Source organism: Rhodamnia argentea, chromosome 9 (genome assembly GCF_020921035.1).
Source record: "Rhodamnia argentea isolate NSW1041297 chromosome 9, ASM2092103v1, whole genome shotgun sequence".
Lineage (NCBI taxonomy): Eukaryota > Viridiplantae > Streptophyta > Magnoliopsida > Myrtales > Myrtaceae > Rhodamnia > Rhodamnia argentea.
In genome coordinates, this window is record NC_063158.1 from 2,671,263 (window position 1) to 2,742,635 (window position 71,373).

General features: G+C 39.0%; 6 protein-coding genes across 7 annotated transcripts; 3 read left to right on the forward strand and 3 right to left on the reverse strand.

Annotated features, from left to right (window-relative positions):
* Positions 1 to 4,875: 4,875 nt before the first annotated feature.
* Positions 4,876 to 8,573, reverse strand: LOC115756086 (protein O-glucosyltransferase 1-like). Its single transcript, XM_030695762.2, is given in 7 exon segments — positions 4,876 to 5,357; positions 5,459 to 5,669; positions 5,785 to 5,849; positions 6,245 to 6,437; positions 7,267 to 7,547; positions 7,549 to 7,830; positions 8,092 to 8,573. Coding segments are annotated over 7 exon segments (1,563 nt in total). The 5' UTR covers positions 8,257 to 8,573; the 3' UTR covers positions 4,876 to 4,991.
* Positions 8,574 to 24,407: 15,834 nt separating this feature from the next.
* LOC115756110 (protein LURP-one-related 11-like) lies at positions 24,408 to 25,209 on the forward strand. Its single transcript, XM_030695792.1, has 3 exons — positions 24,408 to 24,653; positions 24,751 to 24,978; positions 25,075 to 25,209. The coding sequence occupies exons 1-3, from the start codon at positions 24,408 to 24,410 to the stop codon at positions 25,207 to 25,209; spliced, it is 609 nt and encodes a 202-aa protein (XP_030551652.1).
* Positions 25,210 to 29,329: 4,120 nt separating this feature from the next.
* LOC115756122 (protein LURP-one-related 11-like) lies at positions 29,330 to 30,339 on the forward strand. The gene is made up of 3 exons (XM_030695808.2): positions 29,330 to 29,597; positions 29,694 to 29,924; positions 30,021 to 30,339. Exons 1-3 carry the CDS (start codon positions 29,343 to 29,345, stop codon positions 30,153 to 30,155), a joined length of 621 nt encoding a protein of 206 aa, XP_030551668.2. The 5' UTR covers positions 29,330 to 29,342; the 3' UTR covers positions 30,156 to 30,339.
* A 1,254-nt stretch (positions 30,340 to 31,593) lies between these two features.
* On the reverse strand, positions 31,594 to 59,024 carry LOC115756129 (myosin-11-like). Of its 2 annotated transcripts, XM_030695817.2 has the most exons (9): positions 58,604 to 59,023; positions 57,974 to 58,174; positions 57,755 to 57,877; positions 57,627 to 57,664; positions 57,408 to 57,525; positions 55,036 to 57,234; positions 54,713 to 54,850; positions 54,270 to 54,358; positions 53,558 to 54,118 (listed from the first exon to the last, which is right to left on the reverse strand). In XM_030695817.2, exons 1-9 carry the CDS (start codon positions 58,679 to 58,681, stop codon positions 53,875 to 53,877), a joined length of 3,228 nt encoding a protein of 1,075 aa, XP_030551677.2. In that variant the 5' UTR covers positions 58,682 to 59,023; the 3' UTR covers positions 53,558 to 53,874. The 2 variants fall into 2 exon arrangements, with proteins under 2 accessions (XP_030551679.2, XP_030551677.2); XM_030695819.2 differs by lacking the exons at positions 53,558 to 54,118; positions 54,270 to 54,358 and adding an exon at positions 31,594 to 31,688 and having other exon boundaries at positions 58,604 to 59,024.
* LOC115756132 (60S ribosomal protein L26-1) lies at positions 42,759 to 43,448 on the reverse strand. The gene has a single exon (XM_030695822.2). It carries the CDS (start codon positions 43,372 to 43,374, stop codon positions 42,934 to 42,936), a length of 441 nt encoding a protein of 146 aa, XP_030551682.1. The 5' UTR covers positions 43,375 to 43,448; the 3' UTR covers positions 42,759 to 42,933.
* On the forward strand, positions 51,889 to 52,809 carry LOC115756084 (protein LURP-one-related 11-like). Its single transcript, XM_048285005.1, has 2 exons — positions 51,889 to 52,214; positions 52,311 to 52,809. The coding sequence occupies exons 1-2, from the start codon at positions 51,921 to 51,923 to the stop codon at positions 52,584 to 52,586; spliced, it is 570 nt and encodes a 189-aa protein (XP_048140962.1). The 5' UTR covers positions 51,889 to 51,920; the 3' UTR covers positions 52,587 to 52,809.
* Positions 59,025 to 71,373: the final 12,349 nt, after the last annotated feature.

Consider the following 71,373-nt stretch of genomic DNA (forward strand, 5'->3'; position numbering starts at 1 on the left):
AGACTAAATTGAAAAAATGTTAACATCCATACAATAGGTTTAAGACTGACTAAGTTGTTTTCCGGACTAATTTAGATATCTTATCTACGTTTCCTTATTAGTGGCTATTTATTCCCGAAGTTTGTTTTGCAAATTTTAATCAAGATAGACCGCTCTCTAAAAACCTCTAATAAAACATTTTAAAAAACTATGAGCATGATCAGAATTTTGATCATAGCATTAAAGAGGTGTATAAAATCTATATTCCACTTTCTATTTGTAAATAAATCAAAAGGGGAGGACGCAATTCGTTCTGTTTTATTTTCGTCATTTTGTGCCGTTCTTTCTCTTCTGTTCTCTTTTTCTATATGCATGCAGATAATTTTAGAGTTAATACCACGGAAAATTCAAATGTAATATGCCCATAATAAATTTATTCTAAACTAATTTTTTCACCACAAAAACTCCGAACTGGAACTTGTGACAAATTTATTCCAAAATAATTTTTGACAATAAAAAATTCCAAACCGATACACTTGTGACAAACTTATTCTTTGTTAATTTTCTCTAAATTGGGTTAATATTGTGAAAAACTACAAATTGATACTCTTGTGACAAACCGAGAGTAAAAACTCCAAATTAGTACGTCTGTCAATTACCATGTGTTATCTAACTTATCAATTTGATGGGAAAATTGAACGAAAACTAATGGAGGGTAAATTTATCACATGTATACCGGTTTGAAATTTTTGGTGGTGAAAAAATTAGTTTGGGATTGTTTTCCCGGAAATGTCCCGACAAAAGCTCTTTCACAGAAGGTTTGTATCCTCGATTTTGATGTCTAATCGGATTCTTGTGGCAATTTCGAACAAGTAGTAACTATGCAAATAAAAGATAAATTGAACATTTAAGGTAACTAGAACGAGATATTAAAAAAAGATAACTTAAATTGCAAAGGCAATTGATAAGTGTTATTGATCAAGGATCCTTTACAAAGATAGGATACTGTTGGTAACACTTACTTTCATATATTCTATCCCCAAATTCTCGGATAAGTTTTGGCTATTGTTGATATTGTCCACTGAACGGTCTATCTTTGGACTTATCTACTCTGCTTGTACTTCAGTGTCACGTGTTGATCTCGCGGTGTTACCGATGCTTTCTCCACTCCTACATCGGCCACGACATGTCTCCGATCGCCGAAGCATTTTAAGTATTATGGGTCTCTAAGCCCACAATGTTCTAATTTTGAAGCCCGGGCCGATTTTGAGTATCAACAAGAATAAATTTGTCATAAGCGTACTAATTTGAAGTTTTTCTTTTTGTATTATCCCTCAATTTTAAACAGTTGTTGCAAATTAACCAAAAACTAGTCTTGACACTAGGCGTCATAGCCAGACACTCTATATGGCGAAGGAAAATAATTATGTAATAGGCGTCGGACCAATCTAAGAGCGCAACAATAATTTTGACGATAAGATGCCTAAGGAAAGAGGAAAGTCGCTTCACAAATGCCCCCAAAAAGATATGGAGCATAACTCTCTCAAACCCTATTACGCACCGATTTGGTTGGAATGGAGCTTCTCCTCGTTCCTAATGACACTGCCCATTTCATTGATTAGGTGTACAAACCTTGTAAGCCTTGTAAGCCTCTAGCCTCATCCTACCTACAATTGAAAGACAAACATATCGATGGCGTGGCGGCAACATGCGGTGTACTAGATAGATAGTAACGCGGTTTGATATATTACAATTCTAATGCTCCTCTCCCGCGTAAGACCAATGCGTAGAAATGAATTATAGTCAAGAGCAAACGAGGGGATAATTGTCCAAAAAGTCCTAAATGTATTGTTCATCAGTCAATTCAATTCTAAACTTTTCAATTATGTCAATTTACTTCTAAAGCTTTTGATGACTTGATAATGTAGTCCTTCTAGCTAATTTTGGCTAGAAATAACAAAAATGGTAGTCTAGCAATCCCTTTACATGGCATCCCTAGTGTTGATATGGATAATTTCTTTTTAATTTTTTATATTTTCTTTTTTCTTTTTCTCTTTCCTTCTATTTTTTTTTCCATATTTCTCTCCATTGGTTATCGGACCTTACCTTGGCAATGGCCAGCGGAGGTCGCCCGGGTCTAGTAATGTGAGGGTCACCCTCGCCGGAGGCTAGCAAGGGATGCTCTCGCTAGATCGGCGAGGGCGACTCTCTCCATCGCCAATGCCTGGTGATTGGCAAAGATAAATAGAAAAGATATGAAAAAAAAGAAAAGAAAAAAACATAAAAAAAAATCTAAAAATTTAAAACATTTAAAAAGTCGTCCATGTCGGCGTTAGTCGTGCTACATAGGATTGCCGGTATCCACGTAAGCGATTTCCAACCAAAATCTATTAGAATGACTACATTGGCAATTTTCTTAAAATGTTTAGAACTAAATTGATATAATTGAAAACCCATCGGCTGGTGGCCTAGTTGGTAAGAACACTGTGACTTGATGGTCATGTCACACCCTCTGCCCACATTGCCTAGAGGAGGTCTGAAGCCTTTATGAGGTTTGGGGGCCCTTGACTTACAAGACGGTTTTCCTGGCGGTGTTTGGGGGGCGCCGAAGAAAAAAAAACGGGGGGGCCCTTTTTCCAAAAAAAAAAAAAAATTTTTTGGGGGGGGGGGGGGGGGGGGGGGGGGGGCCGTTATTGGTATGGCCGCCTTCGAGTGCGGGCGGGTGTAGACGTGACTTGATGGTCACATGTTCGGAAGCTCGTGGGTGCCTTTAGACTTGCAAGACGCGTTTTGGGCGGTATGGGCGACGCTCGGAGAACAAACCGTGAGGTGGAGGGAATATCTTGAGTGGCGGTGGCGGGCCCAAGGCCGCTGGTCACATGTTCAAACGTGGTTTGAGCGCAAGCTCCCGGGGCTAGGTGCGTCCTAACACTAGTGTCTTACCTCGGAGCGCCATGGTGGTGGGGTCTCTGCGGCCTCCCCGAGGACTAGTCGTACTTCATTGCTGGTTTGAGCGCAAGCTCGCCGGCGCATGAAACCTCGGTCATAAAAAAAAAATTGATACAATTGAAATGTTTGGGGTTGAATTGGCCGCCATATAATAAATTTACGATTTTTTGGACAAATTTCCCACTAAATGAGGGATATAATAAGGCTCAAACACGGTGAATATCCAGCTCTCATATCATAAACGTTTTATTAGGCTTTATCAAGTTCTTTGAAAACTTTAATTGCTGGATGAATGTAGAACTTAGTCTCCGTTTGTTTCGTGAAAAATGAGTGATTTGAAAAATATATTTCAAGAAACGATCACTTATACCGTTGACAAAAATTAACAAACGAAGGATATTTTTATCATTCATGTAAATGTTTAGACACAAATTGTTATCGGTAAGGATAATATTTCTCATGAACTAATCATTTCAAGTGATGTGTGCTATCATTTTTAGGAAAATATTTTCTGAATCACTCATTTTTCACAAAACAAACGAAACTTTCATATATATATTTTTTTTTTATCGGTGAGAACCTTGATATTCGCGAAACCAACGGAGCCAAGCAGCTACCCAATACACTGTTGAGATTGTGACATGTTCAACATTGTAATTTATTTAGTAAAATATATAATTTTTATGTATTTGAAGCATTTGTCTTCAGTGAAAGTACCCTAACAATTGATAATTGAAAGGCTGGCCAGGAAACAAAAATGAATATCCAAAAATGTTTGATAACAGAAAAGAGGTGGGGACTCATGGCCCGGTACAAAACACTGCAAAAATTATTTGTACGGCTGGGTGTTGACATGTTCGTGACACATATTTATCGATAATAAATTCCAAAAAATAGTACGACAATTAATGCCATAAATGCTTGAGAGCACGGGGCTACCAAGTTGGGTATGACATTTGATTAATGAGCGTTGTCTTTTCCGATCTTCGAATTCGGGGAATGTGGTCCACGAATTTTTAACGTGACTAATGTAGTTTCTGAATTTTTAAAACATATTCAATATAGTCCCTGAACTATAGGAAGATGCTTGATATAATCTTTTCATTAATTCAAATTCATAAGTGATATTGCATATTTTCTTATAATTCAGAAACTTAATTGAATATGGTTCAAAAGTTCATGAATCACATTGTATATTAGGTTAAAGTTCAAGAGCCATATTAGTCAAATTAAAAATTCAAGGATCACGTTACATATTTGGGCTAACGTTTAAGGACCATTTGTGTTGTTTTTTCAAAAAAAAAAAAAAAAATACACTTCGGGAGAGCTTCTCCGCCGGTCAAAATTGAGCTTTTGATATAATTTATTTACCCTTTAGAAATAATAAACAAACCCTGGTATAAATACATGCTGCAACCAGCAGAGGACACAGGGATTTATGTTGAAAGGGGCAAAACATTTCATAGAAATTAAGGAAAATTCTGTGTTGCGGATAATTAGTTCATTCAAATTGAAGATATTTCTTTATAAAAATTGGGGTGGATTATTTTCACTTCCGATATAACTAAAGACGCTTGCTCCAATTGTGTAATGACCAAAGTACCCTCCAACCCCTTCTCTCTCTCTCTCTCTCTCCGGGGCACCTCTGGCTCATGCGCGCATCTCGGCTCAGTTGTCCTTTTTCCGTGGATGAGTCCTTAACTTGACACCCGGTTTCGAGCTCCATCGCGACCGTCGTGGATCTCAGCTCTCACACATCAAGGCGCGAGGAGAGGAGCTCGGCCACAATGAGGGAGTGGCGGAGGTTGCCACATCATAAACCTATTTTAATTATGTCAATTTATCCTTAAACCTTTTGTATTTACGTTAATTCAATTCAACCGGCCAATCTTAACCAAAAATCGCTGATTTGGATGTCAATCGTCCTATGTGAAATGACCGTTGTTGATGTAGACATTTTTATAAATATTCTAATATATATTTTTTTAAAAAATAGTTGATTTACAAAGTAAGTAACTTCCTCTGTTTACAAGACGAGTATCCAAATATGAACGCGTACACAGCTAAGCTGATCTGTTGTCGCGCTGTTGCCAAAACTCGTTTTCCCATCTCTCCACCCTCCTGATTGCGCCGGCACTTCTCCTCCACATGGTATCAACCAGCTTGGGCTCGTATGGTGGGGGCATAGTGCATGGGCCTGTAGCAGATGGGCTCATGGTCAACGAGTCCACCATGAACTCCCTCTCAACTCCACCAGCAGGGCAAGCCATGAGCTCAGAGCAGACCTCCACTGCTCCTTCCGGGACCTCTGGCTCGAACCTGAGAAGCTTGGCGTATTCGTTCAACGAATGGAACATGTAGTCGTACACATTGCTCATCTTCACTTGCTCCAGGATGAAGTCACTCGAAGCCTTCCCTATCTCTTGTGCCTATGAGAGTCCATTGAGGATCGTCCGGCGTTAGGCCAACACGCTTATAACGGAGTTCGGTTGTAGCTGCTAGAAGAAGAATTGTTTTTTTTTTTTTTTACCTTTTGCTTGTGGCTATTGCCCCAGTCCACGGCGAACTTGAGGGATCGGCACTTATCGTCGGCCCTGATGGGCCAGTAGTGCTGCAAGGGATTAAGGCTCCTGGTGAAGAAGTCGTAGAACTGAGGATTCACCAGCAGGGTCGTGGAATCACAGGCCAGAATGTACTTCTCGCTGACCGACCACGCGTACCCTTCGATGTAGATCTTGAATCTGGCCACAACATGTTCATTAAAAAAAGGTCGGATTCTCTAACTTTACCAAGTGAAGCTGTTTTTCGCTAATGGAAATGACATGGTAGGTGATGGGTGAGGGCTTTAATCATCACCTGTGTGTGCATTGGCTTGCGAGGTCTGAGTTCTTGAATCCTTGTTGTGATTCAAGGATCCAATCCTGCAAAAATCATCGTACATTCATGCATGAAGTTCCTAAGCTTACAAACTCAAAGTAACTGCGAAAGCTGTTTGTGATTACAGTCGAATAAGATCAAGTCGATTCCACGGGCCTCATGGTCGAAACCCTAAAAGTTACTAATTTCAATCTTAATACTAGGAGTTATATCAGCTTCCTACATTTCTACTGTCATTCAGTAATTCATTGTTTAGGTTTTTGGGCTAAATGAAAGGATCATTCATAGTAAATGTCTATCGTGAGATGCAAGCCCGACAGTCTAATAGTACCGTCGGTTATTTTTTACCACACGATCTCCCAATTAATGAGTGCTCTATGCAAAATACGCGATGATGTTGTGTGCATCTACGGTCAAGAAAAGTATTTCTCATAGATACCTGGATGAACAAGCGAGCGTTCCAATCTTGAGTCTCGGAAACATTGCACTTGAGGAGGTCTTTCCTGGTTTCAGCCACAAAGGGGTTTCCTTTCCAATATGCGTGCGGTTCTCTTTCTATCCATTTCTTCCTCTCATTACCTTGTTTCAGCTCCATCTGCAACCTCTCCCATGGCTTTATATTAATCTCAGCCCTTCAAAAAATTCCAAGGAGTAATAAAAAGGCTCAGTACAGATACATATTCAGGTATAATATGTGCGATTATTCGGTAGTAATTAGATGGGATATTTCAATTTCCCCGATCCCAATCAAACATTTGCTTTTCTTTTGATAGGAAAAGATGAAAAGGGACGATTGGCATAGCTACCTTGATCAGGCGTAACCATATAGACCTCATCATGCTACGGGATTTCAAGCCTAGAATCAAATATTTAAAGTATCTCAAATCTCGGTTGGATAATTTATGCCATCTCATTTTTACATTTCAATAGCTGTCATCTCGTTACGAAAAGACACGTCTCATAACCACAACGAGTAATATATGGTCATATTCGATTTCTTCAATCGAAATCTTTAAAACTATGTCTATCAAAGCACCATTGATCCAGTAACTAGAGCTAGTAATCTGCTAGATACAGGATTTTATTATCCTGAGCCGACAAAGCAAAAGAGGCCATGGAAAAAGACAAATCATGAAATGACCTCAATTGGTAGGTCACATGTCGCTAGCATGAGGGACCGAAACCCCAACGAAATCCATTTCGCATCTCAAATGATTCTCTCCCACATTATCTTTTAGCCCGATCGAATTACTTTCTTAAACTTGTCTACTCGTGGCCTGAATTAACAACTACAACTAGAAAAACAACTGTCATTGTTGATCCTAATTCCATATGTTCTCATGATTTTCTTCAGAACACGAACCGAATCCATGCAAGCATTTGTCCGATGTTAGATTCCCTTCAAAAGATTGAATCAAAGAGCAAACCAAAAAGGACGAGGAAAGATGAGAAATTACATACCAACCCCAGAAGGACCAATCTGGAAAGACGATATCCATTGTCCAACGATCCCCGCAGTACCGAAACAACGGCGGCGGGCTCGTCCCATTCTTCCCACGGTAGTCCCGCGACTGGATCACCGGCCGGTCGTCGCAGTCGAACATAAGCTCCAAATCGGGTATTCGACCGGGATACCTCCTCAGCAATTGCAAAATACCCCAAACTGTGAACATATCCCTAGTTTGTATTGACTTCCTATACTTTTCCACATAAACCTTGCCTTTGATGATCACTAGGCGAAAATTGCGCGGTCGGTTTCGCCCTCTCCACCATGTCCCTCGTGATTCCTGAAGCCTTCCACGGACGCAGATCTTCGTGGATCCATCGGAAATAATCCGGGCAATCGGGTTCGGTGGATGGGTCTTGTGGCGAAAACGACATCGGATAGTTTGTTGGGCAGGTTTGGGTCTGGTTTTCGGAGCTGCAATTCAATGGGAATTCGAGCTTCTTCGGTAGGAGATTAAGCCGTTTCTCGTCCGAGATGACTACGCTTTGATTATTTGGATTACCCGCAGAGATTGCAGACTGAAACCAAGAATAATTTTATTACACAATCGTCCAGCAATAATGGAGATATGTATGGAGTTTGAAACTACAATATTTACAGATATGTACAATTAACATAGATATACTAATCCGCTTGATTGCCAAAAGTATACTGAAATTGACTATGACTTTCTCAATAAGCCTAGAACCAGAAACTTGATTCAAAATGAACTTGTAAAGAAAGTGAAAAATTTGTAGCGCACAACATACGTTGAGGTTTACAAGATTAGGAGAACTCACCGTATCGATCTTCAAAGTGGAGGTGAAAGCAAGAGCAACAAGGACCAACAGGAAGAGCAACAGAGAAGGAACCACGGAGGAGGGTCCCTTCTTAAGCGGAGGACGCCAAATCGTCGTCGCTCCAGCGAAGCGATTGGCAAGGCCGGCGCTCGATAATCGTTGCATGGTGTGTGTCTAATTTCTCAAGGATTTTGAGAGAGAGAGAGAGAGGCAAAGAGCTCAGTTTCTTGGTGAACTCAGTGCTTTGCTGTGGAATAGTTGGCTGAATTCTTCATTGGGATGGGAGAGAGAGGGTTGTCGTTTCGAGCGGCAAGTTGGAGAAAGCGTAGGATTGCCTCTTCTTGGTCCCCATTCATTTTACTGTTTCGATATGATGACTCGCATGTCGTACTTTTCGTCTCCCGATGTTAATTTAATGGCGGAAGGTAGTCTTGTTTTCAAGGAATGAGAAGCAAGCACATGCCCAACAGGACGAGAGAAACCTCGATCTACCCGCATATGACGGGCAAGCACATCCCCCCCAACTCAACATTTCGAAAATGAACGAAAAACATGGTGGGTTCATCTGTTCTTTGGTCCCCCAGAGAAGCATGATTGACGAAGGAATGGTCCATACCTTAGGGTTGGATTTAGAGGTGTCAAAATGGGTTGAGATTCCATATATTAACCCATATTTAAGAGTGTGGGTCATAAATGGGTCACTGAATAATTCGATGGGTCTTGAATGAGTTTTAGATGAGTCATAAATGGGTTACTTTACTATTTAAGTGAGTCATAAAAGGTTTTCTGATTTTTTTTTTTTTCCTTTTTCTTTTTTTCTTCAACTTTTTTTCCCTGACGGGTCCAGCGAGGATTGCTGGCAGACCCTAGAGTTGTCAATATGGGTCTTTGACCCATTTTTATTCACTTGGGTCACATATAAGTTTATTAATATGGGTTTAGGCTTATAAAATCTATTCAAATATGAGTTTTAACTCAATCCATTTTCAACTCATTTTTGACTCATGGCCGGCCATCACCGCTGCCAACCCCCCTCCAAGCCCCTGCCGACCGCCCCGACCACCGTCCATTGCCCTCTGCCACCCACCGCCGCATTGAATTCCATTGATCCAGAGACATGTTATACTAGAAAACTCCAACTCGAACTTTGCGTCATTGTAGAAACTAGACATAATGCATACATGCACCAAAACAGAAGTGACTTCCGTCCAATACTCCAGGTCCAGGTTTCACATGAAGGTATTTAAGAAAAAAAATTAAGTCCACTTTATGAGATTAAGAAGAATGAGTAGGTGTTAGTTAGTGTTCGAATATCTGCATGAAGAATGATAATCCAAGAACAAAGCAACTCAAGCTCAGTCCCGCTGAAGAAACCTGCAAATGAAGATCAGATTTGCTGAATGCTTATAAGCAACTTAATTTAGGAGATTACGTAGATATGTACTGGTTTCGCCACCATTAAAAGAGGTCTTCTTCCAACTTTATCTATCAAGATCACGCTGAGAGCTGTTGCCTAGATCTGCAAAACAGGTGAGGGATCTTGAAAATGCGGAAAATAAAATTCATCATCCAGCCAAATTCTCGATGGTCTATTACCTGGACAATAGCCATGCTTTGGGTACCAAAGCTGCTTGAAAAGTCTGTCAAGATAATAAGTCGAAATTACTGAGTCTTCGTTCTTTATGATTAACTAGCAAATTTATAGTGGCGGAGGCGGCGGCCAACGGTGGCAGCGGCAGCAGCGGGCAGTGGAGGTGGTGGTTAGTGAGAGGCAAGGGGCATATTTAAGTAATACAAGTCGGGTATGGGTTGGGTATGAGTTGGGTCAAGTACGGATCGTTAAATTTATATTATGTGAAAATGGGTTAAAATGGGTCGGACTATATTTGACCCAACCCAAACCTGACTTGACTCACCCGTTTGACGTTGGATTCCATGTCAACCGTGTGATGTGCGATATTAAGACTTGTCCGATGTGTCGTACCCTTGGTAAATTACAACACCCCCTCCTCCCCCTCCTCAACAACCACCCCGCACACCTCCCCCCCCCCCCGGCACCCACCCACCCTCCCTCTCCGGCCACTGCATCCCGTCGTCCACCTCTGCCACGTAGGTCCCAATGGAGTACCATATCTCTCCATGCTTGCTCTGTGTACTGTGCTGTCTCTCTCCCCCCGAGCTCGATGTTGGCTTGAAATTTGTCACCTTCGCCGGAGCTCGGTGAAACGTTGAGCTCCACCTCTCCTGAGATAGAGGGGTCTCTTTGGAGGCACGGCTTGCTTGGCCATAAAGCCATTGAGCTCCTCAAAATCTGGAGGCCGTGTTTCCCTTGAGGTGTCAAAATGGGTTGAACACCCACCTGTAGCCCATATTCAATGAGGTGTGTCATTTATGGATTAGTCAAGGTCTAATAAATGCCATATAAAAACAAATTTTTAATAAATGAGTTATAAATAGATTTGAGTTGTTATATATGGGTTGTAACATGGGTTTGTCCTTAAACACAATTACAATCCGTTTAACTTATAAAAGGCTATTAGTTGACTCAACATATTTATGAGAAGTCATCCTCTTAATTTTTTTTATAATCTTTTATTTGTTTTAATTTACTGATTTTTCAATAATTATAAATAATTTTTAATTTATTTTTTTCTTTCCTTCTTTAACATTTTTTCCTAGGAAGTCAGGCGAGGCTCGCATCATCGGCCACCGGGCGAGGGCAAGGGTTGGCAGCTAGAGAAGGTATCGCGGCCCTCGCCGGACTTGGAAGTAAAGAAAATAAGAATAAAATAAAATAAAAAATTATGTGAGGTGTAATATTATTATTTTTATTTTTTTTATATTTGAGCAATACAATTTTTTAACAATTTATAAAAAAGTAAGTTTTCCTATATTGGATTAAATATGAAAGTGTTTTAGCAATATGGGTTGATAAACTTGCATTACAATAAATGGATCTTTAACATGTTATGGGAGTCAATTTGGATCGAACCATTGTGACCCAACACAACCTACCTGTTTGACGGGTCTAGTTTCTACTATGAAATTTGTATAGGATGAGGTCAAGATCTGAGGCCACGAAGGAGTCAAGCTTGGAGGTGATCAAGTCGCAAATGAGAGAGAGAGAGAGAGAGAGAGAGAGAGAGAGAGGAAAAACCCCACAATTTTTCAATAGTTAGATCTGGGGAGGGATTATGTGTATAGTTCTAGAAGGATCACCAGTTTCTTTCTTCGGTGCTTTAGTCTTTGTCAATAAAGAAGGCGATATGAAAATGACGGAGAGAGACGCTTTCTAACAATAGACACTTCTTTTAAAGATAGTAGGTTTGAGATGTTGATGAAGGTGACAACGGTGCTAGGCAGTGGCGATTTGCTAGGTATATGGGTTAGGACCAAAGTATGATGGGTTTTCCTAATGTAAGAGATTTTAGGTGATTGTGAAAATAATAGTGTGTCGTGTGGACCCCCCAAAACTTTTCATTATTTTTTTTGTTTGTAGCCTAGGATAGGCTGTTAATCTCAAGTGGCTTGAACATAATCACATAATCATTTTTTTTAATTATAGTTGAGAGGTTTTTTCTTGGAAAGTTGGGCAACTTAGAATTATCACGGACAATTTAGGGTAAAACCGATACACTATAAATAAACCTAGAATAATGAATGATGTGTGGCGTAATATATTGTGTGAAAAGTCAGGATTAAAGCTTGTATGTTTTTCAAAATAGGGAAGATCATATAGGATCTTGTATCTTCTGTCATCTTTGATGTGAGATTTTGTCTGGCTGGTCTGAGTCGACAAGCTCCTTCAGTGGGCGGCGCATCATTAAAGAGAAGAAATCTTTCCGGGTTTTAATTTCAAAAGGACACACTGATATTTAAGTCAGAAGATGAGGGCTTAGAGAGACAAATAATGAGTTAGGGTTTTTAATGCATAGCTTTACAAGGGGTTGTTACCTTTAGGGTTCCACAATATTCATTAGTTATCACATAGTTAGGACTTGGGCTTGGCTTTGAAATTGGGCCTGAGTACAACATTGGCCCAATCAAATTTTATTCTCATCAATATGCTATTGCTTCGAAGTTAACTCCAGCAGGCCAACAAAAGAACGATATCTTTTGATCACCTGCGCGCGAAAATTGGTAAACGAATTCTTAACAAGTAATGAAGAGGATTAGCAATTTGGTTTAAATTAAAGAATGCATATGAGTTATTAGGAAAAAAAAAAAAAAGAGATTCAACTGAATGAAATTTTTGTCAATTTTCCTTTCCCTTCCGATAGTTCTCATCCGTGTAAAATCAATTGATTATTTCGCCTGGTATAGCTCATAAAACATTAAATTGTTTGAGAAATGCATTCTTTCATAGACAAATTGCATTATTTCAGATTTACCAAGGAGTGTACAACTTTGTCCTAGCAATTGTTGATCTCATAGTAACAATATCTTTACAGACCAAATCCAAAGAAAAAGCACCGACTTATACCTCAGGACAAAGATAACCCTACTTTACAGACGACCAAAAAAAAAAAAATTCATGGAGCTTTGTTAGAGGAAAGAAAACATCCATGAATTTAGGCTCCATTTGTTTCGCGAAAAATGAGTGATTTAAAAAATATTTTTTAAAAATGATCGCTTGCATTGCTTATAAAAATGAATGAACGAGAAATATTTTTATCGTCTACACAAATGTTTAGACACAAATTATTATTGGTGATGAAATTATTTTTCATTGACTAATTATTTCAAGCGATACATGCAATCAAGCATGGAGTTTATTTCGCGAAAATAGAATGACTTGCAAAATATTTTTCTAAAGATAGTCACTTGAATTGCTTGAAATAGTTAGATCATAAAAAATATTTTAATTGTCGACAACAATTAATGTCTAACTATTATAATGGATGATAAAAATATTTCTCTTTCATTTATTTTTGCAGCGGTACGAGCAATCATTTTTAGGAAAATGTTTTCAAATTATTCATTTTTCACGAAATAAACGCACCCTAAGGGTGCTTGAGTGACAAACCCCCCCCCCCCTCCCTAAAAAAATGACTTATTGCTTGAGTAGCAAAAGTGGAAAGTACCCAAATTTTTTTAAAATATATTGCATTGATACTAATTTGGTTTTAAACCTTTCAAATGGATCAATTCCATCCATCGGGTTAATTTTTGCCAGAAATCCCGACATGGAGGGCGACTCTTCTATATCGCATGACCGGCACCGATGTGAACAATTGTTATAATTTTGAATTTTTTTTTTTTACTAACTCTCACTAGCGATGGTTGGCCGGCAACTTCGATGACTGGAGGCAAGGGCGTTGACCCCTCGCCTAGATCCAGGCCAAGGCATCATGTTGGGGCTAACAATACAACTTAGAGGGGGTGAGTAGGTTATTTGAGAACTTTGAAAAACATGTGCGGAATAAAACAATTTCAATTTCAAACACTGGGTCAAACATCCGTAGAAATATTGTAAAGATCGGGTGAGCAGATGTTTGAAATACCGTGAGAAGGCTGTATCTTGAAGTGTATAAAGATCACGAGAAATAAGAGCACACAAAACAATATGTGATATAAAAAGATGTGGTGAGCAGATATTTCATAAAATAATATCTGAACATGTGCAAAATTGTGTAAAAGATCAAGTAAAATGCAAACACACAAGATATATAGTGGTTCGGTTTTATCTTCTAGTCCACATCCACTCTCAATACTAACAATCACAACTAGGCTGGAATCCACTAATAATCTTCAAGATAAATTACAAACATCAAGTACTGCCTTTTCAATAGATCACACCATCATGACTCGATCTTGCTCTCACTATTGTACACTTGATCTTGCGCACGATTACGATACAGAAAGATTACTAAAGAAGATTTTTCAGGAGAACAAATAAACAACGACAAGAAATGAAGCTTACAACAAGTATTGCATTCTACATTGTACTCTCTTTATAACATTTTGGCTTAAAAGGTCTTCCATTATATAGCCAACTTCAATCTTCACATTGGAGAAGTTTGAGAAGTCCATCTAGCTGTTAGAGAGCCGTTGGAACTCCTACTGCTGTTGTTTCTGACACCATTTTGAAACATCTGCTGTTTTGACACTATTCTGCAAAAGGCGACGGATGCCAGTGGCTAGAATTTACCCGATAGACTTTCACTTCTTTCTCTACATATCTTTCACCTGCCAACGACTATATTTCATTCCCAACAAACATCTGCACATGCTTGCTTTTCAAACATCACCAAGACTCAATATCAACATAAACATTGTCACAACAGATCTTTGGGTCCGTTGGTGCTGTTTATAGAGAAACAATGGGAAAGACTTGTGATCGGTTACCCAATAATCCTCTTGAGTATGTCGGTTTTCAATGACGTCACCTTGATGAATGATTGACCATGGTACCGCCAAGTCATCATGAACATATCATCATCTTTGACTTATTCTCCTCCTTCAAAATCTTTATTTTTGTACCTAGTTTTCGCTGAACTCGGGTCATTGATATCACCATAATCTTTGTAGAGGCCATATTCGTCAAGATCAAAAATCTGGTCAGTTGATCAAGTCACCAGCACCTTTTAGAACTAAACATCTGCACGATCCTTTACCCATAATTGGAACGTTTATATATATTCACTAATTTGTTGATGTTGTTCACTTGATCTTCCATCCGATCTATATAAGGCAGCTGCTCCGATAACAATCCGGTGATCCAATCTTTCTTTTAGTCATTCCAAGCATATTGGCAGGTTTGACTTCATCAAGTTGTTCATCTTCATGGTCCTTCCAAACTTTCCCAAACATTCTTGTTCTAGGCTTGTTCACCATAATTAGGTCCATCCATTGTTCACCCTCCAAGCAATCGCGAACATCCACATTCTTCTCGGCTTGTTCACCACGATCAAGGTCCTTTCGGATGTTCATCTTATTTGAAGATCCTTCCAGCTTGTTGACATCTTCAACACACATTATCTTGTTCACCTCCTAGATCGGACACCAACCACAAAGATCCGTAGAGCACTCTAAACATTGATAGAGCAGATTTTTGTCTCGGGAATAACTAGTGCATCATTTGTATATCGGCTTGTGCTTATATCATTTGGTATAGCTCAATCAATATACACATTTGTAGCCTTTGATTGTCTTTTTTATCATCAAAACAATATTAGGGATTTTTCAACAATCACCACATTGCTGATATTCCCAACACATCATGGTCCTCATCTAGACTAGCTGCAGGGGTGAGGGCTTGATGCCCTTGCTAGGGTTGGTAATGGTTGGCTGGCGACCTCGCTGGCCTAGTTGAAAAAAAAGAGGAAAAATTAGGAAGGAAAGAAAAGAAAAAGAAAAGTAAAGGAAAATAATTAAGAAAAAATCAAAAAATTTAAAAAATTGTTCACATCGGTGTGACCATGCCACATAGGACGACTAATGTTCATGTTAGCTATTTCTAGCCAAAATTGATTAAATAGACTGAATTGACACAAATGAAAAAGGTTTAAGATCGAATTGACACTTTTCCTATGACAAAAAGATTAAAACTCTAAAAATATATTTGGCTTATCTTCTTCCTTTTCCATTTTTCCTTTTCTTTTAATTTTAAATGAAACTAGAGACCCTCATCAGCACTAGGAGCGGGCATCGCAAGATTTGGGCATTGTGGCCCTTGCCGGATTTGGGAAGAATTACCAAAAAAGTCATAAACGTATTACAATTGTGCCAATTTAGTCCTGAATATTTTTTTTGCCAATTCAGCCTTAAATTTTTTGCATTTATGCCAATTCAGTCCATTTGGCAGGGTGTAATCGATATAGACTTTTTAAAATAACATTTTAATACTTTTTGAATTATATGCATAATACATATTCATGTACTTTTTCTTCCCCCACACTTACGACCAGCGAGGGCGAGGGTGCGTGGCCCATCGCCTAGGTCAAGTGAGGACCGTGATAGCCTCACTGGAACTAGGTGAGCAAGGTTGTCTCAGCCCTCGTTGACCCTACGTCCGTGGAAGAAAAAGTAAAAAGAAGAATTTCTATAATTTAATATAATTTTCAAATGGGATAGAATTCCAAATTCAAATTATTTTGAATTCTATTTTCTTTCAAATATGGAAAAAGAAAGAAAATAATTAATAATAAATAGGATTCAAATACAAATAGAATAAATAAAATTTAAATAGTTCAAAAAATTATTAAAATATTATTTAAAAAAGTCCATGTTTGCTCAGGCCAGTCAAATTAGATTGAATTAGCATAAATGTAAAAGGTTTATAAGCGAGTTGGCAAAAAAAAAAAGTTGAGGACTGAATGGGTATAATTATGATAGGTTTAGAACTTTTTTGGTAATTCTCCCCCGGATTTAGGCAAGTGCTATGATACCCTCTCCAAATCTACTCATGATCGTGTCCTAGGGCAAGGCGGCCGTCACCTAGATACGGGAAGAAAATAAGAAAACTATAGAAAAAGGACAAAAATATTAAAAATTGTTCACTTCAGTGCTGGTAGTGCCCTATAGAACGGCTAGCAGCCACATCAATGATTTCGGACTCAAAATTGACCGGATAGCCTATATTAACAGAGTAGCTATACTGAGATTAAGATAAATTATTCGGTTTTGAGATGTTGCTACCATACGCAGATTTTCATATTCCGATTTCTTTCCGCTGACATGCTAATTCGTTTCTCGAAGGTTCACTAATAGCTTGGTTCTGTCATCTTACTGGTTTAGCATAGTTTGATACGATTCGCATTTTGCTTTACTTATGCACTTCCTTGTGAAGGTTAATGTTCCCTGCATATAAATTAAATATTGGATTTCTTCCTTTTACTACGCACGGTGTATGGCTTATATGAGTATTCATTTTCATTGCAGAATAGGATATAACCACCGATCAGGTGGGCTGATGTCTCTTGTTCTTTTCCGGTGTCGATTCCATTTTATATCACTCTCTCAAATTTAAATTTATCACGCCAAAGGACTTTAGAAATATATTATGTTTACAAAACATCATTTCTCTTAGAGTTGCTTTTCAAGACACTTTTCAATTACAGTTTACCAAATAATTTTTACATTTTCCGAAGGCCCATTTCGAAAGCCATAACAAACGCAGCCTAAAGTGGCCAAATTAAAAATTTTAGGATTGAATTGATACAAGTGCAATTTTAGAATTTTTTTTGGTAATTTTCCCAATTATAAAGGCATGTTATTCTCTTTTCTTCGTATTTGTTGTCGACCATTCATTTAGGCAAAAATTAATTTTTGGTGTAAACATGCTCTCGTCTATCTTGAAAACCAAATCTATTTATATAAAGCAATTGGGTGGCTGTATAGAAACAAAAGTATGCGAGGACAATTAAGTTGCTTGCAAGTTTTGCGTGTTAGTCATCTATACTGAACCTAATTAAATCACAAATTTGGAAATATCATTTTTTGCAAGCTGGCATTTCTTTTTTAGGTCAGAATTTGGATTTATATCCTTTTTAATCCACACATTCAAGGCAATGTAATGACAAATAAATGGCAAAGTACTACTAAACAGTGCGGAAAAATTGTTCAACAAGCCCTAAACGAATGGTCCGATGGCAAATTCAGTTTTAAGTTTTTTTAATTTGACAAATTTAATCTTAAACCTTTTGAAAATTTGTCCATGTAGTCATTTTGACTAATTTTGGCCGGAAATTGCCAATGTCGACATTGGGATGTCCTACATGCCACTACTAATGTTAGCATGGACATTTTTTCTTAATCTTTATTTTTTTTTTTGTATATTCTGATTTTCTTTTTAGCCAGAAACCATTTGATGAATTTTAGAACAGACACCCGTTGGACATAATTCATACTAATCGTAGTTTAGAATAGACTTGTAAAACACTTTATTAAAAGAATTCGGTTGGCGACCATGTGCAAAATTTAGTCAACTACGTTTTATATAATTTGCTTATTTTTTTTTCTCTTTTTCGATTTTCCACTTATACCTTCTTCCTAAAAATAGTCTATTGCACGTGTAAAATCTCGGGTACCCAACAAAAAAAAAAAACTAAAGATTGTTTTTTGAAACCCCCCCAAAAAAAAAAAAATTGAAGGTGGATTTTATGATACTGTGGGCTTAAATATGGCAGTGCACCCATGTATATTTGGCCCATCAAATTAGATGACACGATGTAGACAGCTGGTTAAGTCCGTTAACAAGTGATTTTCTACAACGGCCTAGAGAAAAATTCATCAGCATTGAGAGGTAAAAGGGGTTTCTAACTTATCTACAGTTGGTTACTTAAAGATGGCGGAGAATGGTCAGTAATTCATTCATGTGTACCAGTACAGTAGTAAGTTTCCAGTAAAATAATGAGTAAATGATATAAATGGTCCTCGAACTTTGGCTTAATGTGTAGTGTGCTCAATGAATTTTCACCCTATATGCAATGTTGTCATTGAACTTTTAATTTATTTAATGTGGTCCATGAACTTTTGTTACATATTTAATTTAGTTCCTGGACAGTATGAAGATTTTCAATGTTGTTCCTAAACGTGAATTAATGGAAAGAGAATATTGAACATCTTCATATAGTTTAGGGACTAAATTAAACACGAACCAAAAGTTTATGGATCACATTGTATATATTAAAAGCTCATAGGCTACGTTTGGGAACTGCTTTCCCAAGGGGCTTTGTACACCTAAAGTCCCTTGGGCCAAAATTTAGGTGTTTGGCAAAAAATTTCCAAACATCCTTGGCTGAAAGTGAGCCTTCCAAAGGCTAAAAGCCCAAGGCAGCTTCAAGGCTGCCTTGGCTTTGCAGCATTCTCGGCAGGTAACAATGTCTATTAATGAATTTTTTGAATTTCCAATATTACCCTCACTTATTGATCATAATTCCATGTTTACCCCCCTTTTTTTTCTTCTTCCTTCCACACACTCTCTGCAGCAACAAAACCCCCCCACCTCACGATACCAACGCCGCCCGCCTCCCCGACTCCACCTCCGCCCTCATCGGCCCTCCCCTCAACCTCAACAATCGCGCCCGGTCCCTCATCCTTGTCGAAGATCCGGATGCCGTCTTTGCGGTTGTCCGCCACTCCGTCTTCTCCAACACCCGCCCCGGATCTAGGCAACGACCTCATGCGAGGTCGACCCTCGCCCGCCCACGCCTTCGGGGTAATAAACAAGCCTCTTTCTTGCTGATGTTGGAGTAGAGACTAGGGCCTTTCGCCATGACTAAGCTGTACTCTTCTTCTTTCCCGAGAAAATTGACAAGGAAAATGGAGAAGAACCTCTCTCTCTCTCTCTCTCGTGCAAAGGGAAAATGAATTTACGGTAAATGGGAAGGGTGTTTTATCGAAAGGGAACCCTAATTTAATGGCAAATGGAAAAAAAATCAGGAATTTACAGTGAGGTGCAACGTGGAGCATCGGATGAAGAGAATCGCCATTTGCAGTCGTCAATTCGAGGCGGGGGGAGGGAGAGAGAGTGCAGGGATTGTTGTATTTAAACAAGTTGCATTTAAAAATTAAAAGTGATCAAGGCTTTTCGAATTTATGTTTACCAAATAGCATTTTCTCAAAACTGCATTTCAAGCCATTTTTCATTTATAGTTTACCAAACAGTCTTTGCATTTCACCAAATTCCTTTAGTCCAAAAGCCTTTGCATTTTTCCAAAGGCTTTCCCCAAAAGTCTTTCCAAACGCACCCATAGACTACTTTGGACGTTGGGATAAAGTTCAGAGATTATATTGAACAAATTTAAAGTTTATAGACCGCATTGCACATTAGGCCATTTGTGCCATTATCCCTAAAATAAGTGTTTATATATCTATAACCAGTAACATTCATTGGTGGTAAGCGGCAAGTAACTCTACTAATTAGACTCCCTTTGTTTTACGGAAAATGAATGATTTAAAAATATTTTCTCAAAAAATAATCGCAAACATCACTTGAAATAATTAGCGAATGACAAACATTTTCAATATTGATAACAATTTATATCAAAATATTTTTTGTGGATGATGAAAAAAAAATTATTTTCTTCATTTTTGTAAGCGATAGAATCGATCATTTTTAGGAAAATATTTTTCAAATCATTATTTTTCACAAAATAATCAGAGCCTTAAATATGAAGTAACTTTGAATATATTTTTTGTTTTTTTGGCTAAGTAAGCAAGTGTCTTAACTACAATCACCGAGAAGCAGAAGATTATATGTCTGCTACAAATCCAAGTTATTTAATAATCACAAGTCAGGTTTAGACTTGGGCACCACGACTGATTCTCATCCGAAGTTTTGCACTGCTCATTCCAAGAAAGCATGCCAAACCTCCCTCCAATTAGAGTATTAGTCCCTTTCGTGACGCGGGGTAGGTCAGAAGCACACCTATCATGGTGCTTGGTTTTATTTGGTACGATGAATATAATAATATATCATATGCTCGACAAGTTTAGTCATTATTTTTCTCATTTTTATACCTACAAGTTGAGCAAAACGTGACCCAACCTGTACATAATATCCAATTGTCTGTGTATGAATACAAAAATATTCCGCTTGCATATATACATATAAAGCACATTGCAAGATATATCACCTATATAATTAAAAGCCCCACGAGAGCCACATTAATTATAACAACTATAGAGGATAAAAATCTACTCGTCAACCATAATATCAATTTATTTTTTTATATAGTTTTTAGGAGTATTCTCATATTATTGAGAGAGAAGTAGATGTACGGGGGTGCAATTCATTGACGAATTTGCTGGAAGTATACTAATGGAGCAAATAGATCATCCGAATCATCCGGCTCTGATACCGACAAATGAAACTGCAGACCCTCTTTTTTCTTCTTTTATTTTTTTGGGTTCTCTGGTTTAATTTAGTTGATTAATCTGTTTATTAATTTTTGTTGCTCGATAAGGTATTGGACCGTGCCCGATTGACATATGTTGGCTAGTTTAGGAGAAAAATAAAATACTGGCCTGTGATGTCCCTCGGGCATAATTCAGCTAATACAATGAGGAACAAGAGTATGATGTATTGTGGTGGGGTGTAAGGAGAAAAGATTGGCATTGACCGAAGACGAAGGCGTGCGCATTCGGTTATTTATAAATAATGCATGTTATTTTATTTGAAAAGTTATAGCCCTTCTTTACACACACAAAAAAATAACAAATAAAAAAATAGAAATTTCTTCAACCTCATTCTTTTAGTTTATGATTCTATAGACGTGGTAACTATGTTTCTAATCATATTATGAGTTATTAGATCGATATGATGGTCTGCTTCTTACCTCGTATCGACGTTTGACAGTTTAGTAACAATAGTATGCTTCTTGTCTATATGAAGAATTTACATCATTAATTTGAAATCGGTAGCGAGACGACGTTATTGGACACCGGTTTCATTGTGATCTTTATAGTTTTGGCTTGGATTTGGATCGAGAGTACTCCTTACCAATAAATTTTCCGCTTGGATCAAGTTTGTATTAACCAAGAACCCCGAAAATCCCTACCAGCTCCTCGTAAATATGCAATACATACATGACTTCACTTGCCGTCGCCTCCCTCGGGCCAAATTGTTGTCTCACCAATGGAAAAACACAGAGAGGGAGCCAAATCCTGGCACCAGTTAACTAGCTCATCTAGAGTGCTCGATTTCACTAAAAGAGCTTATTAAGCAGGTAAGATGAGACGCTTATGAGTACATTAATTACTTATTTTAAGCTCTAACTATACTTCACAACTCACACATGACACTTGTGCATTCTAACAATCATTCTTATCATCATACGGATAGGCTTGTCCATGAATCATCAACGGCGGAGTAACAATGTATCTGGCTTCTACCTTGAATTTGTGGTGTCGCTTAACATCTTAATTATTAAAAAGATGCGAAACGTGGCTCTTATCTTGATTTTATTTTAGTTTAGATCGAGTCACGAAGTTGAGCAGCACTTATCCGACCGTGCATGCTTCTAAGAACAGTGCTGACGGATGGAACAGTGAACCAAATGTAGAAAAAAGACCAACTTGTATAAGTAAATGCTCCTGGTCGGTACTTCGTTAAATAATTATGGAGGGGTGGCGTGAACGGTGGAAAATACATGGGCTATCCTGAACTTTTTCCAAAAAGTGAAAGGGATCATTTTGAACATCTAATAAAATTTCTATTTAAGACAAATAATCCTACATCATTCCGTGAGAGACGTCCTAAATTAACTTCAATTGTGGCTATTCAATCCTAAACTCTTTTTTTTTTTTGGCCAATTGAGTCCTAAATCATTTTCATTTGTCCCAATTTAGTCAATTTAGCTAATTTTGGCCAAAAATTGCTGACATGGACGTTGGCCGTTTTACATGGTGCGGTCGGCGCGGTAAGCGCTAATGTGGATAATTTTTAATAATATCTTAATGTTTTTTTCCAATTTGTACTTTCGTTTTCCTTTTCTTTTCTTTCTCTTTTTTTTTTCTTCCCTTCCTCTAGCAATTTTTAATGGTCGCCGAGGTCCTGCAATCGACTAGAGGAAGGGAAGAAAACAAAAAGAGAAAGAAAGAAAACAAAAAAGGAAAAATAAAAGATTTTTTTTTAAAATAAAATATTATTGAAAGTTGTCCATGTTAGTGTCGGTTGCGCCATATAGGAGGGCTAGCGTTCATGTTAGCAATTTCCAATCAAGATTGGCCGGATAAATTGAATTGATGCATATGCAAAAAGTTTAGGACTCATTTGGCGGGGAAAAAAGAGTTTAGAATTGAATTGGTACAATTGTAATAGTTTTAGGACTATTTTTGTAATTCTCCCTCATTTGATCATCAAATTAAAATATACAACATCCAATAACATATAGAACATTTTATTCTTGTGTGGTACTTTCTTCTATGGTCACAACTACTACTCTTCAAAAGTACTTAATTTTCATATGAATTGAATCTTTCATAGCAGAGAATGTGCTTTAGTAAACATATTTTCAACAAAATTAGAAATCTCAACCTCATGCTTCACATGTGCAAGTAAACTAGTTTTTTTTTTCTAATATAAAAGGTTCTGAGCTACTGGCCAACTTAACGTCGTTTGTCCACGTCAATAAAACTCAGGCCAGTCAAGCAATGATATTTGCCACATTTTCATGTCGTTAAGCACAATCTGTGGCTCCTGGATGCTTCCCTAGGCTGAACATACTCCACATTTTCATGTGTTAATCAATAGGTTCTTGATGATTATGTGCACCTTATTAGATTAGAGACACAACAATAACAAAATAGAAAGTAAATACGAGAAAGAGAAATCGAGACATAAAGTTTATCCTAATTCATTTTTAAACGAGACCCACATCCAACATAGGTTTATGTTGTAATTCGTATCTCCCACTTCTCCGTTACAACTATTAATTACAAGAAAAAAAAGATTATGTATAACAATTGCTATTTACGGGCCCAAACCCAAACTACTAACAAAATACGGGTTCAAACTATAAAAGTTCTCTGGCTTTCTAGGGGCGTTGGCCCCGTTGGGGCAACTGTGTAAATACAGTATATTTCTTAGTAATGAGTATTTGATGAGTTTGTGTCATGAATCTCAGTTTCAATCTGCTGAACTAATTCACTAAAACGAGACGCACAATATGGATAGAAGAATTTTTACTACTTGCTTATTCTCGGTTGGCTTAACAAATCATTGGCTCTAAAATAACCCAGCGCCAGCAGACATGTTATTCTTGATGCAGAAGAGGTAACACATCGTAGTCCCAGATGGAAACAAGATCATTTACTCAGGAGGCTTATCGGTAAAGTTCATTCCCGTCGCCTTCGGCCCCGCTCGCATACTTAAGCGTGGCCAGGTTCTCTATTAGGATAAGCCCCCACTAATTAAACAGGAAAATTTGACCCCAAGAAAAAAAAAAAACAGGGAAAAGGTCAGATCTGAAAGCAGACAATGCACATAAAACTCAATGCAAAGAGCACGAAAGTGTAAAGGTAATGTTTTGTTATGTTATTTATATTGTTGTCACCATTGTCATCAACAGCCTCTGCATAGTGACAGGTCCAACTTCATTGGCCGCTGAACTGTTAGACTCCCAGATCCAGAAGGTCAACAATTGGGTAACCATTATAATACTCTTAGGATTGAATAAACAAAGCGTTGAGCTCCATAGTTTGTGCATACATGCCATAAACGTGAAGCCTCAAGCACGTTTAATACTCGACTTCCGTCTTCTCCAGAGTATTTATACCCGAAAAAGTGCCTCCTCCTCCTATCATTTCGGGAGCGCTCAAACAGAAAAGGGTGGTGAGTTCTCTCAGAAAAACAAAGTTAAGTGGATGAGATGACCAAGGTTCATTCTTTGGTGTCAATTGCCACAGCTGATGCTTCTTGTTCTTCGTACATGACTCCGAAGAGAGAAGCTTTGACGGTGTGGATGAAGTCGCTCGTCATGCAAGGAAATGGATGCACCGTCTTCGATCAGAACGGCCAGATCGTCTACCGTATAGATAACTATGAAAAGAAGGGTAGCAGAAAAGTTTTTCTGATGGATCTACGCGGAAAAGTTCTCTTCACCATAATTCAAAGGGTATAGGCTATGTTTCTTTTCACTTAGTAGTCAACTAGATAACTTCGATTACTATATGAACTATAGGACTGAGGCTAATGACAAATGTTAAATGCAGAAACTTCGAGTTCTGGGGCGCTGGGAGGGCTACAAATGTGACGAACAGGACGTGAAGGACGGAAAACTGTGGTTTCGCGTAAAAAGAGGTTGTCCCATCTTCAAAAGGAAATCGTCCTGCCAAGTTTCTGTGCACTGCGATAAGGGTCAGCATACCTTTAACATTGAGAGTGTGGCGGGTAAATCAGAGTTCAGAATAGTCGAAAGAACGGGCGGTCTGATTGCAGAGGTTAGCCTCTTCAGACATTCGAACACTCTTAATCTAGTCTACCTAATTCCTTTTCTCTCAAACTAATAATGTGCCTTTACATTGATGATTTTCCAGGGAAAGAGGAAGCAGTCATCTTCTGGAGTATACCTTGGAGATGATGTTTTGACTTTGTTTGTGGAGCCTGAAGTTGATCAGTCCCTTGTCGTAGCTCTTGTTGCCGTTTACGGATCAATGCATCGGAGAATGTGATCTAATCTCGACACCGTAAGAGCGGCTAGTCCACCGGACTATGCGTTCCTTTTTCTTTTGGGTCCAATGAGCAGTCTTTTTCCCCAAGAAAACACAAGCAAGGCCGAGAGTTCCCGTAGAATACTGTACATTTTGTAATACACAAGAAGTGGAACATATGGAAATGAGTCACACTTGAGACTTCTTAACAGATACACTATCTTCTTTCACTTTTAACTAAAGCAACCTGGTAAAAAGATCATCTGATCTCATACGCCGTTGCGGATACTCCTGAAGACTAGATATTCTCTTCGTTCAGCAACATTACCAGCTTAAAAGTTATCTTTTGCTCATGAAATGTGTTGCATTCTGTTCTGTCTCTCTGGAAATTTCAAACAGAAACAAGAGAGGCATTCCCTACTTCATTGGCCTGTCTCTGATATGAACGACAAGGAATTTTCAAACTAGTGCTTAACATGACTGTTTTCATTAGGGTGATGACTCTGCAGACTGGAAAACAATAGTTACACCGTAGAGCAGAAGGAAAAAAAAAAAAACAAAATGTCTCACGTAATTTAATCATTATTTTTCTCATTTTTATACGGACAAGTTCAGCAAAACGCTGTCCATCTGGATAAATACAAATGTTCCGCCTACGCATATAAATAAATATAAGCCCATTACATTTAGTATAACGTGGATATAATTAAAGGCAACACGAGAGCCATAGCAGATGCACTAGGTGATATTCCTTGACGACATTGTTTATAATAATGTACCAAAGAGATCGTCCGAGTCATCTTGCTTTGATACGACCACTGAACCTTCAAACCCATTAAAAAATAAAAGAATTTCCGGTGTAGCAACTTTCTTGTGACAAAATAGAAATTTTCATTCACATCATTTTTTTGTTTTTGTTTTTTTTGGTTCTTCATATGTGAATACCATGTCTCTTATCATATTATGAATGATTAAATTGATCTTACGGTGCTTTTATTTTATGGGGTCAGTTCCGATGGTGCTTGTATTAGTTTTGCGCTTCTTATTTATACGCGAAATTTATATTAACAAGTTGAAACCAATTGGTCTCGTTGTGATCTATATAGGGCCTGTTTGGTTCAAAGGGACTTTAAAAAAATGAAATATCTTTAAGCTAAAGGCCTTTTCCAAAATACAAGTAATATTTGGTAAATTGTTTTTTAAAAACACGTTGGAAAGCAACTTTAACGTAAATGCCGTTTGATGAAAAATATATTTTGTAAAGTATTTTTACTTTTTGAAAAAAAAAAAAAAGTGATGACAATGGGTAACGGTGGATGGCGGTGGCAGCTGTAGGTGACGGTGGGCGGTGGCGGGCGGCGGTGGTGGTGGTGGCCGAGGAGGCGGTCAATAGGCAATTGAGAGTGGCGGTGGCAGCGTTTGGGCAGGAGGCGGCGGCGGTCGGTGGCAACGACAGTCGGCGGGTGATGGTGGTGGGCGGAGGTGGTTGGTGGCAATGGCAACGACGGTGGCCGGTGAACTGTGGTCCGTGGGCGGTGGGCGGCAATAGGAGGAGACGGTTGGCGGGCGGTGGTCATCGGTGGCGGCGGCGGTTGTTGGGCAAGCGTCGGTGACGGAGACCGTGGTCGGCGGCGATGGGTGGGCGGGTGGCGGCTATTGGTGGTGATGGTGGTCGGTGGGCGGTAGCGGTCGGCAGAGGCGACGGGTGGCGGCAAGTGGAGGTGACAAAGTTAAAAAGAAAAAAAAAGTTGCATTTCGGAAATGCAACTTTTCAAAGTACCTCGAGGTCATTTGCGCTAAAGGACTTTCGGGTCTTTAGAAATGCAATTGCATTTTTTCAAAGTTGAGCAAAAAAATTAATCAAACGCTATTTACATTTGGCCAAGGTACTTTAGAGCCTCAAAGTCCTTTGTAAATGCTGAATCAAATAGGCCCATAGTTTGGTTCGAATCTTCATCAAGAGTTTTCCTAACCAATGAATTTGTTACTCGGGGTCAACTGTTTGTCATACTCAAATACCCCGAAAACCCATACTAGCTACCCATGAAACGCAATGCATTCCTTCACTTGTCATCGCCTCTGCCTCGGGCCAGCGAAAGATCGCAAAAAGGGAGCCAAATCCTGGCACGTCAAAGCACTCTTAGCGAGCACTTAATTTCATAGGAAAAACTTATTATGCCGGTAAGACGAGACACTTATGACTTGATATCACTGTGAAGTAACTGCATACTTGGTTTCTACCTTGAATTTTTTGGTGTTTCTTGCTCATGTGGATAAATCTAGTGTTAACTGTTGGGAAATTTAGCGAACATAATGAACAATATGGCACTCTCTTTAAGGAATTATTTACCCCACAACGTTGCTAGCAATTCAAAAATTTCTCCAAGAACTCTCCAGAGAAACAACAAAAAACAAAGGCTGCACTTCTCTTGTTTTGAAAAGATCGAAAAACGGAAGAAGAAGTAATGTACAATGAGCATATATATACGAAAAAACCTTTTGCGACAGACATGGTGTTCCGAAAATGTCATAACTTTTCGTATCAAAAACTGCTAATTCGGATAGACACAACTCTTCAAACTTGATAGTTTCAAACATGAAGAGTTTCAACCCTTAGACATAATTAATCAATTAAAATTCGAGATTAATATTAAAAAATAGGGTTAATACTACGAAAAACTCAAACATGTACATTTGTGACAAATTTACTCCAAACTTCAAACTATTTTTTTGACCATCAAAAATTCTAAACTGGTATATCCGTGACAAATTTACACTAAACTGGTACATTTGTGATAAATTTACCCTCCATTAATTTTCGTTAAATTTTATCATCAAATTGCTAAGTTAAACGACACGTGGTAGTTGATAGGTGTACCCATTTGAGGTTTTTACCCTTTGTTTCTCATAGGTGTATCAATTTGAGATTTTTCGGAGTATTAAATCAATTTAAAGAAAATATTTAAAGAAAATTAACAGAGGGTAAATTTATCATAAATCTACTTGTTTGAGGGTAAATTTGTCACATATATACTAGTTTATGGTTTTTGGTGGTCAAAAAAATAGTTTGAGGTAAATTTATCATAGATGTATCGGTTTTGGGTTTTACGGGGTCAAAAAAATAATTTGAATAAATTTGTCACAAGTGTACCGGTTTAAAATTTTTTTATGGATGTACCGGTTCGGGGTTTTTCGTGGTATTAACCCTAAAAAATAACCGCAACTCCATTACAATTAAATTATTATTTTAATAGAAAAAAATAAAAAATAATAATAATACGATTGTTGATTAGTGCCAGCAACCGCACAAGCGTGCACCTAATAATTGCACACTCACGTGTCAGTATATTGGGTTTTAGCCTACTTGCTTATTTCTCTGTTATCCTAGCATTCTAACTTATAAAGTGTTTCACACTTTTCCTTTCATCTTATGTGAGATAAAGTAAAAGCACTTTATTTTATTGTTTTGCAAACAAATTTCAACATTAACATCCAGACAACATAGAATGACAGGAAACGTGATCCTCATCTTGACGGTCAGTTATTTTGTTTTAGGTTGATCGAGTCAATAACTTGAGCAGCACATATCCGACCGGACATCGGAAAATACTAAAAATTATTGCTGACATATAGAACAGTGAGTGAATCTACAGAGCACAAAAGTGTGGTAATCCCAAAATGGAAACAAAATGATTAAACAAAATAATTTGGAGGCTTATCGGCAAAGTCCATTAGCGTCACCTTTGGATAAGCCTCCTGCTCATTAAACACCAAAAGGATCAGATCAGAAAGAAGACAAGACACATATAAAACACAATGCAAAGAGCACAAAAGTGTTAAAGTAATGTTTGTATATTAGTTCGTAGTTCTCTGTCACCAATGTCATCAACAGCACCTGCATAATTACAAGTCCAACGGCATTTTCTGGTGAACTATTAGACTCCCGGATTCAGAGGGTCAACAAATGGCAACCTTTATAATACTCTGTCATGACTTGAGCTCCATAATAAATGCATGCATACAATAAACGTGAAGCCTCAAGCATGTTTCATTACTTTGGTACCCGTCTTCTCTGAGTATTTAAACCTGGAAAAGCGCCTCTTCCTCCCAAAGGGGTGGTGAGAGATCTCACAGAAAAAGGCAAAGTTCAGTGGATGATTGAGATGGCCAAGGTTCATTCTTTAGTGCCAATTGCTCCGGCCGATGCTTCTTGTTCTCCATACACGGCTCCAAAGGGGGAAGCTTTCACGGTGTGGATGAAGTCGCTCGTCATGCAAGGAAATGGCTGCACTGTTTTCAACCAGAAAGGCGAGATCGTTTACCGTATAGATAACTACGAAAAGAAGGGTAGCAGAAAAGTTTTTCTCATGGATTTACGCGGAAAAGTTCTCTTCACCATAATTCAAAGGGTATAGGTTATGTTTCTCTTCATTTATAAGTCAACTAGATGACTTCAATTGCTATATGAATTGTAGGACTGAGGCTAATAGTAAATGTTAATGCAGAAACTTCGAGTTTTTGGGCGCTGGGAGGGTTACAAATGTAGTGAATCCGATGCGAATGATGGAAAACTTTGGTTTTGCGTCAAAAAAGGTTGTCCCATGTTTAAAAGGAGATCGTCCTGCCAAGTTTCTGTGCACTGTGATAAGGCTCAGGCAAGATGTTTTAACATAGAGAGCACGGCTGGTAAATTGGAATTCAGCATAGTCAACAGAACAGGAGGCCTGATTGCAGAGGTTGGCCTCTTCATACATATGACCCCTCTATAGTCTAGTCCAGGTATTTCATATTCTCTTAAACTAACACTCTGCCTTTCTTTGGTGATTTTCTAGGGAAAGAGGAAGCAGTCATCTTCTGGAGTATACCTAGGAGAAGATGTTTTGACTTTGGCAGTGGAGCCTGAAGTTGATCATTCCCTAGTCGTGGCTCTTGTCGCTGTTTTCGGATCAATGCATCGGAGAATGTGATCTAATCTTGACATAGTGAGAGCGGCGAGCCCACCACGCCTTCTATTTTTATTTTGGCCAATGAGCAGTCTTTTTCCCTAAGAAAGCAGAAGCAAGGCAGAGAGTTCTTGTACAATACTGTACATTTTGTAATAACACAAGAAGCGGAAAATATGAAAATGAGCCACGCTTGTGTTCTCTCAACATATGCACTCACTCTTATAGTTTTAACTTTAGCAACCTGGTAATATCATCTAATCTCATTCAACATTGCTGATACTCCTCAAGACAATATATTCTCTTCATTCAGACATGTTGGTGCTGTCTTTTTGGAATGCAAATAGCAAAATGGAGGCATTCCCTACTTCATTGACCTGCCCCTGATCTGAACGACAACAAATTTCAAAATAGTGCTTAACATGACTATTTTCAATAGGGTGATGACTGCGGACCAAAAAACAACAGATACACTGTAGAGCAGAAACAAACGAAAAAAGTTTAGCAATTGCGAATTTTTCTTGCTTCCCGGCAAAGCTTAGTAGTGTTCTAAGATAAGACTTTGTACAGGTTTTGAGATCAGAACTACAGGGTGAAGCCAGAATGCTACGCAATAGAGGAAAAATGAATAAACACGGATTGATCACTACTTCTCAAGACAAATATACACAGCACCCCTAAATAATAAGTTTGCAGGGATAGAGACACCGACAAATTACGTATAATCAAAAGAGTTAACCCCGCAAGAAAAATTAACAAATGAAGAAACCTATCTAATGATGTATAATGCCAATCAGAGAAGCCAGCAGTTAAAATAGGTATCATAGGTTTACTTTTATTGACCCTGATGGCTCATTTCTGGATTCTCAACGTTCATCCCCAATGCTTAAACTGTTCAATGCTCCTATCCATCTTTCTGTGAAATGAGAAAAAAACAAATCAATTCTTCTTGGAGTTTTTTAGGTTGTGCAGAGACATGACGAGCTGTTGCCTTTCGCCTTCCACCTCCGCGAACATGAGACTCATCTCGGAATATTTCTCCTGCAGTTCCTTTAGTTCACTTTCCATTAATCGATTCCTCTCCTTCATTGATTCCAGTTCTTTTGACAGATAACTAACATCGTCCTCTGTAGTATTCACAGCATTTTCCTACAAAAGTAACAATTTTCCACTTTTTTCGTGTTTCTTCAACTACTGAATAACAAAAAAGAGTTGGTAGGACCCACCCATGGGTGGCTCGTTGGTTAGGACGCATTTGGAATTGTGTGGTTAGGCGCACTGGTCCCAGGTTCGATTCTCTAGCTGAGCACCTATGATTTAAGTAGGGGGCCATAGCGGTGGATTGTTGTGCTAGTCTCCCCCGAGGAATAGTCGAGGTGCGCGCAAACTGACCCGGACACCTCGGTTATCAAAAAAAAAAAAAAAAAAAGAGTTGGCAGGGACTTGGAGTTTGTAGCATGAGTTCAGACCTGTTGGTCAAGTTTCCGTTTTCCTGGGTGAGCATGATTCTTCTGGCGAAACACTTTCTGAAGTGATTCCTCCGGTAGCTTCGGCAACCTGTGGTTGTAGTTAAAAAACCATAAGAGTAGAGTACAGCATGATCTGATCTCGTGGAGCTAAACAAATCTATAAAGCAGTTCTGTAATCAGATCCAATCGTATCATGGTTCAAGAAATTCTTAGCAGGACAAGAAAGACGCTATATTTATTTTAGTGTCGTGAGATCGGCATCTTCTTCTCCTTTCGAATTTGGTGGGATACATTAATTGGCAAACTTATCTTCCTATGACATGAGTCGTTGGAAACCTAGTAAAATGTCTCCTTCGTCTTTTTTCTAGACAAGCGAAAAAATCAAATTCCTAGCCAAAATTTATCAGCAACAAATAGTTAAGAACATATATAAAACGGCTACCTTCTTTCTCTATACTTAATGAAAAATAGAAATTGAATCTGAACATTGTTTTACATTAGACAGGATAAAAAAGGGGCGTACTTCTGCAGAACTACTCTTGGGGTTTTCATTGCTCTAGTCTTTGTCACTGTTGCTTAAGTGGGACCTCAAGCTCCTGTCGTTCAATTTCACTTTTGCATCTTCATTTTCTTCCACCTCTCTGCATAAGCACTTGCAAACGTCATGAATATAACAATCAAAAGTTAAGCTCTGCTAACATAGGACGTCAAAATGAAAACTGGATTGACCCATTGGCATCTCCCACCTCTGATTGTGGCTCTCTCCAATCTTACTGTTGGTTTCCCCACATCACCAGGAACCAAAGACACCATCAATGCATCCACATCCAATCGTGTCACCGGAAATTAAATGCGAAAATTTGAACCCATCATTCCTCCAACACATTGATCTCAAATAGCATCACACCCTTCCTTCTGAAATTGCCATTTGTCTGCCGACAGATTCGAGAAAATAAAAAAAGCAAAGGATAAAATCACAAAGACTTCTGACTGCTGACTTGCTGTGGCTTTGGTAGGCCACTACACTAACAGTTCCTGCTTTCTCAAAATTCCCAAGAGTTAACTCCCTTAAGATTTCACAAATTCAAAACTTGTGCTGTCATCGCCACTTTCTGGGGAATTACAAATTCACAACCCACCCAACTCAGCTCATACTATAATCATGAAGAAAATGGACCAATGATCACAATGCTGAAGAAAGCTAAGGCCGATTTATGTTGGATCTAGAAATATCGCCTAGAGGAAGGTGAATAGATGATTTTAAACAAATTTGACTAGAAATTACGAAATTAAAAGAATCAAGTCAAACTAAACGCAGAGTCGGAATTAGAATGTATGCAGTATATGATTCTGAACATAAATAGGCAATGCTCTATCAAGCACAAACAAAAGAGTTTAGAAATAGAGAAAATTACACACGATGATTATAATAGTTTGGCTTAGATCAAGCCTACGCCCATTCTTCCACGTTGACAGCCGATAAGTTGGATTCCACTAGTTATATCAATGAGGGTTTAAAAGTGATTGCACTTTTTGTACTCTCACACTCTTATAAAGCCTCTCACACATTTTCAATTTAAAGCTCTCGAGAAGGAGTATGTAAATATTGAAGCACTTTAGCAATTTGGAAATGATGATTCTAATCCTACACGAGTAGCTGCACCATGGATCTCCTTTTTATAGTCCTTTACCCCCAAACTAGCCATTGGATAGGTCTTCAAAGGATCATTCTTCAATCGTTGATTGGACGTTATCAATCTTGATTGAACAAGACTGTATCTTGGGAGATTCCGAAGCAATCAGATTCGGTCGCCCATAGAACTCAATCTTTGCTTTCCATAAATGGAGTTCTTCAAACATGAAAGTTGTCTTGACTCCTGGAAGATAATTTCTAATCGAAGATATTCTACTATGAGTTGTAGAATCATCCTATCAATAAAAACTTACAAACTTCCTTATACGGAATTCTTAGCCATATCTATAATTATCAAACGTGGATCTTCACACTCTCCAATTGATATATCATAGGTTCTGAACATCCTTCAAAAACAGAAATAGCCTCTAGAATCTAAACAATCTGAACACTGAATTTGAGCTTGATAAAGTCCTCGATGATGCTCGCATATAAGTTTCTTCAAAGATATAATTGAATCTACATAAATAATACTCCACTTAATCTGGATAAAATAATTCAACTCCTTCAGAAGTAAATATGCAATGACTTTGTCTTGAGTCTGAACACCAATTAAGATCAATATAAGTTTTTTCATTCGTGTGTAACACCCGAGATAAAACACTTAAAATATTCACCATATTCAATACGAATAAGGACATTTTTGTCAATATCAAAGTCTCTTGAAGGAGGTTTTCTCAACAATCTCCCTCCTTTTTTATGATGACAAAACTTCCTAAACGTATATTGCTTTGAAATGATTTTGATTATCAAGATATGTTCATGGACATTAATATGAATTTGATTCTGAATAAAATATGACACAATTAGAGTTAGAAAATATCACCGTGTCATTTTTCATCAAGCTATAACACTTGAACACTTATAACTTTTGAACACTGCATCCGCACTATGACACCTGCATCTATAGATCAGTACATCTTCTCCCCCTTTTGTCATCAACAAAATTAGGTCAACCAATAGGATTATTATTATAAAATCAACTATTAAGCCATAGTAAGGCTGTGATAGGAGCACATATAGATCCATTAAGAACATAATATAACCAACATAAACAATTTAAATACTGCAATAACAAGTAGATTTAGTTTGAAGAGTGTTGGTTTGGGTTGTTGGCTGGTATCAGAAGCACCATCTAGCTCACGTCCATCCTCCCTAGGAAGTCCTCCAGGCTATTCTTGATTGGCATTACTAGGTCTAGCACCTGCAGTATTTGGGTTACTGCCTCCAAAAGTTTAGGAAAAACAAGTACCACCCTTTGATCATGTACATGGATGTAGTTATCCAGACTGGATATAGCATCGCGGATAAACATGAGGTATTAACGAAATGCTTTTTCAAATAAGAATAAGCGTCTCTGCACTTTTGAAGCAATTTTATTCATCTCTTGATGAACAGAGGCTTGCAATTGGTCCATGCTCTTCTACATAAGGAATTGGGATGCCTTGGTTTCTGTAAATTCAGCAACAAAAGCCCTCACTATGTATTGACTAGTGGAATTGCCAAGAGGCACCTCATCCATCGTAGTGCCCGCCATAGGTTCCTTGCCCTTTTCAAAGGAATCTCCCTTATGGGAAGTTTCGAATTTGTTCTCCATTTGAATGCGAGTCATAGTCTCCCCATGAGTCTAAGCTAGGGCTTGCTCCGTCTCATTCTGAACATAAGCAGCATAATCTGAGTCTGTTTGGAGTACTCCCCCTGAATCTCAGCATCCTTAGCTTCCTATGCAACATCTGCTTCATTTGGTCTCTTAATAACCACTATCTCTACATCCATGTCCTGGATATCCTCAGAAACTTGCGGTTGATCATTTGGAAAATTAGGAATAAGCTCCTCTATGGTGATGGCTCCTTCCCTTTCATTTAGCATCTCCAACCATATTTCATCAATCATCCACCTTTCAAATCCAGCTTGTCTTTCAACCTCTTCAAGAAGAATAGCTTGTTCGGCTAAGGCATTCGGATTGTCCTATTCGGTGCTAACTGCACTTTCTCCTCCACCATCTCTTCCATCATCTTCACTACTTTCTTCCTCACCATCCGCATCCGAGCGACCTTCAACACTTTCATATTTTTTAGAAGATTCTGAACCATCTTTGGAATGGTTTGTTAGGGTTCATTCTTCATCATCTGAGCATGCATTATGTTTCTCTTAAGCATCTTCTCCTTCAGATTCTTCCAAGTGTTGAAGAAAAACCTTCCTCAATTGTACGTGTGAAGTCTTTTTCAAAATCTCCAGTTTTTCTTCTATTTGTTGTTCTCTCGGGATCATCTTGCTGTGTCTCCAAGTTAATTCTCACAAGATCTTTCTATCTATTTACCCACCCCTGGTTAATAAGTTTGAAGAACATTTTCTAGAGAATTTGTTCTCTAGCCACCATTATTGGTAACTCATAATTGGTTAACTCAGTAGGGAGAGTTATCTTGCAGTACTTGAAGATCGGAGAGATGAGACCCCCATAGGATATTTGTCCTTTTTCCTTGTGAACATATCTATACGTATGTAGGAGGATTATGTGTGCTAGAGAGAGATCATAGTTGGTCACTAAGGCCCACGTGAGCTTTGCTTCATACTTTGAGATATCTATTTTGGATGAAGCTTTGGGACGCAAGAATTCAATGATGATTTTATATACCACAACATGCTTAAGAGGGAAGTTATTGTAAGATACATGAGCTTTTGTATGTCGATAAAAATTTTCTTTCCACGTGAGAAATCTATAAGCAGCTTGAGGTGTAACATCTATAGGCCTGAATTTCTCTGCATTTACATCCATAATCTTAGCCAATTCATCAACGTGAAGAAATAACACTCATCACCAACAGTAAAGGATATGGACTCAATTGATGCAAAGGCAAGAGTAGAATAGAAATAGGCTGCAAGATTACGGTACACAGGGCCCTTGAATCTGAAAAAAAAAAAAATTCAATCATAATCCTTCAATGTACCTTCTAATTCGAATGCCAATGTTGTCGAAGTACTTGATATCGACAATCCTGTGAGGCATCACACCTCTATACTCTAGTAGCTCAAAGAAGTCTACATGTTTTTGTGACAAAAAGAGTTTGCTCTTGAAATTTTTGTCCTTAACAAATGACAACTTCATTTTGAAGTTCGTAAATAGTATATCATCATTGTCCTCAAACTTTCCTTTTGACTTAGAACTTGTAACTTTTCTAGTAGATCCTCCAATAATAACACCCTTTTGATGGAGTCCTAGTAGGATCCCCAATAACAAAACCCTTCGAGGGAGTCTTAGCGGACATTGGCACTTCGGGGTCTCCCATATTCACTTTTCCTTTTCTTGAATCCACTCTCTTGGTGTTCGAAGCACTGGGAACAACCATTCTAGTAGGCAGATTCAACATAGTATTTAATTCCTCTTCACTCATAAAACCACAACTTTTTACTAATTGCAAAATTGTTTCTTTTCTATCCATGCATCTTTCATGGCAACTACTAGTGGTTTAACAACAATGGCCTTCTCAACCTTCTCATTTACCACAGTGGTAGGCATACCTAAGTTTAGAGGTGCAGAGCCTCCATCCTCTCGTGTGTTCGAACCGGAGATTTCTTACGGGGGCGAATCACCTTGAGGCTTAGATTTGCCCCATGCGAGCCGAGAAGATTTTTGTAGTTGTCGCTCACTTCCACTAGTGGATTTCTTCGCAGAGGAGGCGGATTTTGGTGCCATTGGTGAATAGTAGATGATTTCGCTAAGGTGAAAGAAAGATTTTAAGAGTTTGAGTTCGAAAGAGTGTCCGTGTTCGAAATAGGATTTTTAGGGTTTGAAGTAGAGAGAAAACAATAGCAGTTTTGATAAGAAATAAGAGAGAACATTTCAAAGAGAAGCAACGGTTCAACTTTTAGTGGGAGAGGAAATTCTACATTGGAAGTTGAAAGCTTAAGGAAAAACTTTAAATCGGTTTATTTTTGGAAATAAAAATCAATTAGTGCTAAAATTCGAATCAATCAAACAGATAAACATATTATCTCAACCAATCGGGCATGCAAATATAGATTTGAAGAACATACCTTAATTCTTGCCATGTTATGGATATGAAACAGAATTTCAAGTGAGAGACGGACTTGTCCTTCTGAACTGTGTGCATGTACCTATTTTTGAAGTAGCTTAAGAAGAAGGATTAATAATTTTTCATTTCTAATATAATTCCTTATCTAGCAACTTTGTGAAAATATCAGCTAGTTGATTTTTAGTATCAACATATTGAATGTGTACATCACCATTTTGAACATGACCGCGAAAGAAATGGTGCTTGATTTCAATGTGTTTCACTCTTGAGTGCAAGATAGGATTTTTTGTCAAGTTTATGGAACTTGTTGTTACATTTAATCTCTACATTTGAGTTTTCAACGCCATAGTCTCTGAGTTGTTGCTTCAACTATAGAATCTGAGCACAACAACTTCCAACAGATACATATTCTGCTTTTGTTGTAGAAAAAGCAAATGTGCGTTGTTTCTTTGAATACCATGAAACTAGCATGTTTCTCATAAGTTGATATGTTCCAAAAGTACTCTTTCTGTCAATTTTGCAACAAGCAAGATCTGCATCTAAGTATCTTTTCGGTAAGAATTCAGATTCTTTGGAGTACCATAGTCCATACTTGGGATAAGTCCCAATGTACTTGATAATTCTCTTGATTGCTAATAGTTGTGACTCTTTTGGATTTGATTGAAATATTGCACATAAGCATACGCTGGATAGAATATTTGGTCTTGAGGCTGCGAGATATAGTAATGACCCAATCATACTTCAATAGAGTTTTGGATCCACTTCTTTCCCTTGCTCATCTTTGTTGAGTTTAGACGAATGAGACATTGGAGTTTCTATCCTTTTGCAGTTTTCGAAGCCGAATTTCTTTACAATTTCCAATGCATATTTTTCTTGATGAATGAAGGTTCCTTTCTTGGTTTGATATACTTGAAGTCTAAGGAAGAATCTTAATTCTCCCATCATGCTCATTTCAAATTCATCCTACAATGACTCAAAAAAGTTCGTGCACGGACGTTCGTTAGAGGAGCCAAAAAATAAAATTATCAATGAAAATCTGAACAAGAGAATATTTTTACCTTGCTTCTAAATAAAGAGAATAGTGTCAACATTACCATTTTCGAATCTGTTTTCGGAAAGAAAGCTACTTAACCTTTCATATGAAGCACATGGTGCTTGCTTTAAACTGTAAAGAGTTTTCTTCATAGTATGAACTAGATCTTTTCCTTTTGGTTTTCGAAATCAAATGGTTGTTTAACATAAACTTCTTATTTGATATAGCTATTCAGAAACGCACTCATCTGAAAAAGTTCAAAATCATTGTAACATGCATAAGCAAGAAGTAGCCTTATGGCCTCTAACTTGGCTACAAGAGCATTGGTTTCATCGTAGTCTATCCCTTTTTCTTGTGAATATCCTTTTGCCACCAATCTTGCCTTGCTTCTAATCAGTTTTTCTTTATCGTCTAGCTTGTTTATGAATGCCCATTTTGTTCCTATAATAGGGCAATTTTTGGGTCTTTGGCACAAGTTTCCAGACATTATTGATCTTGAATTGATGAAGTTCTTCTTGCATTGCTGTAATCCAATTTTCGTCTGAGATAGCTTCTTCAATTCCCTTTGGTTCTATTTCGGAGACTAGTACAATGTTGCTCATTGCTTCTTTGAACCATGATTTGATTTTGATTCCATCATCCAGACTTCCAATGACAAGTTCTTTAGGGTGATTTTTAGACTTGTGTTTCCAGTTCTTGTTGAATTTCTCGTCTTGAGCTTTGCTTGAGTTGTGAGAATCAAGTTATTTTTCCTCTTCTCTGGTCGATGTTAGTTGGACATCTTCCTAATTCAGAATGCCTTCAGAAGCTTGATTGTTCCCCGAGGCTAGGCCTTCTTTAGGCGCTTGAACTTGTTTTGGACCTTGAGTGTATGATAAATCTTGAACATATTTAGATTGATCAATCTATTTCTGAATATTTTCCTCAAACTTGACGTTAGATTCTGCAACGACCTAAGAGTTTTTGTTGTAGACTCGGTAGGCTTTGCTCATTGTTGAGTACCCAAGGAAAATTCCTTCATCCGATTTCGCATCAAACTTGCTAACACAATCATTAGCATTTTTTAAGAATGAAGTATTTGTACCCAAATACACGAAAGTATGCAAGATTTGGTTTTCTATCTTTAAAAAGCTCGTAGGAGATTTTCTCAAGTATTGGTCTCAAGGTTACACAATTTAAAATATAACAAGCTGTTGAAACAACTTCTGCCTAAAAGTGTGAAGCTATTTTGCTCTCAATCAAAATAGTTCTTGTCATTTCGTGCGAGGAACAATTTTTCCTTTCAAATATCCCATTTTGCTGGGATGTGTAAGGAGAAGAAAATTTGTGTTGAATTCCAAGATTATCACAAAATTCATAAAAGTTTTGATTTTCAAATTCTCTCTCTTGATCAATTTTGCAAGATATAGCATAAACTTTTTCATTCTGAATCCACTTGGTAAATTTTCAAAATGAAGTGAAAGCTTCATTCATATGAGCAAGATATAAAATCCAAGTAAACCTTGTGTAATCATCAACAATGACAAGATAGTATCTATTACCTTCAAGACTTAGAAAAGATATACATGTGTAGAAGCTGCAGTGCACAGTTAGAAGAAACATGTTTAATCGGTTTGAAAGAACTTCTCACCTATTTTCCGAGGGTATAAGCTATGCAGAGTTCAGATTTTTCAAATTTTGTCTCTGGCAAACCTCATACCAGGTTCTTAACTACAACTTTCAAATACTGCGATCTAATCATAAAATTAATTGCATTTATACAATTGGAGAAATTTTGTTAGATCCATTCAATTTGATCAAATATAAATTTTTTTCCACAAGTTTTCGATGAAATCATGCTGAATGGTGCCACGTAAATAATTGGGCCAAAAAATTTAAGAAGGCAAAAGAAAAACTGAAAAAAGCCCAAAAGATTTAAAACAAGACAGAAAAGCCGAATCCGGAAAAAAAAAGGAAAGAGAAAGATGGAACCCAAAGTTTGAGATGGCCAGGGGTTGGAGTGTTGAAGGAGCAATAAAACAGCCCCGGCTTCTTGCCCCCAAGGGTCTAGCCGGCGACTTTGCTAGCGAGTTCATGCTAACCCTCACTCATACCTGGGGATTTAGGAATGCAGCTTCTGATTCCAATTTTGATACATTGAGTATGGGAATTTCTCAGGAAATAACATGAGAATTAAGAGATATGGTTTCACTTAGACCGCCGCCATGGGAGCGATGTACCTTGCGCACTAGGATGTCGTGTTATTTGCTTCATCAGAATGCCGTGTTATTTGCTCTATCAGACATGTCATGTTTGTGTCGATAGCTCGATGCCATGTTCATGTCAAGACAATTCAATACATTTATTAAATGTGTGGTATTCTGATTAGTAAGATTTACACCCCTTTGACACGACACAATGACTTTACGGGACGTGGACATAACAAATGGCACGAATTACCAACCTACTAACAAGGGGAGTTCAACCCCTGACCTCAAACATGTATATCTAAATCAACAGCCATCTGAGCTAAGCGCTTTTGTTTGTCCATCGTCTTCCATAAACGTGTAAATGACATTATTCAGCTGTGACGTTTTACTTAAGTACAACCCAACGGTTCAACCAGTTGAAGCGATTGACATGTGAACTGGAAACCAGACCAGTTCTTTCAACTGTCCGAATTTGAATTTATAACACGGTCATTCACAGCCAAAAAGAGATGCTCATATGGAAACGAAGTCACGAATTCTGGAAATGTCCCAGGCAGACTCATAATAGGCATATGCTTTTCCCAGGTGTACTGTAAGCAAATGTGAAGAGGCAACCAAGTTGAAACAGCAACAAAATCTTCCTCCAAGTCTCAGACCCTTGAAAGAGCAAAATCCTTTAGAATCCAAACTTGCTCAGGTACAACATTGGGGGCCAAACATACCGATACCTCATTATTTGTCACTCGATATAGAGCATATAGAATGATGACTGAACTCTAATAGCATGATAACCAAGCTCTAATAGCATATTGAACGAAAGGTAGAGTTGCCATACAGCCTGTGGAGTATACCTTTCCGCTATTTGAGACAGTAAAACTACGGAAGGCGTATATAATGCAGTGGAGATGTATAGAGTAGACCAAACCAAAGGTAAAAAATTAAACTCACCTGGCCTCTAATGCATATCAGATGCATTTCCCTGTTTAAAGCATATTTATCCAATTTGAAATTGATGGCAAAAATCCTCTGCAGAGGAACCACCCGTCAATCATTTGATAATCTAGTGCTAAATCACAATGATTTATCAGATTATGGATGGTAAAAGAATCAACAAGCTTCGTCCCCACAACCCTCCACCTATTCAACTTGGCAAAAACTGCCAAAGCACAATACCCAATGCGCTCTGCAGAAGCACTCCAAAGCAAGATTTGTAACAAGTTCCTTTCACAGCAAGAAAGCAAGAAATGCACTCTGCAGAAGCACTCCAAGGCATGTAAAAAAGCTCCAAAGAAACTCCAAGAAGCATTGCAAGTTTGACATGATTATATTCCATGGCAGCAATTCTACTTATTGTCAGCCAAAACTATCCCGTTCTGATGAGGCACTACTCCATCAGCTAACGGCTAAGTCTGTTTATAATTTTCAAGAACCATTTATAACATCCTATTACGATAGGCAATTAAGCAAGCTGAGCACAACAAGTAAGGAAAACCCATGTAACTAACTAAGAAGGAAGAAAGAAATCCAGACCAATGATCGTTTACCCAACTCATTCTCTAAACTAAAAATGGAAAAGTGTCTTAAATGCTCACAAGATTAGACAAGAAGAAATTATTATGCCCGCAGAAAGCAAAAAAATAAAAAAAGAAAAACTAGCAGAGTGCCCTAAGAAACAATGCACCACTATCAATCCAGGCAACCCTACTTATCAGCCAGAAGCAAAATAAAATGATATGGCAAGACTTCAACCGCACACAAGGGTTAACAATTTTCCAATATCAATTACTTAATGGCTGTACATACTCAACAGAATTCATACTACTGCATAGAAACGTCACTACATAAGCACTACTGCCTGGTCAAGCCAGTCTGAAGCTGACAACATTAGACGAAAAAGCTAGCACAGAGCTTACAAACCGATCCATGGACATGATGCATTAGTAAAGGTCCACCAAGGACTGATCAATCCAGTCAGATGAATAGAACCAACTGAGAGAATATGTAAACTGCATTATCTAATACCATTAATTACCAAACTCATTATTGAGTCTCTTTCATCGCAAGTATTTCACGGTCTCGGGGAAGATAATACTGCACCAGACAACCATCATCTTGAATTACCAATCCAAAGCCACAACGTAACAAGGCTCGACTGATCACGAAAGAACTAAAGCAATCACACCAAATTGAAACAAAACACTACAGTAGGAGACAGAACACCCAACCGGTTCGTAGATTAAAAAAGCAGGGCAGTCCAGACATCTAAAGCAATATCCTTGGAAATATCAGCGAATAACCTTATGGAAGTCAGAAAACAACCAAAATTATCACCGAATGGACAACAAAAATGAGTACAAAGGACCTTCCTTTACCCTCTATCTCTCTTAATCGACATTCTGGATGACATCCTCGGCCGTGAACTTGGTCCCCTTCTCCTTGTCAGCAGCAGCGCGTCCCTGGGCCTTGCGATCGAGCAGGGACTTGCGGTCCTTGTCCAGCCGGAGCTTCGTGATCACGACCTTCGAGGGAGAAATCCCCACGTTCACGGTCGACCCATTGACCTTCTCACGGGTGATGCGCTCGATGTGGATGACCCACTTCCGGCGATAGACCTGGACGACCTTGCCCTCGCGACCCTTGTACGTCCCGCGGACCACCTGGACCTCGTCGTCCTTGCGCACCGGCATCGACCGCACGTTGTACTTGGACCGGAGGTCGGAGCTCACCGGGGCGCTCATCAGGACGCGGCGGACGCTCGACGGCGCCGTGAAGTGGGCCTTCCGGTTCTTGCGGCGGGAGCTAGTCACGCGAGGATTGTACTTCATCTTCGCTCTCTCTCTCTCTCTCTCTCTCTCGCTAGGGTTTCCGGAGACCGACGACTGAAAAGGATCAAGATTTGGGAAGGTGAGGTTATCCATATATACGAAGAAGGAAATGGAAACTAGGGTTTTACGCTGGTGGGCTCGACTTCATCTTGGGCTACGGCCCAAATTGGAATTTGTTCAGTTTCAAATGATTTTACTTCTGTTTGGCCCATCACGCGAAACTCGTGCGTGCCCTCCTTCGGGGAAAACCGAGAACTCGATCGCATCCTTTGGACAGCATGGATTGGATTCCATGTGGGGTCCAAAGATCCAACGGTTAAGATTTGTCGGGCTCATAGATATATCTAATATTTATATTATACAATTCATATTTGCGCCGATATCCTATTGGGTTCAAAACATAGAATTCGGATTTTGTAATTGGTCTTACTGCCGTCCTTGTGCTTTGGTATCATGTTGAAAACGTTAATTGCTGCTGAATCATTTATACGCAATAATCTTTGATAATGTTTTACTCAAACGGAATTATTCTTGAACTATAGTTTCGGGAATTTTCTCTACTACCCTTTTGAATCATCACCTACACTTATATTCTATTTATTTTGCGCGTGAGTGATGTCCACAATTTATAACGATGGTTGGAGGAAAAATAAGAATTTAAAAAAAAATTATGCACATGACTATTCAGTATCAATTAATTTGCTGGATTGTAACGTAAGTAATATATATGATTCAATTCATCTTTATGCCCATCAGATGAGGTTGAAATTTCTTTTTACGTTTGTTAATATAAAGTTACTTTTACATTATACTTAGAGATTTATGTGGTTTTGTCAACATGTTGTCCACTACATGATGCCTACCGGTGCACATTGATCCATGAGAAAGAGGGAAAATATAGTATTTTAATCGGGCATTATATTTTTATTTAAAGTTTCCTTTATTTTCAAAAAAGTTACTCCTTTTATCAAATGTTGTAACTATCATAATCATCACACTAAATACTAACCACTTAAGAAATTACTTACGATATAGCTTTTCATATAATTTGTTCAAAGGTTTTTCTGTTTTCAAGTATTTAAAGAGAGTAAAATGGAAGCAATTCCACAAACCACCGACCAATTACACAAATTATGAAAATTAGAGTATTTAATCAAAATCATTCACTCCAGAGGATTATTGATAAAGTCGATTCGTGTCGCCTTTGGCCCCACCGGCATACCTAAGTGTGGTCGGGTTCTCTATTAGGATTACCCTCCCCCCCCCCCCACAAAAAAAAATAATAATTAAACAAGAAAAAGGTCAGAGTTGAAAGCAGAGAATGCACATAGAACTCAATGCAAAGAGCATGAAAGTGTTAAGGTAATGTTTTGTTATGTTAGTAATAGTCTTTGCATAGTAATAGGTCCAATTGTTGGGGCTAGCGTTTATCACCTAGAGGATTATCGGTAAAGTCGATTCGTGTCTCTTTTGGCCCCGCTCGCGTACTTAAGCATGGTTGGGTTCTCTATTAGGATAAGCCCCCTACTAATTAAACAAGAAAAAGGTCGGATCTGAAAGCGGACAATGCAAGTCAATGCAAAGAGCATGAAAGTGTTAAGGTAATGTTTTGCTATGTTAGTTATATTGTTGTCACCATTGTCATCAACAACCTCTGCATAGTGATAGGTCCAATTGTTGGGGCTACCAATCATCACATAGAGGCGTGTGAATAGTTGATTTCAATGAGATTTAAAAAGTTAATGCGAAATTTTCAACAAATAAGGTTAGAGTTTAGTTCGGAGCTTAAGTGAGAGCAAGATGTGAGATGTCCTTAAAAACAGTAGCGTGCACAATTCAATTATCAAATTAAAATAACTAGAAGTTCAAGGGATAAAGAATTTGCACAAAGAGTTTATAGTAGTTTGGCTTTGTTTAAGCCTATGTCCACTTCTTCACGTTAGCAGTCAATCTTGGTGAATAGCTTAGAGGTTACAACTCGGTGATGATTCAAGTCAATGGACTTCTCATTTATCACTCACACACTTGAATGAAATCCTCTAAGTATTACGGGATCAAGAACATATAAAGGATGTGAAGCTCTCCCGAACTTTGGAATTTTAGATTCTACACTCTCATTCTTTCTTCAACCTTGAGGTCTTTTTTTTTTATACTCATTCACCTTCAAACTAGCTGTTGTAAGTGTGTCAGCCTAAATTTCTACTAAAATGGATCAACGAGGAGATTTAATTATTTGGCGCGGAGGATTGTTAGACTTTGGCTAGTGATAGAAGCAATGGAATCGGAAACTATTTGGATTTTATTTGAACCGATTTGTACAGAAATTAACCGAATTGGCATGCAAAACCTCCCCCATTTAGTTGACGATGCCTTAGACCCTCCACTATAAAACCCCCCCAACCTTCTCTCTCTTCCCATTCTTCCCCTCCCCTCCCGCGGATGCGCACCCCCATCGAGAGCTCCTCGTTCTCTCCGCCCGTCTCCTTTGATAGCTCCGCCCGTGCATTCTTCGAGCTCGACTAAGCTCCGGCGCCGTAGCAACTCAACGTAGGCGAACCCCACACCTCACCTCGGCCCGCCATCAACCTGCCACAACTTGCCGTCCACTCGACGATCTCCCACACTTCCTGTTCCACCCACGATGCCCGAGAAGAAGTAGAAGGAGTCCGGAGCTTGTTTCTTCACCGTTTCCACTCCCGTCTCTTCCAAACCCTTTGAAAGGCAAGTAAACATCTAGCCCTACTACTAGAGTGTTCGCTTGTTGTTGGATTAATGCAAATCGCTGGCTATGAAGAATGGGCATGGTAGATGGATTTTTAGTTTGCATGGAGGGGTGAACTACTTTATGCATCCGTGCCATTGTTTGAAGTAGTATCTTTGGGCCTTGGGTTGCTTGAATGAATGCATGGATCGTCAAGTTCAATCTCGATTTAACGCGATTTGCCTTACATTGTGTATAGGGAGTCTTGGCCCAGCACCCGAATGGATCATGGTTGGAGCTCATGGTTTTTGTGTTGGTTCCCTTGGATAAATTGATTGCAATCTAGCTAGGGGTAACCGAATTGGGGATTAGCTCGCCTTGTACATTGGTAGATAATCGTGGAGTGTAAACGAACCTGAAATAAGGTTCGACCATGTGCATGATGAAGGACTCAATGCCTAATTTGGATGCTATAGGTTAGTTTGCCAATGAGCACGAGTTAGTTTGCTAATAAATTATGAACATGAGCCATCGGGTTGTTTGAATTGTGAGACGAATTACTTAGCGTGCAATAGTTGAGCATGACTCGGTGTGCTAAACCATAACATTGTTCGTCTTTAAGCTAAGGACAAAACCATTTAAGCTATGTTAGGGCTCACTTATTGATTCTACGGGACTAAGTGGCAAACATACAATTTAGTTGTTTGGTTAGATGTATTTCTTGCTGGGCTTTTGTTCACCCTTGTTGGTTGACATCTTTTTGAGCTAGACAGATATGTCGTCAATTCCACCGCCTACCAAAGTTGTTTACCATTTTGGAGCACCAGTGCATACACACGCACATGGAGAGGTGCGTATTGAGTTCCGCTTCACTAGACATGTGTTATGAGAGGTTGCATACCATCGAGATGGTCGAGGAAGGGCTGCGGAGTATCGAGCACCATTTTGTTGCCATCTACGTTTGATGCCTAAGATAGTGGCTTGGGCCGCTCCCCTCTCCCCTTGTGAGCGAGTGCGGTGATGGCAACGATGAGGACAATGACAATGACTACACTAGCAATTAGTGCGACGGGAGTTAGTCATAGGTCGGATGTGCGGGTAGGTTTTTGATTCATGACGACACAACAACTACTTTTTGATGTTGGATGTAAGGTGACGTGGGGCATCAATGGATATGCACCTACTATGGTGCCGGTCCACAATGGGGAGCAAATGCCTTTTGATGTTATTCCCGTGTATTTATTTGTAAGGAACCCCCCTCAATGTGATTGCTTTGAAATCAGAAAACAAATAGCTAATTTAGTGGAAAGGGTTAGAGGTTATACTTGCCGAGTCATGCGTGTGCGACTTTGGGTAGTCAAGATCCGTGGGCGGATCATCTTGTTTGTTGTCGAGATGGTATGAGTTTCAATGGTCCGAATTATGGGTATTCGACCTAAGGCCGTGGGTGGTATGTGGTGTATGATGTATCGTGTCATGAGACTGTCAAGTTCTAGAGTCCTTTGCATTGCATCTAAGAATTGAAGCATGTGTATGTGTAGTGGTGGTGTTCTTGGAAATTGTTTGATTGATGGCTAATTGCATCCGAGGATGAGAAAATGTAACAAATCGAGAGTCCCATTTGCTTGTGTCTTGACAAGGACAATTAATGTCCGCCTATTTTCGGACGGTACACCATGGGAGCTTGATGGAAATCGGGAAGTCAATGGGTTGTGTCCCGTTGGAATGGAGCCACGTGGTAGGGAAATTCAAGGCATGTGTCCCTCTTGAGAAAATGAGGCCTATGTTCCTCATGATCCCATGGCTGATGTCCCATGGGCGAAAAGTTGAGGTAAAACTCGGAATCGAGGCATGTATCACTCGGATATAAAATGACGCTTGTGTCCCTCATATAACCATGGCCTATGTCCCATGGTACTCGGTTCAAAGTGGAAATATAATAGAAAATGGATCTTGTGTATGCTCATGCGTGTGGAGTGCGTGGTGTGGTTAAAGGTTGATTTATGTGTGTGGAGTTATCGAGTCTCATTCTGCATGTGGTTGGTGTCGGTCTTGCTTGGTTGTCTCATGGTTCGCTTGTCTCGTGTATCCCGATGCTTGTCACATGATTTTTGGTCCGATTGAGTGACCATAGGTAGTTTAGTCGAACAATTTAGAACGTCCTACTCACTGAGTTTCGGCTCACTCTTGTGAAATTTACCCTTTTTCGGATAGGATTTAGCCACTTGAGAAATAGAAGACTTGGACAAGAAGTTGACGGGATCTTGAAGCCCGCCAACGGAGATGGCGGATAGTACTTAGAGTAGATTTCCTCTTAAATCTTCTCGGTGTATTCGTTTGAATTGTTTACTACAAGATAATATAATTAACTAATAGATATACATATTATATAATATTAGTTGTTTTCGATTAGTATGATTTATGTGTCGTACAAGTAGTGAACCATATTAAAGCTACACTCTTTAGGCATGCCTACCATTTTCCTTTTTAGGGTGATGTACTTAAACCGTTTATTATATATATATTTTTGTAGTTCGTCGAATGATCTTGCTTTGTGTGTGTGAAACAAGTGTAGGAAACCTATAAGTAAGGCCATACCCCTTTTAGGTGTTGTGCCTACCGTTTGTTTTTTTCATGCACTTGTATTTTTGTATGGTTGAGTTACTTGACTTTTAGTTTAGTCTTCTGCATGCATCCTATATTATATAATATAAAATTAAAAATAGAGAGCGATTAACGAGCGGGTGACAGGTCCCGAGGTCAAGAAGGCGATGTCACAGCAAGGTCTTCAAAAGATCACTCTCCGAACTTCCCGTTTGGACGAGATTATCTACAAAGGATTTTATAGCCGTTAAGAATGCCAAAAGAAAGAATCCCCCATTTGAGGCGATCTCCCATAAAATAATGACAAGCGTTTCCCAAGATGGAGTTCTTCGTATGGTGAGCCATTCTCGTCTTCTTTAATCCATGTCCTAGAATGATCTTCATGATTGATAATCTTCAAGAACGAATCCAGCTTGATTTGCTAACCGTTATAAAAATGATTTGCATCTGAATTTGGATGTTGCTTCTGAATTCTCCTAAGAGTTTGAGCTCGTCAACCTCTGAGCTCGTCTCGTGTCCTCATCTAAGTCAACATTTGAGCACATAAAAACTTCATATGTAATATCCCTAACTTCACTTGAGCTTCCATTTTCTAGTCCCTCCAAACATATTGGTAATCATGGCCCTACCTTGTTGTTCACCTATTGGAGGTTCCTCTAAGCTTTACCGAACTTCTCGTTCTAAGCTTGTTCACCTTTTACTTAGGTCTCTCCGGCTCGTAGACATCACTATGCCCAATGCCTTGTTCACCATTAATAGATAACTTATAACGGCTTTATGGGCAAATCCCCGGTTGACGCTACATTTTTTAAGCCAACCCATTGCTTGACTTGACAAATGGATATCATCGTGCTTCGAATTAAACATAAACTTGTTGTCTAACGAAGAAATTGCCGAAATGGTTTGGTTAATCTGGAAAGCACGAAATGCCTACATTTTCAGGTCCACCAACCAATCTCGAGCAACCTAATTGGCCTTGCGGTGGCTAAGCATGCAAGTTTCCCAAGATGGAACATAGAGGCTTGGACTAAAGAGTGTAAGATAAAATTGGCCCAACTCAGCTTTGTGCAACTTACCCATTGTCTAAGAGGAATCCATATCGTCTAACATTGGGATTTCCGTGACATGCGTAACATTACTCAAATCAGGCTGTCCAAATGAAAATGGACGGCCTGATTTGAGCCATGTTTGAGATTCAAAATTTTTCAAACTCCAAAAAAATTCTCACCCACATTTTTTCCCTCTCTTTCAACACATGACGTGTCTCAAATTAGACCGTCTATTTTCATTTGGACAGCTTAATTTGAGTAATGTCATGCATGTCACGGAAATCTCAATGTTAGGCAATCCAAATTCGTCCAAAAGAGGCTAATAAGCTCGTAGATTGGGTAGCCAAGGCACCACGAAAAAAAGAACTCCCCACTAATTGATTCTCTTTTCCTCCGAAACCTATGTTGAATATGTTAATTTCTGATGTTCACAAACTTATTTTGAATTAATGAAATTCTCAGTATTTGGATAAAAAAAACCAGGATCTCCATTCTGAGTATTATTTTATAGAGAGAGAAGCAGATGCACTAGGTGATATTCCTTGACGAAATTGTTTATAAGAATGTACCAAAGAGATCGCGGGAGTCACTTGCTTTGATACGACCAATGAAACTACAAACCTATTTTTATAAAAGAACATCTGGTTTAGTATAGTTGACTGATTAATTTCTTTGTGTCTTAATAAGATATTGGACCGTTCCCGGCTGATATATGTGGGCTATTTGAAGAGAAAATAAAATACTAGCCTTGTGATGTCTCTCGGGATGTAATTAATTTGATATAATGAGGAAGAGGGTGGGATGTATTGTTGCGGGGTATAAGAAGAGGAGATTGGCATGAACCGAAAACGAAATCGGGCGTTCAGTTGATTGTGAAATTTACTAAGAACAAATTTCAACCTAAATCTCCAGCCTATAGAAAATGGCCTCAATATAACTTTCTGGTCACAAAATCGAAATTTCATAAACCTAATTCTTTTGCTTTATGGTTCTTCAGATGTGAAAACTATGCCTCCTATCATATTATGAACGGCTAGATTGATCTGATGGGGCTTTTATTTTTTGGGATCGAATCTGATGGTGCTTGTAAAATGTATCAGTTTCAATTTTGCGCTTCTTACTTATACGTGGAATGTATGTCAACAATTTGAAACCAATTGCTCATTGTGATCTTTATAGTTGGGTTTGGATTTCCATTGAGAGTTTTCCGAACCAACGAATTTATTACTAGCTACTAGTGAAACGCAATGCATGTCTTGACTTGTCAGCGCCTCACTCTCTCTCGGGCCAAATTGTCGTCATGCCTACCCAAGATCGCAATAAGGAAGCCAAATCCGAGCCCATTGATGTACTCATACCGAGCCCTCGATCTCAACTGAAAGAACTGAGTACGCCGGTAAGATGAGAGGCTTATGAGTACATTAATACTCCTTTTTTAATCTCCAATCACCATATCTAGAACTCCATCAAGCTTCACATCTCACACGTTAACTTGTCCATCAATTATCACCTATAAACATGCAAATAGTATCGCTGTGAAGTAACTACACATTTGGTTTCTACCTTGAATTTTTTGGTGTTTCTTGCTCAGGTGGATAAACCTAGTGTCAACATCCAGACAATATAGAATGACATGCAACGTGATCCTCATCTTGACGGCCAGTTATCTTGTTTTAGGTTGTTCGAATCAATAACTCGAGCAGCACATATCCGACCCAACATCAGAAAATATTGAAAATTTATTGCTGATGTATAGGACAGTGAGTGAATGTACAGAGCACAAAAGTGTGATAATCCAAAATGGGAACAAAATGATTAATTTGGAGGCTTATCGGCAAAGTCCATTAGCGTCACCTTTGGATAAGCCGCCCACTAATTAAACACGAAAAAGATCAGATCAGAAAGAAGCCAGATGCATATAAAACTCAATGCAAAGAGCACAAAAGTGTTAAGTAATGTTTGTATATTAGTTCGTAGTTCTCTGTCATCACCAATGTCATCAACAGCACCTGCATAATTTAATTACATGTCCAACTGCATTTTCCGGTGAAGTATTAGACCCCCCAGATCCAGAAGGTCAACAAATGGGTAACCCTTGCAATAAACGTCAAGCCTCAAGCATGTTTCATTACTTGGGTACCCGTCTTCTCCGAGTATTTAAACCCGGAAAAGTGCCTCTTCCTCCGCAAAGGATGGTAAGAGATCTCACAGAAAAAGGCAAACTTCAGTGGATGAGTGACATGGCCAAGGTACATTCTTTAGTGCCAATTGCTCCAGCTGATGCTGCTTGTTCTCCATATACGGCTCTAAAGGGAGAAGCTTTCACGGTGTGGATGAAGTCGCTCATCATGCAAGGAAATGGCTGCACTGTTTTCAACCAGAAAGGCGAGATCGTTTACCATATGGATAACTACGAAAAGAAGGGTAGCAGAAAAGTTTTTCTCATGGATTTACGCGGAAAAGTTCTCTTCACCATAATTCAAAGGGTATAGTCTATGTTTCTCTTCACTTAAAAGTTAACTAGATGCCCTCAATTGCTATATGAATTGTAGGACTGAGGCTATTGGTAAATGTTAATGCAGAAACTTCGAGTTTTTGGGCGCTGGGAGGGATACAAATGCACCGGCACCGGCTCAGATGCAAATGACAGAGAACTTTGGTTCCAGGTCAAAAACGGTTGTCCCATCTTTAAAAAGAGATCATCCTGCCAAGTTTCTGTGCACTGTGACAAAGCTCAGGCAAGATTTTTTAACATGGAGAGCACGGCTGGTAAATCGGAATTCAGCATAGTCAACAGAACAGGAGGACTGATTGCAGAGGTTGGCCTCTTCATACATCTGACCACCCTTATAGTCTAGTCCAGGTACTTCTTATTCTCTCAAACTAACACTCTGCCTTTCTTTGGTGATTTTCCAGGGAAAGAGGAAGCAGTCGTCTTCTGGAGTATACCTAGGAGATGATGTTTTGACTTTGGCTGTAGAGCCTGAAGTTGATCATTCCCTAGTCGTGGCTCTTGTCGCTGTTTATGGATCAATGCATCGGAGAATGTGATCTAATCTCGACATAGCGAGAGCGGCAAGCCCACCATGCTATGCATTCCGATATTTTTTTTTTTTTTTTGGGCCAATGAGCCATCTTTTTCCCTAAGAAAGCATAAGCAAGGTAGAGAGTTCTTGTAGAATACTGCACATTTTGTAATAAAACAAGAAGCGGAAAATATGAAAATGATTTACACTTGATCTCTCAACGTATGCACTATCTCTATACTTTTAAGTCTAGCAACCTGCTAATATGCATCTAATATCATCCAACATCGCTGATACTCCTGAAGACAATATATTCTCTTCATTCAGACATGTTGTGCTGTCTTTTCAAAATGCAAAAGGAAAAATGAGAGGCATTCCCTACTTCATTGACCTGTCCCAGATCTGTACGAGAACAAATTTCAAAATAGTGCTTAACATGACTGCTTTCAATAGGGTGATGACTGCAGACCGAAAAACAACAGATACGCTGTAGAGAAGATGGGGCATGATAAGATTCCTACTGCAGTTTTTGCAGCAATCCACTAGCTTAGAATTTAGATATTTGCCACCTGTTGTGCCATTAGCTTCAACTACAACATTCTATTGTAAAAGCTGATAGTCTCAAAAACCTCTCACCCTAATACACATACAACACTCCAGTTAAGATGAACTCCGATTAGTAATTACGAATTTTTCCCGCTTCCCCAGCAAGCTTATTAGTGTTCTAAGATAAGGGCTTGTACAGGCTTCGAGATCAGAACAACAGGAGTGAAGCAGAAATGATACGCGAAAGAGGAAAGATATGAATAAACACAGATTGATCATTACATCTCAAGACAAATACAAACAGCACCCCTAAATAATAAGTTTGCAGGGACAGAGACACGCCCAACAAATTATGTTTAAGCTAAAGAGTTAACCCTGCAAGAAAAATTAACAAATGAAGAAACCTATCTAATGATGTATAATGCCAATCAGAGAAGCCGGCAGTAAGAATAGGTATCATAGGTTTACTCTTGTTGACCCTGATGGCTCATTTCTGGATTCTCAATGTTCATTCCCAATGCTTAAACTGTACAATGTGCCTATCGATCTTTCTGTAAAATGAGAAAAAAATAAATCAATTCTTCTTGGAGTTTTTTAGGTTGCGCAGAGTCATGACAAGCTGTTGCCTTTCGCCTTCCACCTCCGCGAACATGAGACTCATCTCAGAATATTTCTCCTGCAGTTCCTTTAGTTCACCTTCCATTAATCGATTCCTCTCCTTCATTGATTCCAGTTCTTTTGATACATAACTAACATCGTCCTCTGTAGTATTCACTGCATGTTTCTTCACTTCTTTGTCCAACGGGGCTTCATCATATCTGGGGGCATAGAAAAGTAAAGAATGCAAACAGATTTACTATGCCATTTTCCTACAAAAGTAACAATTTTCCACTTTCTCGCATTTCTTCAACTACTGAATAACACAAAAAGAGTTGGCAGGGATATGGAGTTTGCTGCATGAATTCAGACCTGTTGATCAAGTTCTCATTCTCTGTGGATGAGCATGATTCTTCTGGCAAAACACTTTCTGGAGTGATTCCTCTGGTAGCTTCAGCAACCTGGATTTGCAATTAAAACACTATAAGAGTAGAGTACAGCAAGATCTGATCTCATAGAGCTAAACAAATCTATAAAGCAGTTTTGTAATCAGATCCAATCATATCATGGTTCACGAAATTCTAAGCAGGACGAGAAAGAAGCTATAATTATTTTAGTGTCACGAGATTGGCATCTTTTTCTCCTTTTGAATTTGGCGGTACACATTAATTAGCAAACTTATCTTCCTATGACATGAGTTGTTGGAAACCTAGTAAAATGTTTCCTTCATCTTTTTTCTAGACAAGCGAAAAAATCAAATTCCTTGCCAAAATTTATGAGCAACAGTTAGTTAAGAACATATATATAATGGCTACCTTGTTAAATGGGTAAAAGTGGTTGAGTTCGTCCAATCTACTTTCCAACTCTTCGATTTTCCTTTTGAAACTCTTTTCCTTCTCCAGAAAAGTATTCGTCGAGTCTTCCAAAGCAGCTTCTTTCAACTTTATTTGACCCTGTCAGAAGCTACTGTCAGTAAAAGACACACTGCATCACCTCATTCTGAGTAATAATTGTCATCAGAAGGAAACAATCATTCAATCGAACTCTTGATAAGGTGGTCAAAGTGTTTGAAGCTCTAGAGAATAACAGTGACAGCAGCAAAAAAACATCGACCAAGTGCAAAGGGCACAGAATTTACCTCTAGCAACTTCAGTTTTTCCCTGAGATTTGAGGCCTCTTTATTGCTGCTAGCAAGTGGAACTACTTTATTGTTTCTTGTTGCATTCTTTGTTCCCTCAGAAATAGCTGCACGGCCATTGCTTTCCTTGACTCTTTTGTCAATGCCCATGAAGGTGTTGTCCTTATTTTTCAGGTCTCCCTTCAGCTGGAATATTTGCTTTCTCAGATTCTCCTTCTCTGACTTGTCCTCTACGAGCGAATTTTTCAAATCATTACACTGAACTCTCAGTGTTTTGACCTCTGTTTCTAAGTTGCAGATCGTAAGATCCTTTTCATCCTTCAAATGCCTCAAGCGTTTCAATTCCACAAGTGAATACTCCAACTCTTTCTTCACCAAAGCTATTGCACTCACCAGTTCATTTCTTTCCACATTTCCTCTCTGAACCACCAGCTCTGCCTCTGTGATTGATTTCTTCAACTGTCTGAGCTCTTCCTTCAAATTGTCTTCCTCTGCTGCTTGTTTAGAGAGCATATTATTCTCTGCATTGAGCCTTGTGATCTCAGTTTTGAGTGCTATTATCTCATGGAGTAGATTCTCTGTAACTTCCTTCTCATGCTTCTCACAATCTTCGAGCTGCTTGGACTTTTCGTCAATCTCCAAAGCCATGTTGTTGATCTGATCCTTTTTTTCTCTTTTTTGGTCCGAAAGTTCAGAGAGTTTAATTTCGTATGAATCCTTGACTAACTGTAGCTCTGCATTGGCTTTCTGGAGCATCTCATCGAGTTGAATTTTCTGCATCCTCAGCTCACCAGCTTCCGTGAGGGCTCTCATGGCCACTTTCTCGTTCGCGGTAAAAGTTGAAGCCATTTGCTCAGACAGCCTTCTGAACTCCTCCTGAAGCCTCTCTGCAGTATTAACATTCTTCCTTCTCATCGTTTGCAAGGCTCTCTCTACTTGGATGGCTCTTTGCTCTTGTTCCACCTTGGCATGAGTTACGACTTCCAGATCAACTTCAAACTCTCGTGCCTGTTTCTCCAGCTCTTCTTCCAAGCTCTTCATGTGAGCGTGAAGTTCGTCAATGGTGGTTACAGATTCAGTCAATTCTTCAGACCGTTTTTTGAGTTCATTTTCCAAGCTCTGAATCTTACTTTCTAATTCATGCGAACTTCGAAAAGGCGAACCCTCATACTGCATCTTTAGTTGTTCCTGCAATTGGCTTTGCTCCAACTTACAGGAAATTTCGTGATTTTTCTGCTTCAATATCTCATAATCGAGTGCGATCTGTTCCATCTGCATTTCTAGTTCATCTCTATCTCTCCTGTAGATCTCTATTTCACTACTGAGGTCCATGATCTTCTGCTCCTGCAGATACGTTTCTTTTGCATCTCTGTGCTCCTTAACAATCTCTTCTAATGCCTTTTGTTCTTCATCTTCATCTGTTTCACATCTCGAAACACCTTCGCTTGGAAAGTCCTTATTTTCATATAGTCCCGATTTGATGGAGCATTTACCCATTTCCTGATTCTTCTGCTCCAGCATTTCATCCAAATCTTTTACCGCAAGAATCAATTCTTCATTCGATTCCTGGGTTTTCTGCAATTGCACCCGGAGATTGGCATTAAGGTTTTTCTCGTGATTGAGTTCTTCTCTAACTTCTTCCAGAAGAGCTCGCAGATCCCCATCCTCACACTCCAATTTCTTCTTCACTGTTGACATATGTAAGGACTTAAATTTCTCACATTCCAATTTTAGTGCATCTCTCTCCTCCTTCAGGGAAACCATTTCTCGAGAGAGATCTTGACCCCTTTTACTCTCCTTCACAATTTGCTTCCGGAGAGTTTGCAACTCCAACTCCGACATGCCCACCTGCCTAGCCGTCACTGCTAGCTCAGTTCTGAGTCTTTCTATCTCCGAGTCGGAAGCCTTCACTAACTTTCCCTCCAGATTGGCTTCTGACATATCAGCGACCACTTCGTGACCCAAACTGGCAGACCAACCCCATTTTTGTCTGTGAGGCAGTAACATATTGCTCATGGAGGATTGGAAGCCATTAGATTCGTGTGGAACAATAGCATTGTTAGCACTATGTTCCCGAGGCGTGTTCAGTCCCGAGCTGCTCTCAGAGCTAGAAATAGTTAAGTCAGATCCACTAGAGGCTCTGAAGCTACCATTCAATTCGGCATTTTGGGTGATGATGGTCTTATTAACTGGCAGATCCTACGATTAAGAAAAAGTTGAAGTTAACATCAATCATTTGCTTTGCTCCATGAAAAGACTCAAACTTAATGCCGTTCTTTCTCTATAATGTCGTTCTTTCTCTATACTTAATGGAAAATAGAAATTGAATCTGAACATTGTTTTACATTATGCAGGATGAGAAAGGATCGTACTTCTGCAGAACTACTCGTGGGGTTCTCATTGGTCTCATCTTTGTCACTGTTGCTTAAGTGGGATCTCAAGCTCCTGTCGTGCAATTTGACTTTTGTATCTTCATTTTCTTCCACCTCTCTGCATAAGCACTTGCAAAACGTCAGGAATGTAACAATCAAAGTCAAGCTCTGCTAACATAGGCAGTCATAATGAAAGTCAGCGATGATGCTGGTATTCACCTGTTGTCAACATTTTCCTGCAGCCTCTGGATCGAAACCTAAAAAAATCAGAAGATGTTTTCTCAGTAAGCAAAGTTCTGTCAACAAAAAAAAAGAATAGAGAGAGAGAGGGAGGGAGGGAGGCTAACATGTAATATAGCACCAATGATTGAATTCTTTAAAGGGAGGGAAACAGAGGAAGCCTTGGTCGCCTCAGTGTAATCTGCAAAATCTACTGAAGCTTCACCGACGAAACCAGATTTTGCAGCTCCCTGCAACAACCCTCCACATATAATTGACTTTAACATACAATTTGCCTAATAAAAGGCCCGACATCAACAGAACTGAAATTCACTGCAGTTTATTACCGTGGACACGATGAATTGATAAATCCTTTCATTTATTTTCCCAGTTTTGGGATCTCTAGTGAACTTAACCGTCTCGTAAACTGGATTGGCCCAGTGGCATCTCCCATCTCTGATTGTGGCTTTCTCCAATCTCACTGTTGGTTTCCCCACATCACCAGGAACCACAGACACCACCAATGCATCCACATCCAGTTGTGTCACCTGAAATTAAATGTGAAATTCAAACCCATCATTGCAACACATTGATCTCAAATGGCATCCCTCACCTTCTCCTTCTTCTGAAATTGCAATTTGTCTGCCGACAGATTCAAGAAAATACGAAAAAAAAAGGGTAAAATCACAAAGACTTCGAATTGCTGACTTGCTGTGGTTTTGGTAGGCCACTACGCTTACAATTCCTGCTTTGTCAAAACTCCCAAGAATTAACTCCCTATCATCGCCACTTTCTGGGGAATTACAAATTGACAACCGACCCAACTCAGCTCATACTATAAGAACGAAGAAAATGGACCGAAGATCGCAATGCTGAAGAAGAAAGCTGAGCCCGGTTGGTTCAAACCCACTTAGTCAAAGCTTCGCACATTCGCAGCATCAAACAAGACATAATAAAAAATGGAACTCTTCAAGTACCTGGGTCGCATGAAACTGCAACTTGAACACGGCTTTGATCTTGTTCTTCTCGCTCCTCCATCTCGCCGGCTTGAACATCTTCTTATCCCCTCTGGCACCGCCCCCCCACACTCACGGGAACCCCGGCGAGAGCCACCGGACACTCGCCATTCCCCTTTTTTTTACCCCCTTCCCCACGTCACCGTCTTCTCGACGCTTGAGACTTGACCGTTGTCCGAGTGCTAGCTCATTGGGCAGATTGAGATACGAAGCACAGTGCCTCTGAATTCGCACAGAAAGGGAGAGAGAGAGAGAGAGAGAGAGAGAGAAAGGTGGAATGCGAGCGTATCCAAGAAGAACAAGGAGCAGATCTGATGTGCTCTGCGTCTCGAGAGTGAGAGCTCGTGCTCTGCTTGCAATGTGGCTTAGTTCGCTTGTTAACAGCTACTTGAGAAAGATGACACCTTTTTTTTTTTTTTTTTTTTTCATGTCATTTTGGTGTATTGACTTCTTCTTTTTTTTAAATTAGATCACGAAAAATATTTAACGTGGCTAACTAAAAAGAAAAATGGAAATTTAAAGTAAAAAAAAAATTAAGAAAATGGCTGGAGCAGAAGCTTCTGTCGGATTTAATGCAATAGGTATATATATATATAAAAGAAGTATGGTTGGAGAGAAGTGATGAATCATTTAAGTGGGTGCCTCATCTTGGTCAGCAAGGACAGTATCTTCATCACATTTCACAAGACGATTTTGCCCCTGCGGTGTACCTATGAATTACCTACATTGGCATGCATGTTCTTTTTTTTTTTTTTCCTTAAATTTCACATATTGTCCCTATAGTCACAGAGCTGTCAGTTTACCCTGTTTAAAGAGACAAGAAATTGCACTTGAATTTTAGTATACTTGTCATGTTTTTAAGGTTGACCCCCTTCCAAGATTTCTCCTAATATATGTCACCCAATCAGGATTGTGGATTTTTTTTTTACATTTATTTTTATTTTTATGCTTTGGGACATTTTGGTAGCTAGACTAGAGTGCTGTAGAGGGATTCAATCATATTGAAAAAAAAAGGAAGGTTTATTTATTTAAGAAGTGTTTAATTAGATTTTTTTAATCAATTAGTTATTTATTTAAGAAATGTTATAAATTAGATGTTTGTTCATAGATGACCAAGGGGGGGGAATGTGAGAGGCCAAGGTTAGGTAAGCTGCTTGATTCGGGTAGTTAAGATGCCAACTTTATGAATCTTGATATTGCTTCTAATGGAATAGCTATCAACCCAAATGAAAATTCTTCATTATGTGGCTGGAAAATGATTATTGTTATGTACTTTTTAGAGGGGGAGCCCTCGACGTACAAGAGAATGTCGTACTATTGCCAATTTAGTAGCTCCGAATTTTCGAAATGCATAGTAATGGTAAATTAGGAGAAAATAATCATCTCGACTTGGAAGCATTCCATGTGTTGCTACGCCTATGTAGAGCGAACAATAGTAGATGATTGCATTTATTGGATTCCCTTGTAATTTGGGTTTTGGTAGTGTTGTCTTTATGGAAAGTGGTCTTTCTTAACCATGCCCCACAACTTCTTTTTGCATATATATTTCATCATGTACTTCTTTTCATTGGGTATAGCAAATGACATAATTTCCTTTCTTTATTTTGTTCTCTCTCTCTCTCTCTCTAGGGTTTTTTTGCAGCTGAATAAATGTTCCTATCCTATCGACCAGTGTACGAATATGCAATTGTAAGATGATTTGTGTTGATTAACTTCAACTGCCCTCGTGGTAGACAAGGAATATTTGCAACCCACTTGATAGCGAAAATTCATGAGGTAAAAAGGACATTCCATTAACAAAAATATGCATACTAAATAACCTTCAGTAAAAAAATTTCCAAATATTTTGATAATTTCAACATAATATGAAGACTCGCAAAATCATTGCATGGGGTTTTTTGTTGTTGTTGTTGAGATTATGTGTTTTCCTGCCGACGGAAATCTTTTAGGATGATGAAGAAGGAAAGACAAGTGCACAAGAGAACTCATTGATTAGTTTGACCGAAAAAAACTTAGGTTTAATGATTGATGACTTTTCATTAGAATACCATGTCATGAGAATGACATTCTAACCATTGGAATTCCACTCAAGCCTATGATTTTAGACCAATTACGTGGGAGAAGATATAATTATAACTAATCTCCGATCTCCCTGCACCGTCCATCTTGTATTTATTGTTGAGATGGACGTGTGAATTGTATTAAAGAAGCTCTATATCAAAAAATTGGTGAGATGTGGAGCAGTTAAAATATTCAAATTGGCCAATAACTCAATGACCTAAGCTTTTGAGTGGAAGTGAGTCCCCGGATGAAGGTATCGGATTTTCGTTGCGCGCTCCCAATATTTATTTAGTCATTTATTTTTGTTTAGACTATACTTTCTATTTTATATTGGGCAGGCCATGGAGGGCTGTATCTCAGTAGCTTTCAAGTCCACACAATTTTCAGATAGTGACAATAGACATTCGTCCTTGGATTCTAAAGCCTGGCATTTTTCGTGTTGGACCAACCGACTGCATTTACCAATTAAACACGTTCTCTTTATTACTGTACAGAAAAAGTATCTACTTGAACGATAATGAAATCGTATTCAATGGCGGACTAGATAAGGAAGCGCCATTGGTACATAGGTGCGTGTGTAAGAGAATGATTGACTTTAAGAATTAAGAGGCGCCAATGGAATGATATGATACTGAAACTGTGTGGACAAATCGATTTGCAAGGGAATCTGAGGATAATAACTCCACGGTATTGTTGCAGAGTACCTTCGGGACACATGTTAAGCATACTCGGTGATAAAATCTTTCGTTTTTCAAAATGTCGATAATGGATGTCATGAGGGTAGTCGGTGCATTCGAATTTGCAATATTTCCTTATTTAGTTGTTTGTTCCATGACATTATTTTGACGTGATTTGCATCTCTATCACCTATCCATGATCCTTAAAGCGGCATATATGTCACCTGTGTACTAACGACTGGATTTGGCCGAAAAAATAACTACCAAATCACATTAAATTACATGGTAGAGCAAAATAATTGCCACGTTCTTATGATCAACAAATATTTGATGATTTAAATTAGAATGCATTTGACTGACATCTCACGTATGTACCTTGATAGTTACCGTTCGGCTTAAAATGCATTGCTTATTATTATTATTATTAGTTTAATTACAGTAAATAAATAAATAAATAAAAAACATGACCAAGATAAGAAAAGGAACAACCTTTGAAATGACGGACCGTTGTGAAATTGCTATAGTTCGAGTAAAACTTATTGTAAACGAACGTCCCTTGTGCAGTCCCCAATGGGGTCCGACAAAAGGAACAGAACAAAAAAAAAAAAAAAACCACCGTTCTCCAAACTAATTAATTTCACCCCACCTATCTTTCTTTATTCATTTAATAATATTTATAGTTTTAGGTAATACGTGCCAGACAAGAATTATTACATATTTGTCGGTCCAACAAACTCCTGCGTCTTCACATACTGGGCCTATACATCCTTGTCTTCCTGCAACAAATCTGCAGAGCTTCCGTCACGAAGCATATGCTCCTGGATATAAAATACAAAGAATCTGCTCTTGCTTCACCTGCCGTTTGGTATGAAACCGTATGGTATGGGAGAAGAATAAGGGCCTTAGGGTGAGCTGCATATACATATGAGGAAAGAAAGGAAAAATAATTGCCATACCCTAAATAAGAACCCTAGGTCGAGATAGAGAGGTTTCGTGTGAAACTTTGTTGGTCATTATTAGGAAAACAAATCACATTGAGCAGGAAGCGTAACGAAAGACGCGCGGCGGGTCGGTGGCCACCACTCACTAGCCCTCGATCCGTCGCCGTCGGTGGTTAGTATTTTAAGGAAAGAATCAAAGGGGGTCAAAACATGAGCTGCATGTTGATAGTATTGTCCTTAAAGTGCCCGAGGAACACTTGCAGATATAATGATTTGGAGGGTCCTAATTAGTATTTAAGTACGTGATAGTACTTTGTTTTCTTGGAGTCAATTGGGATCGCACTCGTGCGATAGTGCTCAACTGGTTAAAAAAGGGAAAAAAAAAAGTTCCCCATAGATTTGATTTTAACCTGCACAGGGAATTAGGGCTTAATCACTAGTAAAAGGCATTGTTCAAGGGACTTTAGTTTTCCGATTCTATGATGAATTCAAGAACGTGTGACATTCAAAAATCTGAGGTGGGCGCTTTGCTTTTTTCGGTATTTTTGCTCCATACACGAGCGCACATCATTAATCAAACCGACACCTGTTTAGGCATGTTTAGTATAGATAATAGTCTAATCAAGACTGGTCACATAATTGGTGTCGTGATCATACATCATCTTACTTTTCTATATCTTTTCTAACACGGGCTCCTTGCGACATTTTTTCGTTTCGCACACTCGCCTATCGTGTACGTGCGGATTGTACCAATTCATAACCACCACATTAACACCAAAATACGTGCTTAAAAAATTATTCACGATTAACAAGTTTTTTAGCTTGGAGAATGGGATTCTTTCTTTCCACGCGAAAAGAACCAAACTCAGAGGCGGTGTCATCTTCTTTCTTGCTTGCTTCTTGTGAAGCTGTATTACTTGGCTTTAAAGACGATCATGGGTTGGGCGTGAGGGAGAGAGCGAGGGCGAATCCTGAAGAGTCCACGTGAGTCGAAGCGTGCGGGTGGGGTAGCGAGTCGGGTCACCAAACTCGGATCCACGCCCAACTTTTGTGTACGAGAAGCTTTTAACTGGGTGTGCGGTCTAGGTGGATAAAGCACTGTCCTCTTGGCAATGGAGTCACTGTCAGTTAGGGTTTCTGTTCATTTGTTTAAATCTTCGAGGCCATTGGGTTGTCACTTTACTTTAGTTCACAAGCTTTTTTCAACCGCCGACCTAACTGCCCTTTCCCACAAGGGTCCATTCTCGATCTGCTTTAGCTTGGAGAGGACACAGGGCCTCGCCTTCCTGAGCAGCTTCCCCCACGAAAATTGACTGGTGTGCCAAGCCGTTTTGTGTGACTTTTCCATGGTGTCCTGTTGCATTAACCGTAGCTTGGGAACTATGTGCGGTCCGAGATTTTCCTTTTCCGGACAGACTCGAGATGCCTGCCTCTATTTCCTTCGCTTGTCACCAACCTCACTTTAGTAGATCGGTCCGATGTGCGACCTGGGCCATCGTTTCAAAGCCGCCGCCTCTAGCGAAGCATCACAAGCCACCATGACAAGACAACTATCGCCACCATCTTCGCTGTTGCTTCTCTCTTGCTCCCTCGGATTGTTGATCATCTCTCTTTTCTCGCGGTTTTACTTTTACCTCGTGTTTCACTTCTCTTTCCTAGAAAGATGTCCGATTGGCTTCATTTTGAGCTTTAGGAAACTCCAATATGATCCGTAGTCGACTTGATTGAAAAAATCCTAAAGGCAATAATTTTGGGAGAACTAGTGGATCTGGATGAGTGATGTACATTCAACCTAGTATTTTGCGGGCTAGCAAATTGTGCACCACTAGTCAAGACATGCCCAATCGGAGAGCAATCTAATAAAAGGTTTAAGCCGATAAAATGAGTTGTATGGTAAAACTTAAGTGTTTTAACATCAATATGAGGAATTAGTAGCAGAAATTTTCACATAAATATGCCGTAATTAGTACGAGATGATTGCACTTTCTTATAAACTCAAGATTGACGAAAAGACCAACGGCTATAGATATAATTGATAGCTGAGTTTCTAAAGACAATCTCAATTAGTTTAGCTTATTTTGAAGCAGAAATTGTGAGGAATCTTTATGGCAAATCACATGTCACGTATACATTCAGCTCACAAAATTTCCATATCTATAGCGTTATATTCATCGCTCTCTTTCTTATTCAAATCACCGGTTATAAGCAAAAAAGTTACGAACCGGCTTGTTTATTAAAACTTAAATAATTTATCCTTACTTCAAAAATATTAGAAGTTATATGATTTCCAATGATCACAAAAGTGTTTCATCGATAGAGGCTTGCAATCATTGTCAAGGAAGGATCATACAGGCCTTTAATCGTCTTCCTAAACTAAGATCTACTCAACACGATTGCATCTTAATCGCTTCACTATATGAGGCAATAATGATCTTTTTTCCAACCCGACAGTATCTTGTCCCCTCCTTGCTGTGAGAGCCACTTTTTCTTGAGACACTACACATGCTTCCTTGGACCCATTAAAGCATGCGCTTCTGACAAAACAAAGATCGACATCACATCGATGTGTTCTGGGGAAGTGTGAATCTTGTTGAAGATCAAGAAGCCTGCCAGAATTGTGGGGAAATGATAAGGTGGCCTCGTGTTTTCACTGGTGGAAACTTTTACCGTGATGATTGAGACACATTAGGATCACGAGTCAATTAGGAATTGATTGACAACTCTTTTCCCAGAAATCCACTTTATTTCCTGATTAGACATGCAAATCCTCGCGATGAACTTACTCATAATGCAGGTGATTGCAATATACTCACGGACTGCTACTTCCAACACCTTGACCTAGTTGCCTTTTCTTTTCAATAAATTTGGGCTGGTACCTTAGCTAGACCATGTAGCTTGGAGAAACAAAGGTTTGCTGTTTTTCTTTACTTGGTGCTCAAGAGTTAAGTGGATGATTAAGTGCTTCGTTTGAGTGATACATACATACATACGTACGTACGTACATACATACATATAATATCCGTAATAGCAAATCTTATGTATCGGAGCCACATTCTCCACTTAAAATAATCTTGGAGGTCATGCCCATATGGCGTCCAATATCGAATCATAATAACCTATTTTAATATATAGTCGGAAGTGCGTCAATGCAATCGAGCCCCACGTACTTAGTTGCCATCTAAGTATGTGTAGTCTAGTCGCTAGTACTTCGCCATTTGTAATAGAGAGCTCGCAAGCTAGGTCACATGGTTATGTCTCTTCATAGTGAATGCATCCGAAAGATAACATGACTTGAGGCCTGTACATTTTTTTTTCCTGTTTTTTCGCCAATCCTTGGCTTCTTTGGTTTACTTGGAGAATAAAATAAAAGGGAAAATTTCTCACCATAAAGATTTATTTTGATGTGATTAATTAGGAGTGACAAGATTGGAGGTAAGAAGATGGTCATCATCATTAGGAAACCTTTCCAACTCTCTTATGAGATGGACCCCTTAATCACCTCTGTCTGTTCATCGTTTGATCATCCCCTCTCAACTAATTTCACCATATCTCTTAAAAGACATAAACCTTTTTAAGGACTCGTTAATGATTACGCTATCATACACATGCCGCATATCGAGTGAAAATCAAAAGGGGCCATTAGAAAGGATAAGAATATGTTGGAAAATGACATTCTATTTTATCAAGCACTGACGAGTGTTTTCGAAGACGCTTGTTAAGCAGTCCTCTAGAAAACGTTTTATTATCCCCGACACAGATCAATCTCAATACATCTCAAGTCATGCTTGTGAAATTGGCCTAAAGTGAACATCTTCATGCACCGCAGCCTTTAGTCACGTGAGTAATGGTTCTTATTCCCCTAGGCTTCCTCTCTTTTCATCTTTTTTCTGGAAAACATGATGTCACCTCGTGTATAAAGTCCTAAAAGCATCATTAAATTAACCCATTAACAAAATTATTTTATTGATATAAAGGGGTAAAAGAGAGAGGAAAAGATGGCATCTACAATGATGAGGCCACATGAACATACACAGACATGAGAGACAACAGAAAGTGCACATGTGATGTGAAAGTGGGTCGGCCCCAATTGTATCACAAATTGTAGATAACGGCTTTTTAGAGAGACACCCAAAGGAAAATAAAACAAAAAGAAGAAGAAGAAGAAGAAGAAGAAGAAGAAGAAGAAGAAGAAGAAGAAGAAACATCATTCGTCATGATTTGTCTTTCGCCTCATATTGTCCTAAAGGGAAAGCAAAATGGAAGAGAGATCTGCTTCGAGCTGGTCATGGGGAAAAGATGGGAGAGGAGTCACGTGCTAGGACAGCCAAGAATGAACAGGGCTCACGTGATCAAAGCTGTGTGAGCTGAGTCTCACTGCTGGGTCTTTGGGTCTCTAAGGAAAGGATTATTTATTGTGGGCAAGAGTTCTAGGGTTTGCTTTGCTCCATTGGAGCCCATCTGGTGCTTGCTTTAACTTTTTCACTCTTGATCTTTTTTCTGTGTATATAAGCTAAATGACATATGTACAAATGTCATCTTTTGAAGTAACTGGTAAATTACGATTGCTGTTCATGTATGATAAAATTACTTTTACCTCTTCAAATGCATCTGAGAAAGTGGGTTTTTGAGTCTTGCATGCGCACCACTTGAAGTGAATCTACCACGAACAATGAGTGTCAGAACACACGCATCGGAGCTTGGAATACCAAGGCTGATATTATTAATTGTGCTAACCTTGGCATGGAAGTTATTCGTGAACGTAATGCTCATAGCTCCTGTTTCGAATTGAGATAGATATCGAGAGGCCGCGTTGCTCCGGTCATGAAACAAATGAAATGCAGCACCTTATGAGGGCATAGCCTAAAAGTGAAGGGCGAGATTTGTTAATCCATGAACATATGATCTTTAAAGACACAAAAGTGATTCTGTAGTAGCGGCGAACAAAATGGGAGCAGCCATCTTTCGGGGTCTAGTCAGACTGACCTGACTCGTGCTCTAATACCAAACGACGTTTTTCTCTAACCATCTCCTTTGAAAGAGGAATCCTTGGAAATTTCTTTTTCACTTGTTCACTAATCAGTTGTCTGGATGCATGACAAGAAGTGAAGCTGGTGGTTCCAGGATCCAAATCAATCAACTCAAGTTTTGGGCCCATTGAGTTTTCAGTCCAAAAATGCGAATCGCTTCAGCTGAATCTACTTTGGGTCTAGTTCAGGTCGATGCAAGAAAAATGAAGGAAGCGGCATCGAGAGAAGGATTCATAATGGCTTTTTCAAGGGATCTCTATACTGGAAAAATTGCAAGAATCAAGCTTCTAACTCCTATAATTTGCTTAGAGAATTTTGGTGCATGTCCTTTGTAGTAGATTTCTGTTACATATTACTTATTTTCCCATAGCAAACCACGGTTGACTATTACTTATGAACACTTCCAAGGTCAACGACCCCCTAAAATCCATCGCTGGCTGCGACATCCATTGAACCAAACTCGCATTACATTGGACTCTCATTGTTTTTTTTTTCCAAGAATTGAAGCACAAAGATATATTGTTCTTAGACGAATAGTTATTCTAAAGCTTGCGTACCATTATTGTCCAACAAAATAAGGTGGAAGTAGTTTTCGTGGAAACTCCCCATAGTTAGTAGAATTCGAAGTATACTCCTTACTTTTAAAATCTTTTCTGGACCCTTGTGTCAGAGATTTTGTTGAAGTTTGTTTGAAAAACAAACAAAATATTGCATTTTTTGCATCCCACATGGAATGAAAGGTAGAGAGCAATTTACTTTATTAATTAGAAGGCTAATATAGTCTTTCAAAGAAAGGAATGGAAAAGTGGGCGACACTCCACTATACCAGCATGCGGGTACCACGCACTTTCATGAACTTTCATGAACATAATGTTCTTGTACAGTTTCAAACATGAAGAGGTATGTCTGAACTATCCGTTATTGGACACGAGAGTTGCAATTTTTTAAATAAAAAACAACTTCTTTGAATAATGAAAAGGTGTATGAGAATTAACACATTTTCGAACGCGAAAATGTGTGTTCTTTTCTCATTTGTTTCCTAGAGAGTTCTAGAAGAAATATTAGAATTGCTATCAAATATTTTCGCTTGAGACTCTGTTGTATCCTGGAGAATTTTTTTCGGCAACTCACGCCTTAGAGTCTGATTTCTTTGCTCATCCCATTCAACCATATTTTACCAACAGATTTCTGGTCGGCACCCTTTCATGTCCATGTGCACATCTTTCTTTTTTTCTTTCTTTTCAACCTAATTCAGGGGTTGACCCTTTTCACCGCCAAAGTATCCACCCTCTAGGGTTGATCCTTTGCTGAAGTTAGAGGTGGCAAAATAGGTTTAGAATATATATTTGACCCATATTTCATGGAGCTAGGTCATAAATGGATTTTAAATTGGCCGTCAATGGATTAGCTAAGAAAACTATAAAAGAATTTAACAATATATATGTTTAAAAATGTGCATATAAATTGGATTTTAATAACGAAGTATTTTAAAAATATATGTCTTGTCGTGCATGAGTCACTATATATGTATAGCATGAAAATAGGTCAAAACGGATTAGTGAGTCAATATGAGTCGGATCATATCCGACCCGACTCACACGTTTGACCACTAGTTGAAGTATAAAGATGCCCATGCATTTTGCCTCTAAGAGAAAAATATTATCGGAGGGAGAAGTTTCCAGGTACCATTGTAAGAAAAAAAGGGTTCAGGCAACTCCAAAGTTTGTCGCTTTTGCCGCCTTAGGCAAAAGTAACGAGTTCATACATTGTGTTTGTTCCGTAGCGTCTACCTACGGTGATAAAATAAGCGTTTGTTCTGTTGCCTTAGGCAAAAGATTGCGTTTGTTCCCGTCGCCTTAGGCATAAGTAACATGATTATGTCATGAAATGCATATCACAAATCATCTATTAATAAGCTCGACGAACAATTTCATTACATTAATTATAATAATGTGCCAGCCACATAATTAAAAGCTAAAGAAAATCGAACATCACAAGTAGGTAAAATCCAGCAAAAGTCATCTTGACGGGCAACAACATAATTACAAGGTAAGAAAATCGTATATGCCAAGTAATTAAATCATTCTTGGTGTCGATCCCTCTTCGATGTAGACAGTTGGCTATGGTGGAAGACATTAGTTAATTATAATGGCTTTTCATCTTGCTTAAGGGTGAGATTAGTTCGGTTTAAGGGTATGCAAACCCATTTCCCAAGGACCTTTGACTGAAGGTATATTTGGTGAAAGCTATAGTGTTTGGGTAACTCATTTTTTGTGTTTATTTGACAAAGCAACTTTGAAACCAAACAGAAAAGAAAAATGAAAAAGAAAAACAGAGGCAGACATGGCCAAGCATTGGTAGAGAAGACAAGGAGTGGGTGAACTTCAGCGGCGACCACAAGCGAGCATCGAAGGCAATCAAAGGCAATCATCGACCAGGCGAGCTTAAACCAGTAATCCTGGTCCGAGCAAATCTCGTCGTTCGAAGCTGATTGAAGCTCGTCGCCCTCAAATTTGGAGCCTCGTAACCAGCTAGGATCTCTCCTCTAGTCTTTAAGCGTTGACCCAACCTCAATCGAGGCGACGCCGAGGTCATCCGACCTTAGGCGAGCCTCTTTGGACTCCGGCATCGAGCAAGCTAGGCAACAGATCTGGAGTTTGTCATTGCATGAGCCAGGGGACAAGTAACCAAGGCCGTGTAGCCCCGATGACACGACGTCGGTGTCACGCGATCCCTTGTTGGTGTCTATCCAAGCCCTTCACCTTTGTGAACTCCCAAATCTTCATGGTGTAAGGGAAAAATCGGAATATGAAATAAAAAGTGGGGGCAATATGGGAAGAAAAAAAGGCTCATTCACCTTGAAACTAACCTTCCGAAAATGATGAAAGCCTGAAGCAGGTGGGGATCTGCATTGGTCTTTCAACTTTGCGCATTTTTGCAAAGTGGCCAAAAAAATTGCCAAGCACCTAAACTTTATCCCAAGGGGCTTTAGAGCCTAAAGCCCATTGAAGAAAGCTATATCAAATGCACCTTAAATAATAAATCAAATACACATATAATTATAAGGGACGGCTGGTTCACGACCATGACTGCAGATCTGGATTGAGGTTGTGATGGCTCCATATTAGGTCGAAGGTGCCTTGCAAGCTTCGAATGGTTCACGACTGTGACTAAGGCTGTCAAGATAGATCACAAACCCACATTCTAACCTACACCTATTTAAATGGCTCACCTTAATTTTAAAACAAAGTGTCGTAATGGGTTTTAAAGTCGAGAAAGATAAATTTAGTGGGTCGATTATAAACCCACTTTCAACCCATCTAATAAATAGGTCAAACTTAACTTACTTTGGTCTTTTTTTACTAGTCTCTTCTTTCTCCCTCTCTGATTTCGTGACTCGCGACTTCTCCGTCCGTTTGCTCTGCTTCCGCCTTCGTTAGTTTTTCTTCAACTTCTAGCTTGCAACTTCACACTACCTGTGACAAATTGCACTTATGAGGAAACCTAAACTTTCACCACCACCTTCATGCCTCCGTCTCCCTCGCTAGCTTGATGTGTTGGTACATGGAGAAGTCCATTCTTCAAAGGCAACAAATTTAGGAGGGAAGTTGCTAAAATTGGATTCCATATAGGCTCGGATTTGGGTGGGATATAGATTGAGTTGGGTATGATTCACTAAATTTGCGTTGGATATAATTGGGCAAAAATGGTTCATTTGGATGGGACCATTTTTGGTTTGATCGACCCGTTTGATGGGTCTAATTGTGACCTCAAATCAAAGTTGTGGTTGTGATGATCACAAATGAGGTCATGCGGTCACGGCTGAAGAAGCGACCGCAACCATATTTGAGGGGATTTGGTTGATCGACAACCATATTTGACTCCGCCACTCCCTTGGTAATTACGGGTGAGTACAGGAAGATTAACCTATTATCCATGGAGTACCCACCTCAGTCATTCAGCCAGGAGGATTTTCAAACCCCACCCCACCCACCCACCCACCCACCCACCCACCTTCTCTCTGC

What these genes read in the sequence shown, in the direction of transcription:
- LOC115756110 (XM_030695792.1), top strand. Translation starts at nt 24,408, where the DNA reads ATGACCAAGGTTCATTCTTTGGTGTCAATTGCCACAGCTGATGCTTCT. An exon ending in TCTTCACCATAATTCAAAGG is followed by an intron (nt 24,654 to 24,750) that starts GTATAGGCTATG and finishes TGTTAAATGCAG; the next exon opens with AAACTTCGAGTTCTGGGGCG. An exon ending in CGGGCGGTCTGATTGCAGAG is followed by an intron (nt 24,979 to 25,074) that starts GTTAGCCTCTTC and finishes ATGATTTTCCAG; the next exon opens with GGAAAGAGGAAGCAGTCATC.
- LOC115756122 (XM_030695808.2), top strand. Translation starts at nt 29,343, where the DNA reads ATGATTGAGATGGCCAAGGTTCATTCTTTAGTGCCAATTGCTCCGGCC. An exon ending in TCTTCACCATAATTCAAAGG is followed by an intron (nt 29,598 to 29,693) that starts GTATAGGTTATG and finishes ATGTTAATGCAG; the next exon opens with AAACTTCGAGTTTTTGGGCG. An exon ending in CAGGAGGCCTGATTGCAGAG is followed by an intron (nt 29,925 to 30,020) that starts GTTGGCCTCTTC and finishes GTGATTTTCTAG; the next exon opens with GGAAAGAGGAAGCAGTCATC.
- LOC115756132 (XM_030695822.2), bottom strand. Translation starts at nt 43,374, where the DNA reads ATGAAGTACAATCCTCGCGTGACTAGCTCCCGCCGCAAGAACCGGAAG.
- LOC115756084 (XM_048285005.1), top strand. Translation starts at nt 51,921, where the DNA reads ATGGTAAGAGATCTCACAGAAAAAGGCAAACTTCAGTGGATGAGTGAC. An exon ending in TCTTCACCATAATTCAAAGG is followed by an intron (nt 52,215 to 52,310) that starts GTATAGTCTATG and finishes ATGTTAATGCAG; the next exon opens with AAACTTCGAGTTTTTGGGCG.
- LOC115756129 (XM_030695817.2), bottom strand. Translation starts at nt 58,681, where the DNA reads ATGTTCAAGCCGGCGAGATGGAGGAGCGAGAAGAACAAGATCAAAGCC. An exon ending in ACTTTTACCCATTTAACAAG is followed by an intron (nt 54,359 to 54,712) that starts GTAGCCATTATA and finishes TTGCAAATCCAG; the next exon opens with GTTGCTGAAGCTACCAGAGG. An exon ending in AATGAGAACTTGATCAACAG is followed by an intron (nt 54,119 to 54,269) that starts GTCTGAATTCAT and finishes CTATGCCCCCAG; the next exon opens with ATATGATGAAGCCCCGTTGG.